The 72,089-nt window shown below is 37.6% G+C and overlaps 1 protein-coding gene across 3 annotated transcripts; it reads right to left on the bottom strand.

Moving 5' to 3' along the window:
- Positions 1 to 27,813: 27,813 nt before the first annotated feature.
- On the bottom strand, positions 27,814 to 47,382 carry MANEA (mannosidase, endo-alpha). Of its 3 annotated transcripts, XM_014964674.1 has the most exons (6): positions 47,257 to 47,382; positions 46,726 to 46,852; positions 40,395 to 40,987; positions 36,616 to 36,725; positions 33,797 to 33,873; positions 27,814 to 33,143 (listed from the first exon to the last, which is right to left on the bottom strand). In XM_014964674.1, the coding sequence occupies exons 3-6, from the start codon at positions 40,942 to 40,944 to the stop codon at positions 32,507 to 32,509; spliced, it is 1,374 nt and encodes a 457-aa protein (XP_014820160.1). In that variant the 5' UTR covers positions 40,945 to 40,987; positions 46,726 to 46,852; positions 47,257 to 47,382; the 3' UTR covers positions 27,814 to 32,506. The 3 variants fall into 3 exon arrangements, with proteins under 3 accessions (XP_014820160.1, XP_014820162.1, XP_014820161.1); XM_014964676.1 differs by lacking the exon at positions 46,726 to 46,852 and having other exon boundaries at positions 47,257 to 47,348; XM_014964675.1 differs by lacking the exon at positions 47,257 to 47,382 and having other exon boundaries at positions 46,726 to 46,856.
- Between the last annotated feature and the right edge of the window lie 24,707 nt (positions 47,383 to 72,089).

Raw genomic sequence — 72,089 nt, forward strand, 5'->3', positions numbered from 1 at the left:
CCCTTTTTTCCACTTTAAATGTGTAAAAAATATGTTCCTATTTTTTTCCTTCACTTGACTGTTGCTCTGCATCCCAGATTGCTTAATTTATCACTGGTTCCCATTTTTCTGAAACCTCCTCATGGGGAGAGGCCAACGTAATAAATTCTTCGCTGGTTCACGGATCTTTGGACAGAGAGATCATTACAGAATTAGAGCTTTGGGCTGTGAACTCTTTTACAAGGACCTTTTGGTACAGGGAGCTCTACAAGAACCTGTACTGAAGGACGGCTTCCCTAGGACAGAACTGCTCAGAGATTAAATGGTTCTTACAGTGGCTGCCAGCTTAATGAGAAGATACTGATTGATAGACATCTGCCAAGAAAAACTTGTAAGATAGAAGCCCAGCTTTATGAACCTCCAAACACATTAAAGCAGCAAATGCAAATTGTGTCTGTGTTTCACAGTCAGAGAGGGCATTTTTCAAAGGGAATAGTGGGTAGAATATTAGTGCTTTGCATCACTGGTGCTGTCAGCCAAGATGATTAGCACTTTGATCTATATACAATTATGACTACACATTTAATCAAGGGGATTTTCATGCAGAAAATGTGCTGGAAGTTGGTGTTTTCTGTATGCATGTAAGAATGGGAGGCCCTTCTGCTAAATCTCTTGAATATTAAGGCTTTCCGAGCATTTCTAAAATGATGGTAAATGTTACAGAACTCTCTCTGAAGTGTGAAATGCAAAGAATGTTACATCAAGACATAGGATAAGGATAACGTAAACTTTCTTATCTTGACTAACTTCTTTTTGCTAACCCTCTGTATTTTCATATCTTAAAATGCTCCCGAATCTGCCAATATGGCAGTTTCACAGACTTAACAGAACTCTGCTTCTACCTGAAAATCACACAGAGGATTTGTGGGGTGTTTGCTTTTGAGTCCCCATGTTGTTTTTTCTCTGGAAATAGATTAATTATGAGCAGCTTTGTTCTCCAAGTCAGAAGTCATTTAAACATCCTTCTTGCTGCTTGCCAAAGGGTTTTGATTATTGCCTGCCAGAAGAGATTATTCTCTAGTGAGATGGCATTTAGTGTCACCACTCCCCAAAACAGCCCTTTCACTGGGATGGAAAGCACATGCCTCCATTCCGAGAACTCTGTAATTCTGCTTCAGTAATAGAGTCACTGACAGTTGTCAGTTCACCCCATATAAAAGCTGACTGTTGCCCTCCATTTGTGAGCTCACTTGGTGATAATGATTGTTAGGAAAAAGAGGTTTTAAAAATAAGAATAATTTAATTCCATCTACTAAGGTAATTAAACATTCAATAGAAATAATAATAAAAGAATTAAATTTATTAAAATAAAAAATTAACTATAATTAAACCCCCAAGAAATTGCAATTAATTTTTTTTTTTTTAAATGTTGGTTTTGCCCTGGCTTTAGCTCTATGCAGTTTGTAGTTCAGGAGCAACAGTGGAGTTTTGGAACTGTTTAAAGCAAGGACAATGAAAAGCAGCTAGATTCCTCTGGTCTCCAAGCCCCTTTCCTGTGGAGGATGCACCTTAAAGAACTGACCAGAGGTTCTTCTTTCAGCTTGTCAGAATAGGGGGAGTTATTTCAGCAGATTCTCTCTCTTGAATGTTGCTTTTTGGATGTGAACTTCCTATAAAGAATGAGTTGTGTTGTAGGTACATTAAAAATATAGGTAGCTCAAAGGAACTGGAAATGTAGTCAATGCAACTCCAGGGATGGCAATGAAGAAAGGTTCTTTGAAAGCAGAGTTTTTCTTTTGTACAAAATGGTTATTGGGGATAGTGTGGTGCCAATGCCCTGAGATTACTCTCTCTTCCTTTGCTTAAACTTAAACGAAACAATCTTCATTACCATTCAACTTTATCTAGCATGAGGACATCACACAGAAAAGCAGAGAATGATGGAATGAAACATGACACACAACACTATTCAAGAGGATAAGGTGCTTAAATGTTGCAGTGTCTGCCTAATCCCTGGGATTCAAGGACCATTTTCTGGGGATGCACTAGCAAAATACAATTGCTCTTAGCACTTGTATTGTACATCCTCTTCTGGAGATCTCAGAGGAGAATGACTCAAAATATTGTTATTCAGTTTCAGCAGTGAGAATCCTAATTCTTGGGAAGGTAAAGTGCATTAGTATCACATGACAGATCATAGGATCTGCTGATTTCCTTTCACTTTTATGGAAAACTGCCATGAGGAAGCTTGGGAAAAATGCAGTTTTCCATGGCACAAGTAAGGCCCAAGAAAATTAATATTAAGCTCAAGAACAAAGTATACAACACAAAGCTTTTCATTAGCACCCTAGTCAGGTGAAGCTGTCCTGTTTTTTAGCTAATGATGTTCAGCTCAGACCTATGCTATTGATACTCTCCATGCTAAAAATATGTTTTGAAGTCTGTGCTGGAAGTATATTAAGAGATAATGCTTTCTCTTGTTTAAAATTCGCATCCTAAATTAATCTGTACTAGCTACCCCATGTAGGCATAAGTGTATAAAACTAGCAAGGCAAGGTATTGGGTTCCTGGTTTATTACCTGATACTTATAAGTAGAACCTGCTTAATGAATATTAGAATTGGAGAAGACCGTTTGAATGTGTAATATGTGTAAGCAGGAATGATGTGTATTTCTATCACAGTTTCTGCTGAATCTTTCAGGTGACTTCACTTCCTTTTTAAGCATTTAGATGAAATAGCTCTGGAAGTATTTCTACAAGAGCTGCTACTGTCTAAGCACTTCCAAAAGGTTATTCATAACTTTAGATGGATTCATGGATAGACATATGTCATAAGGAAAGGGGAAAGAGCTGAATTTTAATTCTGAAAACAGGGAAAAATTAATGCATGAAGGAGCTCTGATTGTGAATGAGATCATATCACAGATCGTCTCTGGGAAATAGCGTTACAAATGGAAGTAAGATATAGCAATAATTCTCATTAACTCAGGGGCAGCTGAATCTTTTGAAAAAAACCCTGGAATCCCTGCTGCTTTGCTGTTGTGACTAAAGTAGCTCCGGCTGAGGGTGGCAAATACATGACAGAAACAAACCTCCACCGTTAATTTCAGGTCCAATTACATAAATCAAGATGAGTAATTAGATTTTAATGAAACTGAATTGTAATTAATTAGATTTTAATTGCATTAATATACATTTTCATATGACATATTGTCTATGAATTGCATTTAGATAGTACTTGTATTTTAGAAAAGTTACCATTAATGATCAATTCACCTTGATAGTTTTATAAATCCCCTGAATATTGTGGTTCCCAGTTTGTTTCATAGGTTTGAGATTTATCCTCAGGCCTTGCAAAACTAGTAAAGTATAAGCCCTCCAACCTGAAAGAACCTTTATGAATTTGCTGGGTCTAGCAGTATGGAGAGGCGTACAGATATAAAACCAGAAATAATCATTAGGATGATCAAATCTGAGTTCAGATATAACATATATCTTTAGGTTTTCCTTGAACTGATTATGTACAAACCAGGACACAACGTTTAGAAAAAATTTCCCAGTCCAATCTTAAAGTAAAACTCGTTATTAGAATCATAGAATGGTTAGGGTTGGAAAGGACCTTAAAGACCATTGAGTTCCAGCCCCCCTGCCATGGGCAGGGAGACCTCCCACCAGACCAGGTTGCTCAAAGCCCCATCCAGCCTGGCCTTGAACCCCTCCAGGGATGGGGCAGCCACAGCTTCTCTGGGCAACCTGTTCCAGTGTCTCACCACCCTCACAGGAAAAAATTTCTGTCCAGTATCTAATCTAAATCTCCCCTCTCTCAGTTTGAAGGCATTACCCCCTGTCCTATCACTACACTCCCTGATACAGAGTTCCTCCTTATCTCCCCTGTAGGTCCCCTTCAGGTATTGGAAAAAATGGTGTACAGACACTGTCCTGTAACAACAATATTCCTGTTCAAAAGAAGAAATTAACAATGACTTTATTTCATGTGGCATGAGAAAAAAAAAATCACGTTTTTTCATCTTAGTCACACAAAAATTGCCATGAATCAATGAGAGCTCCAGTCTGAGCTGACATTTTCTTTCTCATCCAAATGCTTGTATCTGTTTCTCTGTGCTGCCAACTCATCTAAAAAACAGATACCTACAGAACTAGAAAGGTGCAGTTGCCAACTGTGATGCTGGTCCATAGCATATATCTGTCATCCTTGAGAAAGAAAATTACTTATTCGTGGCTTAATATCTCACAAGTCTTACTTTTGGAAGGTAAAAAGTAAAATTTTGTTTGTGGGCTCTTTTATTTTTTAAAAAAAATCTGTGCAGAAACTACATATGCCACAAAAAGTTCCAATTTGCCCATGAAATAAAACTGAAAAACAGTCCTATTGTAGAGGACCGCTACTGCTTACAGCGAAGTTGATGTTAACCATCCATTAAACTCTTAATCTAAGTGAAATTATCATTATTTTCTTAGTTCTCATAGAATTGGGACCTAAACCAATTCACCAGAATAAATGACCTAAGTGAGGAATTTGTGTCAAAAATGTAGCTTGTGTCTAAGGGTACCGGGAGATTTAACTTTAGTGCAAAGCTGTTACCAAAAAAGGCATTGAGGCAAGATGGAAAAATAAGAAAAAAGGTGTAATTTTTCAGATTTCAGATCAGGACAAGTCTGAAGCCTTTAACTCAAAAACTTTATGACAAATTTTCTTAACATTTAGAAGGAATATTCTCCTCTGTCTCCATTGTAAACACACCACTTTAAAAACAAGGAGTTATTTCAAGGACATGAAATAGGGCATATAATATAAACTACTGTTAGACTTTGACCCTGGTTCAGGGCTCTGCTTAGCATATTTGGAAAATGGGTGGCCTAAAAGTGAAGCACACCCTTCTGAGGGATGGCAGGCATGTACAGGACAACATGGTGATCAGGCCCAGTCAGCATGGGTTTGTGAAAGACAGGTCCTGCTTAACGAATCTGATCTCCTCCTGTGACAAGGTCATCTGCTCAGTGGATGAGGGAAAGGCTGTGGATGTTGTCTACCTAGACTTTAGTAAAGCCTTTAACACTGTTTCCTACAGCTTTGTCCTGGAGAAACTGGCTGCTCACAGCTTGGACAGGCTGGACTCAATGGTTGGACTAAATGCTCTCAAAGGGCTTTTCCAACCTAAATGATTCTGATTCTATGATTCTTTATGTTGGACGTCTTGTAGAGAAAACACAAGACGAGTGAACGACATCAATTGGCAGGTCTAAAGTATGGGCCATGCATGTTATTATTCAATCAGTTTTGAGGGAATTTCTGCCTAAAAGCTAGGATCTATCACATAAAACTCAGAAAATGTTATGATTGTAATCTTGTGTGAAATTCTGCATTAAGTATGGGTGGCTGGGTAAGCAGGCTCTTTAAGCAAATCTTCACATAAGAAAAGCTGGTGTTGTAGGTGCCATATCGGCTTTGATTCTGGAAATTCCTAAATGTTGAGGAAGAGTAGACTGTAATTTTACAACTTACCTATAGCAAAAGAACACCACACACCTGCACTGCCCCAGAAACCAGATTATTGTTAATTGCACCTCTGCTTCTTTTTTGAGGAGGTGGAGGAGGAAATAAGCCTGTTCAACTCCTGCAATAGAGCAGCGTCATTGTCTTCCTTCACAGCCAGCACGCCTAAGAAAAAGAGCTCTTTGTGCCACCCTGTCCTACACTTTTCACAGAAGGAAACATGGGGAAAACAGCTCATGATGTTTTTTGGGCACGCTGCAGCACCTCAATGTCTTTCTCATAGTGAGGTCCCAAAACTGAACATGATATTAAAGGTCCAGCATCAGGGATACCACCTATTTTGTTCAGGTTAAAGTAAATATATTTACAAGGTCTTTACCTTCTGAAACATCTCTCTTCTATTTGAAAATACAGTAAATAAACATGTCTTTGAGACAGGACTGTGGAGATCAAGCTTACCAGGTGCAGCAATTTTCCTATTATAGCTGCAGAATGCAAATAGGCGATACGTAAACTCCTCAAGGACAACATTTAATTATGTTGCATACCAAACAGGACACTTGCTGCTACTGCATGATAGATGGCAAAGCTGAACGAGCTCATATTAGCTCTTATCTCTTAAGCAAATTTAGTATGATGATTGACAAAGTCCATTGTGTTGCTGGAGAAGATAGCAGATTAAATCATCTTGGATTTGTAAATTAAGCAGCACAAATTTTCAAAACAATAGCTCTGTATTATGATGACTGAAAGTATGTATTTGCTTAGCAATTATGACTTAACCAAATAGTGAACAGTAGGTTCTAAAATAAATGCATACCTACAGTAACCTGACAAACAGAAATTGGCCAGAAAGCAGAAATTGTAAGGAGAATTATCCCACATTTTGTCAGTCTCACGATTTAAATGTTAGATAAGATCCTGCCACACTTGCTTTCAAGTGACCTATTGGGTGTGAGGTTTGAGGGTTCACGGGCAGCACGAGGGAGGCACAGGGGGAAGAATTCAGCCCACAAAGCATTTGGAGTTCAGATTTTTCAACAGTAGTCCTGAACCAGGCTTAGATATTGCAACGGACACGGTATGAACTACTGTTACTCAATTACTGAATTTTGTTTGGATCAATGGTTTAGGAATTGCTGCCTTGTGAGGCACTTGTGCCGCCCACTTTTACAGGGACAATAAAGTTGTTTGCTTTCAAATCATCCGAAAGTAACAAATAGATTGATGCTTGTCTCACTAGACTCAAGCGAAAATTCACTTCTGCATATTTTTCTTCCCATTTTGAATAGGTGGTAAGTACAGGGGTGCTTCAGAGGTATTCAAAGATATGCCCTGGCTTGAGGGCTTTCTTCTGACAACATATATTTTCATCCAAGATCTATTTAATGAACTTTTCACTGTATTTTTAATTAGACATCTATGGGATTTATAGATTTTTTAAATTTTTTTTTGTCACTCCGTGCAAGAAGGGGCATCTTTCCCATTTGGTAATAAGAAGAAATTACATTCTTCTGTGCCCTTTGATTTAGATGAGAATCTCCATGAGGTTGTAGCATTACAGGGGCTATGACAGAGGCACAAAGACCTAGTCATTGTATTGCCATGCAGCGAAAATGCAATTGCGTATATAATCATTACTTTGTGTTCTTTACATAAGAGGAAAAATTCCATCTGTCACCCTTGCTGCAGTTTACATTCCCTGTTTTATATTCCCTATTTTTAAGCCAATAGTGAAAGTAACATGCCAACAGTATAACACTGCATAGATTGAAAAAAACTATGCTGCCTAAACTAAACTAATGTAAAGGAGAGTGTTTAGAAATAGAATAGCATTTCTATCCCCTCCGCCCTTCGGTGATTCACGCTGACATAGTAACATCAGCTGAATCCAAGGGCAAGATTTTCTGCAGGCTCCTCAGAGCACACTGTTTTTCAATTTTTGAAATGTTCACAGGGCTGACGTGGCTGTCCCCTGAGTTTCCTGGTAGCTATGTTACTACAGAGAACCAGGATTTTACACAATGTTTAATACAGAGCTCAGAGAGCTGCTGTGTGGCCGTGCTATATTTAGAGGAAGGGTTCACTTAAAATTAATACCTGCCTCAGAAGCACTAGGTGCCTTGAGGTCTCCTAAAAATGGACTTTGGCTCAGTGTAAAGGTAGCACTGCTAATCATCAGAGCCCCAAAATAATCACAAACAAAATATTCTTTATGTTACTGACAAAGTACTTCTGAAAAAAAAATAATCCAGCTGCTCTGTGTACCTTCTTTGGCTGACTCAGGACAAGAACCAGAGTCACAAAGAAGAAATTGGTCCATTTAGTGAAATATAGGTGGAAGATTGGTACCAAAGGCCAAAATTACCTTCCTTATAACTCTGCTTTGGACCCGGCAAAAATCAGTAGGTCTCTGACTTTTTATTAACTTAACTTCAAAGTTCAATCCCCTGCTCACAGGAATTATCCACTTCCTTTGCTTGATCGGATGTTCTATAACGTTCTCCCTCTATGATGTCCATGATGTCTTTGATAAAATAACCAGTTATTGAAGCAAGGGCCAGTAAATGACCTGACTATCATGCTCCCTTGTGAACATTCTTCCTCTCTCTCTTTAGCCCAATGAATCCTGATGTCTTTTTTGCACAACATAACATTAAGAGGGAAGGTAGAATGTGCCCTTCATTAGTTTGAATGACTTGCAGCACAGTTCTAAGGGTACCTTTCTAGAATGATGTTGGTTACAGGACATCCTCAGAAAAACTTATTCCCCCACTTCCTTGGCAAATGTTTAATTTCTGAAAGGGAGAGCAGTTTTTTCTCTAGCCTTGTCCTCAAAAGAAAGCAGTTCTCATCACCGTGTTTTTAAAGCAGGCCAATCCCTCAGCTGTGTCTTAGGGATGCTCTGAGAAAATCTCTCCTTCTGATAGACCTTTGTTGGACACTGACCCAACCCAAGCATTGAATGTAGCTATGTCATGGTTAGTGCAGTCTGGTCACAGGAAAAGGGCAACTCTAGGCACCAGAGAGACCTGAGGTTAAAAAATGAAACAAAAGTTGTGTTTGTTGATTGAAGAATAAGCAGCTGTCATTTGGGTGGAGGAAGGAAAGAGGAGTTCAAGTTGCAGTTTTGAATCTGATGCTTACCTCTGCTGTAAGAGCATCTGGATTTTATTCAAAAGCTCTGTCTACATGACAGCTTCAATGGCGAAGGCTCTGCAACCACAACTGCATCCATGCTCCATCCCCAGCCCCGATCCAAGACCAGCAGAAGCTTTTCTGCCTTTTATACCTCTGATATAAATGAAGAAAGCAAACAACCAGAAGTTCACAGGAGCTTTGGGAACAGCATGGTGTCAGTTTGGTGGGGTGAACTCTTCATACTCTCAGTCAATGGACCTAGTTTGGCAAAAGCTCTGAGTGTGGCTTCCCCCCGTGCTGTCGATAAGCAAGATGAGCAGTGGCTCAGGACAGAAAGCTGCAACTACCAAATGGGCACAAGAAAGGATAGTCAAGTTTTTATAAAAAAAACCCCACCTTTTCTTTTTTTTTCCTTTAATATAGGAAAGTAAGATGAAGGGAGAAGTTGGCCATAGAGGGGAGTACTTCTGGTTGTGCTTAAGTGCTTAACATATAGTGTTGTCCTCAGCATTACATCTAAGAGCAAAGTGTGAAAGGCAGGAGTTCATGCTGTCATTCTGCCTCCAGGCAAACAGGATTTAAGAAATCAGTGAAGTTCAAATGGAAGAAAAATCCATTTCATGGTGTCAGCTGTGTGCACCAGAGAGTAGGAAGGGCAGAGAGAAAGAAATCGAGCCTGACACTTTGAGAATGTATGTGGGACATGCAGGCAGTACGAGAACTAAATGTTATCTTTAACTAGGATGGCTGTGCAAGCTAAGCCTGAGCAGTCATTTCCAAACAGCAACCCATTAGCTGTCCCACCATCATGGACAGACACATGCACACACACACACGCAAGCAAATCCATGCACACACCTTGTGGTTGAACATGAAAATGAATCACAGCAGGGAGATGAATACTGCCAGGTCACCCTGAATCCTGCAGGTGGTGTTCAAGCTCAGGTGCAACCTGTGAATTGCCATGATTGGAACAATGATCAGGGCCAGCAGTCCTGACATCCGTATTCTCTCGTGTTACAGTAGAAAAAGAAGATACTGCATCTGAACAATGTGACTGAGACAAATAAGAACTGACATGCTCTAGAGAATGTATGAATGTATAGAGAAGGTCATCTGAGCACTCCTGCTTATCCTTCCTCAGAGCCTTGCCCCCAACAAAATTAGCTGACCCCATATTCAAAAGTGGTGAGAGGAATGTACTTACATACAGTAGCACTAATCTGACTTTGAAGTAGAGTACATTGGGATTTCAGATGCTATTGTAAGAATAAAAGAAATATTAAATAACCCAGGAGCCAGCTTAAAATGTCTGGTGAATCCAAACCTTTATGGTTCTTTATATATAACTTACCAATTGCCTGGGTTTAAAAAGAAGATCCCCTATATATATGTTGTAGTATTGTCATATTATATTATTATGATCTTGTAATTATTCATTATATTGTAATTACAAATACTTATTATATTACAAGGAAACTGTACATGTACCCTTAACATCTAGGACAGGCTGGATATTCTATTCTCATGAACTCTTTTGCCCTTTCCTGCATTTGTTCTGCATTTCTGCTGCACATAAGTTTTTTTACAAAGTAAAAAAAAAACTTTTACAAAAACAAATAGTAGAAAATGAGTGCCCAAACAAACAGACTTTCCACTTTAGGTGCAAAAATACCATTTGCATTCAAATGTTCAAAATTACACTCCTGCATATTACATTCTCCTCTCCTCTCTTCTCCTCCTTTTTTTTTTTTTTTTTTTTTTTCTTATCCATTTTGGGGAATCACTTTGGGTTCAATCACATTTTATACCATAATAATACTACTATTTCTGAATAACATGTTATAGGGCTCTGCCTTCCTGGAAGTGGTGAAATATCTGCCTGCTGATGGGAGGCAGTGATTGAATTTCTTGCTTTGCTTGTGTGAGCAGTTTCTGCTTTGCCTATTACATTGTCTTTGTCTTAACCCTTGAGTTCTCTCACTTTTACTCTTCCAGTTCTCTCCCCATCCCCCTGTGGGGCACTGAGTGAGTGGCTGGGTGGGCCTGAGCTTCTTACAGGGGTTAAACCACAATGACTGTCTGTAAAATTTGTGTATTGGGAAGATTTTCAGAATCTCTTAAAAGTAGTTCGCAGTTAGGGATTTTGAAACAGTAAGGAAACCTGGGGTATTTTTTCCTTCTTTTTTTCTCTCTTCTTTTCTTAGACATTTGGAATATATTGGTAAACTTCAAGGAAAGGCCCCAGTGTCATACTACTATATTTAAATATATTTCAGGATTTACCTCCTGTAACATGCAAATATTACTTTCAGGATATGATATTTGCATTTGTTGTACCCTTAAATGCCAAAACTTCATTAAACATGATTCTGCAAATGTTGTTCAGCTTTTCCCAAAGCCAAGGACAAGGCTGGGCATTTACTTAAAACTGACAAAACTAATGAGGTCATACCTAGAGGAGTTAACCTTCTCTGATGTAAAAGAGCATAGCAGGATTCAAAATTCTGTATGAATATTAACAAATTTATTAGTAGTCTCTGAAGATAAATTAGACTTTTTTGCAAAGATAACAGTTACTTTGAGGAACAAAGGCTTAAGTGAAAAAATTCTGCAATATTGCACCTGAGCTTGGGAAATGCTGAACATGGGGTGCCTGTCTCAGTTGTACACATTTGCTTTCTTCATCTAATCACAACTCAGAAGGTCAGGGTCCCTTGGTAGCAACTGAAGCAGAAAATATTTGTGGCCACATTTGAAGTTCAGTGGTCAATGCACTTTTGTAGGGACTTTGGCTCTCCTTAGTCTGACTTCTACCTCTTCTCAGTGAAAACTGTTTCTCTGGCTTGAGAAAACAAGAATTCCTTGGCTAGAGAAGGTCTCTACATCATGCAAATGTAACCTCTAGAGTCAGGACCAGAACACAGGATATCACTAGCCACCATCTTCATTGCTTGTGACTTGGTTTTCAGTTAATAACTACCAAGGAAACAGGAGAACAAGTTAAGAACCCAAATGCTGAAAAGAAACTAGATGCCAGGGTTCTTCCTTCCTGTATGAATGCTGGAATTACAACACCCATAACTACAAGTTGGTGTCACTTTTTCCACCTGTGCTTTGTCTTAGAATGAAAAGCTGTCTCCATCAGTGAATGAAATACACTCACAATCCTTGTCTGTCACTGCTGCCTGCTGAGACAGAACAGCCTGCAGCCACACTGCTGGATGCTCTCACCACCCACAACACGGGCACATCTGAACTACTCTTTGGAAATGATCTATTGACTGTGCTGATGCTCAAACTGTGCCCAGAAGTTGTTGGGGATGCAGAATGGGTAGAGACAGGGAGGCAGCAATTAACATTGGCCAAAACTTAGGACCCATCCTAAGACATTGACAGCATAGGCGATCAAGCTGAAGCACCCAGAAACGCTTCCTAATATAATTTGTTTTACTTATGCAGCACAGCCTCTGAGGGCAGTTTGAAAATGGGAGATGTCATTTTTTTTCTCCATCGTCTGTAGAGAGAGTGCAGTGAAATGAGGCTTGGTGAAGTGCCGGGGATGAGGAATTATGAATCCAGGCTTGGCTGCCTACTTTGGAATGGGGGCAGCAGACCAGGACATTACAGAGCATATGGGGCATCGTAAGATTTAATACCTAAGAAATTTTGCTGGCCCAGGGTGAAGATTTTTTTACTTCTACCTATACTTAGAGTAGCCCATGTCCAGACAGGCCCAAGTGCACCACACACTCGGGTTCAGTCCATGACTCTGCTTTGTCAGATTCAGAAACTGTCTTCTAGCAGTGATTGGCTTTGGCAGATGTCTTCTGAAGACTCTGTCGCACGCCCAGCACTTCAACCCTGCTGGCAGGTGCTGTTCTTTCTCTGAGACAGGTTGTGCAGCCTGTGCTGAGCTTTGTGCCAAAGCAGCCAGCCTGCAGCCCTGTGACTGCAGCACAGATACACCTCAGGGGAGCTGCAGGTAGGAGGCCTTTCCTCACCAGTCTTATCCGTTTATTTTACTAGACAAATGGATTAAGCAACTCTGAAATACTAAAGGTCTCCTTGGGTAGCAAACTGCCCTTAACTTCCCTGGTTTCTATGAGAATTGACGTTGCTCAGTGTCTCTCTGGGTTCGCCCAGCACCTTGCAGGACTGTGTCCTAAAGGGTCATCGTGGATGTGAACTGAATGCAAACAAAGCAATGCCTGTGGCATTATGAAACTTGTGTTGTAGATATATCTTTTAAAGGAGTTACAGAAGCAAATGCAATTCATTCCATCACAGGAGAGAAAATTAGACACCTTGTCTCAATGTTCACAACTGTCAGAAAGACCGGATGTGGGAAGAACAAATCTGTAGCTGATGTTAAATAAGTTATAAGCATTTTCTTAATAATAGAGTGAATGACCTTTAAATTCAAAATCAGGGAAAACAGAACAACACATGATTGTGACACAAGGATTACCAACCCAAACTTAGAAGAAATTAAGTTTCAGACAACAGCAATCATGAGAATCACCCATGGCTGAAGTTTGGTTTTAGGTACACTTACACTTGAAAAATACTTTCTACATCTATCAACAGGGACACTTAATTTATTATCATGAAAACAAACCATTCCAAAGCCATAATAATAATACTAAATCATACATCATAATATATAATAGTGAAAACTCTTAATTGAATAGTATTATCATCAATCCTGGGGAAAAAAAAAAAAAAGTGCAATAACAATACCAAAACCAATTTTGAGTTGGCTAAAGCTCTGGTTCAGAATTTAAAGAATAGGCATTTACTAGCTCATGTTGCATTTTAAATCATCAACTTTTTTTAATTAAAGCAGCCAAAGAAATAGTCAACTGAATTGTATTTTGATTTTAGAAAATCACAGTTGCAGTTCAGCAACTATCATGAGAAAGAATCCATTATTAAAAAGTTTTCCCCTTTTCTATCCTTATCTCTCACCAGTGGATTGTGCTGGCTTGTGCCTTTACATATTAATTCATTCCTATAAGCTTGGACCCTTGTTTGCTTAGTGGCAGGGATCGCTTAGACTAACCTGATCTTAGCCATTTCCCAGCTTTCTAGATAACCTGTCTCTGAAGAGAAAAGGTAGTAGTTTGACACCGCTCCCCCTGTACAGACAGGTAGCTGAGTTATAAAGCTGAGCACGTGGTAAAATTGTAACAACAGCAGGAGAGGCTGTTTCTATATTAGTGACCTCAGAGTAAGAGAATATGCCTGCCTTCCTTTCCATTTTTTTTTTAATAATAATTTAGGGTTGTTTTTGTTTTGTTTTTACCATGTTTTCAGCAGCATAACACATTGCATCTATTTGGCTATATTCTCTTTTCACCCTCCTCACCCTCAAAAATGTGGTCTCATTCGTGTCGACTTTTGTGAAGCAGTTTTTGACTTGTTACTTCCCAAACTATGCTTGGATATTGTCCGGAAGGATGTTAGATGTCATGGATCAAAACTGTGACAAGCAGCATGCCAAAAAATTAAACAGTGCAGATGAGAGCATGCCACTGCTCAAGCTGTCTATGGTTAACAGAATATTTATAGTTAGAGAAATGTGGAGATCTCTGATATTCCAAGTCACAGTTCCTTCATAGAATCACAGAATCATGGAATTTTCTAGGTTGGAAGGGACCTTTAAGATCATCTAGTCCAACCATCAACCTAACTCTGACTAAAAAAAAAACAAAAAACAAACAAACAAAAAAAACCCCAAAACCATTTACATAACTACCCCTCAGAAAAAGGAGACAAAACTAAACAGGCAAGGATCTGTTTTCTTCCCCCTTCTTTCTTGCCTCAGCTCATTACTAAGAGCCAGGCAGGGACATCTTTATGTGCCAGTCTCTGCTCTGTGGGATATTTCTCATACAGGAGACTTTCACTTCTTGTGCTCTGCTTATAAACCAAAACTCACCAAAGATTCTCCCAGCAATTTCTCTCTACCTCTAACTCGACAGAGAATGGTCTGATTTTACTATATTTTTGTTCTTTTTACAAAGTAAAACAGGCCAGTTATTAGTGTAGTCTGAAGATCTATAAATAATGATAGCTTGAAGAAGTTTGTTTTTTATTACATTATAAACATATTCAGGTTAATCTCTAAAGCCAAAAGCCTCACAGTTTATTAGAGAAGGATAAGATTATTACTGTTAAATTATCAAGAAGCAACCTCAAGCTATTATTAGGATGAAATTTTAATTAAATATTCAATTTAAAATGACATTAAAAAGGCTTGCAAAAAAAGAGCCATCAGATTAGAAGGGAAAAAATAAAAGTAACAGTTCAAATTCTAGTTTGCTTTTTTGGCTTCGCTTCTTTCTTTCTCATCCTATTTTCTTCATATTTCCTGTACTTATTTTCTCTTATTCCATTCTCATTTCCCTATTCCTCAGCTTCAGCTGAGCCCTTTCTGGTCCAGGAAAATGTAGTGTACTTGGAACAGGATATCCACAGAATCTACTTTGTTCTAAACCTTCTCCCAAAGCTTTTTTCACCAGTAACTGTGCAAAGAATCCAGGAAACAAGATTTTTTTTTAGTTTTTTCATAACACTATTTTTAGGTATGTAAAATGAAAACGATGTGAATATTCCTTCATTATTTATCAGCTGAGCTGGGACATAGAAGCTAGGATTAACAAATAAGAGAAAATTCTGCCAAAAAAGGAATGGTTTTGCAAAGCATTGGCCATCTGTAGATCTTGCAGTGCTGTATAAAGGAGAATCAGTATTAGCAATCTCAAATTCCAGGCCAAAGCCTGAGGCACAAAGTGGGATCGAGGATGCTGAAGACTCTAAATTATCAGGCTAATTCCTCATGGACTGTACCCAATGGCCTCTCCTACCAAAGCAGTATAGGAACTGCCTTCCTTGGTAGAAAGGCCAACAAAAAATACTAACTGATCTCTTGAAACTTTTTTTTTTGAGAAAAAAACAGTATGTTTTGCAAATGGAATTATATTAACTTAGCTGTCCAAACATTTTTAACAGCCCGAGTGTTGTCTGAATTACCAAATAGTTCCTGTAATTTATAGCATGGCTACTCTACTTTATAACTTTTCTTCCAAATAAACAAGTCATATTTTTTTCATTATTATATAAATTAATGGGGGGAAAAAGGAATTTAAATCATTCACCAAATATTTTCCAAATTATGAGACAAAAACATATAATAATTCAATGCAATCTTAGCAAAACATTATGTAAAACACTCTAAGTACTGCATAATTTTGTAATAAATGCTGCTGAAATCCCACTTAACCAGAGCAATTTAACACAATATATTTGTGTTAACTGCTGAATAGATTGCTGAGATTTGTACAGGCTACAGTTTGAGACATTAATTGATTGGCAGTTAGCCAAAATGAATCAACAAACAAAAATGCTAATGCAGTCAACCTAGGAATGGTGCTTATGAGCATTTGTCCTTGATGACAGTTGCCTTACAGTTTGGCCCTGGTTTCCTTTCCACTTTCTGTATCTTCCTGGCCTCTGTCAGTTCTACAGCCACTGGTGGTTCCCCAGGCTGTCCCCCACCCTGTGTATGTGCTATAAGCCCAATCCTTCCAGCAGGTACCTGATCTATGGGTTGTATGCAAGTTCAGTGTTTCATGTGTGTGCCATTAACACTGGTATTTCTGTGAAGCCACAGCTGCTCTGTGTGTGTGCAGTGGACTTATCACACAGGACAGGATGAGCTGCAGTATGCAGTTCTCTCCTCCCTGAGAATAGGAGCTGATAAACCTATTAACGTTTCTGGAACAGAAAATTGCAGAGATTTCACTCTTTATCCTCAGGCACTGCAGTCCTAAAATACCATGATTACTAATAATGATAAACAGCAATGAGTTGGCAGTAATAACTTCAACACTTCTATTACAAAATGAGCTACAACTCCAGACTGGGCTTCAGCTGGACTCAGTAACAAATCCAACAGAGCTGGTAAACCCATCCAAATTATTTAAACACATTTAAAACAAAAGAAAGTAAACCGAAGCACTTGGCTATAATTAGGAGCTAAATAAAAGGCTGTAAGAGATACAAAGAATTAAATGAGTCTCTGTATCTATATAAAAAGTCTGTGTGGATAAGTATGTGCGCATAAAGCTACTCTATATTTACATCTTAAAAAATCATTCATTTAAATGTTCAATGAGCAAAATCTATTAGTTACCACATGCAACCAATGACTGTCGTCTTATGGTATGTAAGGAGAGTAAAATCCTAAGGACATTTAAGAACACAGTACCAAATGACCAAGTCATTCAGGTCATCACAACCTATGCTTTCCATACGTGGAAATGCAAAAAAGTCTCATAATTTCTTATCAGCTGCTCCTGTTATTGTGCAATAGTTCTGACAGCAACAAGCAATCCACAGTAAATCGTCCATTTAGTGATCTGAGCAAAGGTGGCACAAAAGGAAGCAAAGTGGCCACATGAAATCATGCTCCTTCCAAACTCTGTCAACTGCAAACTTCTGAGGAGCTTTTCCCAATTTTTCTCATGCTTACTCTAACCCAAAAATTCGGTTCTCTCTTATTTTCTAATACTGTCTTGGTTTGTGATTGCTTCTTCCCTCTCCATGGCACAAACCTTGGCTGAACCCAGCTAACTCTGAATTCCTGAGTGCTTGCAGTCAATAAATTGCCCAACTGTTGCTATTTTCATGAAGGGAACAGTGGCCAGAGTGTAGCAGCACTTCTTGCTGTTCTTTCATTTTTCTGACAGTTCATGTCTCAGCCTTACCCTACTCCCTTTAATCTGCTTCCTTAGATCCTCCCCACCCATACTCTGAGGGAGTTTTGAATTTCACTGCACAATTTCTCGTCCATAATGTATTTATCTGATTTGCTATCTTGTGAGCTAGTCTTGTTCATGCATTAACTGCTGTCTGAAGATGCGGGAAGGACCCATGCTGAGAATTTTGCTCTTACTGGCAGGTTAATATCTAACCAGAAATTTCAAAAAAGTGAACTGTTTTAAGCCTTTGGCAGTTCAGGGTCATTTTTCATCCTGCACTTGAAACTGGATTTGTCTGCCTGCCAAGTGCTACAGTACAACCTCCTACTTTATATACAGCACCCACAGGATTTAGTTTTACAGCTATTTGCCTGGATAACATGTTGCCATCCAGGGCTAAGGTTACCTTCTACGCCTGCACACACTGCACCTCAGTTTATACATTGCTGAATGCTCCCTCTCCCATCAATGAAAGGGGAAGCAACTATTTTGGGGTTTTCCCAAAGATCTACTCTTTTACTTCAACAGCTCCTCCCTTTTGCTTCTCACTGAAGTAATCTTAGTTATTAGAAAATTTAGAAAGTCTTAAGTAGGGGGTAACTGCAAAGTAAACAGGAGGCAGCAAGAGTGGGAGCTGGCATAGGGCACTGAGACAGGAATGGGAACTGCAGGAAGGATAGATGCTTTAAGACCTCTCTCCTGTGGACTATATGAGTAGGGCATGAACCAGAAAAGTAAGAAAGGGAAGTTCTTCAATCACTTCAAATAGTTTCTGGATGAAGCAATCCTAAGGCAAACTTTTCATCATATTATTCTAGAGCAGAACCTAATCAGCGTATGGTCCTGCACCTAGGGAGGAATAACCCCATACACCAGTACAGGTTAGGGGCTGACCTGCTGGAATGTGGCTCTGCAGAGAGGGACCTGGGACTCCTGATGGACAACAAATTGACCATGAGGCAGCAACATGCCCTTCTGGCCAGAAGGCCAATGGTCTCATGGGATGCATTAAAAAGAGTGTGGCCATCAGGTCAAGGGAGGTCATCCTCTCCCTCTACTCTGCCCTGGTGAGGCCACATCTGGAGTGCTGTGTCCAGTTCTGGGCCCCCTAGTTCAAGAAAGACAGGAACTACTGGAGAGAGTCCAGAGGAGGAATACAAAGATGATCGAGGAACTGGAGCACCTCTCTTATGAGGAAAGGCTGAGAGATCTGGGTCTATTTAGCCTGGAAAAGAGCAGATTGAGAAGGGGCCTCATTGATGCTTATAAATATCTAAAGGATGGGTGTTAAGAGGATGGGGCCAGGCTCTTTTCAAGTGGTGCCCAGTGACAGGACAAAAGGCATTGGGCACAAGCTGGAACACAGGGAATTCTGTCTCAACATAAGGAAAAATTTCTTTACTTTGTGGGTGACAGAGCACTGGAACAGGCTGCCTAGGGAGGTTGTGGAGTCTCCTCTGGAGAAATTCACAACCCACCTGGATGCGTTCCTGTCCAGCCTGCTCTCGGCAAACATGCTTTGGCAGGAGAGTTAGACCAGATTATCTCCAGAGGTCCCTTCCAACCCACGCCATTCTGTGATTCTCTGATCTGATCAGCACATGAAGTTTGCAGTCAGGGCCCTTCATTTCTCTCTGGCCTAAGGGAACTGCACTATTTATTTGTCATCCCTCTCAGGAGCCTAGTTGATATACTTACAGTATCTGATGATAAAAGAATTCTTCTGCTAGTATCTTTTTTCTACTTTAGGAACAAAAAAAAAAAAAGTACTGGTTAGATGACCTTTATTTTTGTGCAGCTGCATCTAAAGCTGAGTTTTAACTGCTCTTAATACGAAGCAGAGACATCAGGCACCTCCAAACGAAAGCTCTGTCTGAGATTTTTAGCTCATGAAGACAGCTTATGTTTTAGCAGCATCTAGATAAGCATGTGACAGTGACAGGGTACCCACAGTCCTCTGCACACAACTCATCATAAGCAACAGTCTTTGCCTGAAAAAATATACTTTTGACAGCTGAGTAAATCAGACAGCCGGATCATAATAGATAAGGAATATTACTGCTGTTTTACACACAGGGGACTAAGGCAATTGCCTGAGGCCAGCAAGTTTCTGTAACACAGCTGAGAACTGAATCTTGTATCTTGAGTCCCATCCAAATAAAAAAACCTCACCCTTCCCCTAAGAATCTCACCAAGAGACATTAAGTAGTTATTTTTCTGCATCTGTGGTACAATAAAATATGTTAACTCTAAAGATGGAGAGAGAGAGGGGGCAGGGCTTACAGGAAACGTTTATGAATAGCACAACACCCCTATAATTTCATCAATTTGGGTTAATAATGGAAAAAAACGTTTCAGAACGTTTCAGAAAAGCTTAGGATTTTATACATACCTTGCACTATCACATCTCCAGAAGCATTATGTACTGACATTACACTATATCCTTGTCACTTCTGGCAGGGAGGGCAGAGCCCTACCTTTCATTTCCCTCCATCAATTGCTTCTATTCTCGTCTGCTCTGCCCTCCTTGTTAACAGAGTTTTCCTGTTCCCTCTGGAGGAGAGCCTTCTCCCCACCTCGGCTGTTTTCCGTGTGACAAACTTCACGTGGGTGTGCGTTGGCTTCCAGAGTACGTGCCCCACATACATTCCATCCTTCCTTCTGTTTCTTCTGGAAGTGAGCTACAAGTTGATGATTTAGCAGGGCTGTTCAGCACAGGCTGCCTCTTTCCATCCTGATTCTCCGTTGCTTGCACAAGAAGTTAGGTACAGGGGGAAAAAAAATGCCTGTTTTTGTCTTAGTAGAGCGCTAGGAATTGCAGACAGATGATGACATTCGAGTTTTGTTCTGGTGATTTGTAACTTTGATTTCCAAATATTGAATTTACTGTTTGCTGTCTGTAATCTGGATGTCACTTCCCTTGGGAAGCTCTTATAACGATGCTGGCTCAGGTAAGGCAGATTATCATGTCGTTGCTGTGTCGTGTGGATCTGTGGACTGACACCTTTGAACCTGCTATTTCTGCCAGAGGGTCTGTCTTCATCTATATCTTCTCCAGGCTTTGCCTAATCCTAGTGACTTCAGCAACTAGTAAATGCATAAAGATGCATAAAAAATGACCATGCTGTCGTTACATGGAAGAAGGGCTAAAAAGCTGAGATTTTAGAATTTCAGATTTTACTGCAGTTTAAAAACACATGACTGTTGCATCTAGCCACCTCTAGCTTTTTGCTAACTAGAAAGCACTGGCATTAAAATATGCTTTAAAGAAGCAAAATAAACATTTGTTCAATTTATCTTTGTTCTCATTTAAAATGCTTTTTAGCTGGTGCTACCATGCTTTTATGTACATAGCATGTTAAATATTCTTATCACCCAAATATATATGCTGGCTTCTTTATTCTTTTAGAAGATTTTGGTAAAACTATGTAGGGCCTAAACCAAAGCTGAAAAATCACAATTAGGTCCTAGTATTCTAATGCATTGTACATGCTACAGGTTAACATTTTATGAAATCTCAACTAAATGAATGACTGAGTGCGTAGAGTTAAGCACACAAATTCTGTATCGTATGACAGCCTTATTTTGTAGGTTTCAAGCACTGGCAGATAAAAAAAGGAACAGAACCCCATATATTATGCATTCTCTGCTTGTTCACTTTCTTCTCAGAGGTTTCTTAACTAAAGGCTGAATACTGGCAGAGGAAAAAGCTTTTACAATCATACAAAGTATGAACATTTTGCAAGCTAGCTCTAAGCCTTTTTTATGTCTCAATTAGTCTTACAGTTTAAAATTCTTATATATTTTTTGATCAATGCAGACTTGGTAAGGAAAGTACTTTAGTTTCTCAATTATAAAAAGAGATCTAAGTACCTGTGAACATGTATTTCATCATTTGGCAAAGAGTGCAGAGGACAATATGAATATAATTGGAAAAGCACATTTCTTCAGTTGCCATTGTTTACATGTTTACCGAATAACTTTGCTTGTATCGTATTACGGCAGTGAAAGTTTGTCAAAGCATTACATTTTCAGAGAGATAAAAGTATTAATTGATCTGTGTGAAATGATGAACACCCCCTTCGTTCCCCCCCCTCCCTGATTTCCATGTATTACACATTCAAGCTGCATCTACGGGATTTCCATTCCCTGTCTCTTTCCTGATACAAATAATAAGAAACCAATATAGATCCCTGTAACGAACAAACTAGTACTTAGGCTCAGGAGAGCACATTTGGGGCCATGAAGAATCAAGTGTGCATGTAAAACTAAGAACATGGACATTTTCTACATGAATCAGTACCAAATGAAAAAGGAGAAAAAAAGAACAAAGAAGGAATTACCTCACCACAGAAAAAACACCTTACAGATAAGCTGTAGTAAAAATTAACAGTGCCTTTTTCTAAATCCTTAATAAGCATGCGTTCTGTTACAGTTAACTATGCAAACATCCCTTCCCAGGTTTCAGAAATTGTTAGAAAAATATTTAGTGGCATTTTCAGAGATTACTGAAGGAAAATGTTACAAGCAATCTCATTTCTTCCTTCGTGACACCTGAAAATTTCCCCGTTTAAACGTCATTGCTTTAGATAATAGTAGCTAATTTACACGTGTTTTACATGCCAACTGTAATATTGCCGTTCATATAACCAGCCAACTTTTCATGTTTCTCATTTTCAGAGTTTTATTGGAAAATTATTTCCAAATCTGAGAATTAGTTGATAAAGTTAATCATTAGTTTTTGTAGATTCATTCAAAAAGCCATTGGATGAATGAGAAATATGGCTGAAAACATCTCACACTTAGAATATGCCACTGTGATGTGAGTAACCCCACATTGCTCTGTAAAGCTGAATTAATTTAATCCAGTTTCTCACCTCAGATGTAGCTAATAGTTTAAGCCATATGTATATCTTACAGTAAAATATCCTATAAGTCAGTCCAGAGTCACTTACCAAGCTTTGTCACAAGTGGCAGCTAGCAGTCAGCAGTTCAGGGTCTTGACCATCACAACTAAACAATTTATTTATTCTTTTAATGGACTAGGATTAGTCACAGGCCGATTCGCAGAACTGCATGAATTCTGCAAACAGACTTTAGGAGACTTAACTCCATAAGGAAATAAAATTGCAGATGGAATTCAATATATAAACATAAATGGGTACATAAGGGAAAAACAATTGTTAACTGGTATGAAGTTCTGCTAATCAGAAGAGATATCTGGGGGTTTATAAAGCAAATTACATTCTGACTTTATCAAATTGCAGTCTCTATGCTGAAGTCTTATGATTAATGCTCTGGTTGTCCCCTTCTTTACCTCTACAATCCATATTCAAAGGCCACTAAACCACAGCCTCTCTTTGCTAAGCTCCAAATCTTGCTGCAATCAAACTGATCACCTATAGCACCAGGCTGAGGAAGCTCGACAGGGGAGGCTGAATTTTCCAGCACCAGGTGGGGTCTATTTCCAGCCCGTCTGGGGCTTACTTTTCCTGGTAGACAAGCTGCAACATCCCAATCCTTTAATACCTTCAAGAATAAATGGCTCTGGTTTGGCATAACGTACTCAAATACTCCTGTGATGTCCCACAGTTTCAAGCTAACAAATTTCAACCTCACACAAACAAAATAAAACAAAAATTTTAATTACTTGCCACTAAATCATAATTTCTTGCCGCCTCCTGTCTTTTCTGCCTCCCATTTGAATATCCTTCTTAATGTCAGAAACAGCTTAAGATATTTTTTCTTTCTATACAGAAAGCAATACAATGTTTATTGCAAAACACCTAAAGCAGTATATGAAATCGAACTCATGCTCCTATTTACATCCATAAATACTTTCTCTTCCTTTTTGACAATCAGCTGTTTAGACACTTTTTGAGGCAAAAGATGCAGCTGGACCACCCTGTTAATGAAGTAACTCTGATCAATGCTATGTGACTTTCCGCCTACTATACTTTCAATTTCTACAGTATCCTGTAGCGATGAGTTTGATAATTTAACGGCATTGAATGAAAAAATTACTTCCTTTTATTTGTTTAGATAGGTTATCTGAAAATTTAATTAGATGCCCCTCTTTTGTTATAAGGAACAGAAAATTGTCCTCTATTCATTTTCTTTATGCCATTCAGTGGTTCTAGTGATTCACCACATTCTGAAGATTTATTTTTCTTGAAGCTGTGTATTTTTAATGTACTTTTTCCTCAGTTCCAAGCTCTTTTAATCCCTTATTTCTGTAATCTATCTTTTCCATTAATTTTTTTAAAGGGGATAACCAGCATTATAGACACAAGCATAATGTAAATTTGTACAATGGTAGAGTGATACTCTCAATTTTCTTTCCTGATAACCTGTTTGTTGTTTACTACCAGTGAGTTTAATTTTTTATAGAACTAGCCAAAAGGACAGCCAAATCGCTATTTTAAGCAATAAGAGACCACTATCATGTACTACAGCTTTGTGTATGTATAGTATTTACTGAAATGGATCTCTCAACATTGTTTTTCCAGCTGCCATTTTATCACCCGATTTATTTGTATTACATAATTAGGATTTTAATTCTGATTATCTTCAAAAACTGTCTCTCACTGGCAAATATGTTTTTTTTTTTTTTTTTCCCAAAGCCTTTCTTAGCAGCACAAATACCAATACAGATTTTGTTGGGACCTAACCAGTACCTGCCTGCTGCTACGGAAATCAACCCTTTTTATTATCTGCTTCTTAACTTTTACTGGCAACTAATTTCGTTAAGATTCTTCCCTCTACTTCCTTATCAGAGTAGTATTGCTTGAAGGCCAAGTACGCTGCTGAAAGCTTTCTTGTCCTTGTGCAATTGCACATTTGCACATTCAAAAGCATAATGGATTTGTGGTGCACGACTTTGCTTTAGAAAAGCCATATTGACATTGCCGAATACATCTATATTAAATGTCTATTATTGCTGTTTTTTTAATCCACCATGGATTTCAGATCTGTCTAGAGTTCCCAGCGTCCCTTCTAAAAGTCTTTTTAAAATTGACACCATGTTTGACCTATTTCCTTCATGTGACTATCCTTAACTTAAACAATGGAGTATCCAATGTTTTCAGCAGATTAACAATGTCATATTTGAGTTCCTTGTAAACTCCCGAGTGAGTCCTATTGAGACTGGGTGATTTATTGCTGTTCATTTTATCGATACACTCAAAAAAAAAATCACTTCTGTGACATTTCAGCTTTGGATATTTCTTCAGACTAATCACCAACAAACACTGGATGGAGCACAGCAAGCTCTCTAACCTCTTCTGCAATAAACATAGGTACAAAACGCTTTAAACTTCTCTGCTACAGGCTTATCTTCTTGGAAAGCTTCTTTTATTGCTCTGTTATCTGTCAGCTCTACCAGCGCACCACCAGCTCTCTGTCTGCCTGTGACATGTTTTAGAAATATGCATTAATGATGCCTCTAGTATACAGGGCTTTTAAGTCTTTTCTCTTTTGGTCTTAATATTGTATTATGTCTCGCCTATCATGGTTTGCTGTATTTTCTCCTGGGAGGGGGAAAAAAAAAAAGTTTCATTATTATTTTTATAGGTTTAGGAAGTTATTCCTCCAAGCTTGGTGGGGGATATTTTTATGGCCGACTTCATTAATGCCAAAACATAAGCTCTTTGCTGGTTTTATCATTTGAACAGAATCTTTATTTGAAAGATGATTTATTTCTAATGTCTTTATCCCACTGTTTAACTACATGAACTCCTTCCAGTCCTCTTAAAAATCTTTTTTGATTGGTATAATAATCAGAATATGGTTATATTGCCTGAATATAGCCTCCAGACATTTTATCACTGACATCTATTTTCCTCACTTCTATGCAGCTTATCTTTTTCAACATCATGTTACTGCAACAGAATTTAAAAACTTTTGCTTTGTGCTTATTCTCTAATTTTTTCATTTTAAAAAAATGTAAATTATATGCAACAAATATATCAAACTTTAACTGGCTATCTTATCTTAATGAGCAGCCAATCATAGCTTTATGACAAAAGTATTTTCTACCATAGTACATGAGAATTTTCCAAGAAACTTCCATTAAAATCACAACAAACTGGCAGCCTAATTTTTCGCTAGTATTCTAAAAGCAATTGGAGTTCTGGTGTGTTCTTTATTTGTTGAATCACACCACACTTTGAAGAAATCAGTCTTGAGAGACCATGCTGCGTTTCCATAGCAATGACTTCAAGTTATAAAACCAACTCTGAAGGAAGGCCGGGTCCTGCTCTCAGATGCATAGTGCTTATTTCAATGTATTAAAAAAAAAAAGAAAAAAAAAAAACAACCCACCTGTTAGTATGTTAGCTCTATGCAGAGCAAACAACATCATCACACCTCTTTACAGTTTTAAAAAACATCTATCTATACAAAAGTGTGTCTTTTGTATACCCTAAGTAGAGATGAAATGCAATGTAAACCCAAAGCTTATTTTCTAAAATTGGTAAATGAGCTCGGAATGCCACAGCAGACAACATCATTATCTTAAAAATAGATTTAGTTTTCTCCAACATAGATTTTTAGCCAATCAGCATACACTTTTGCTACATTATAATCTATGTTGAAAGCAGTTCTATGTAAGCATTATCAAAATTCTACAATTATGAAAAGTTCAGTAAAAATTCACACTACTTAACTGCTAGGATCAAGAAGAGAGCCATTCTGGATCACTCCATGAACACTGACAGGCACAGGTCTGGGAACTACTTAAACCTGCACTAGATTTCCTCAGTCATACAGAGGGCAGTTATATTTTTCACATAGAAATGGAAAAAATAGAAAATTCTGTGTGCATATATTTGCATACATATATTCTAAGAACAGAATTAATTTTTAAAAATTATTTTTGAATAGTATAAGCCAGTTTTGAAAAGTAGCTAATTATGGAATATACAGAGAAGACTCTCATCACTTTCAATAAGATCATCACACTGTATGATAACGTAAGTATCTTCTTTCTTGACTCCAGCTTAACAGATTGTACCTTTCTATTTGTAAAATACTGAAAAAATTATGATACGCACAAGAAATTGTTACTCCAAATCTACCATCAAGTGGGTCAGGGAATGAATTTTTCTATTTTTTATTATACTAAACTTCTGGATACTCAATTACTTTCAAAGTTGTTTTTTTTTCAAATGTGACTAAACCAATGTTTTAAAAAAAGAATGCTATAGGTGCTATTTGTTGTGTTACTGTTTCCTCTATCTACAGTGCCCAGCTGAAGAAAATAAACATGAATGTAGTCTGTCTTATCTTTCACACAAGGAATTTGTTGAATATACATTCTATATACTGTATAGAAAGTGATCAAATTACATAAACAAAGCAGACAATAAATACTGTTTTCATTGCTATCTCTTTCTTCTTTCTACTAAAAGTGACATGAAGTACCCTAGGAGACATTTTAGCTACTAAAACACAGAAGTACTTCACAGTATCCTACTAAAGTGACAATTACAGGCACGTACATAAATTCTAATTTCAAGTACACCCTGGATTGTTTTGTGTACCCCATGTACACCTTTTGCATTTCCTGAGACGGGAAATTTTCAGGAAATCATTTGCATTGTGGAGCAAACTATTCTACCTTAACTACAGGGAAAAGTCACTTACAACGTGATACACAAAGGAAATATGAAAGAATGAAATTACTCAAAATTTTAAAGTACGCTTCATTCATGTACAGAAACACACAGTACTGACTATGTGTGCGAATTAGCTTTAATTACTTTCTTACCAATGTGGTCAGTTTGCTGGGAATAACAAGACATTTTTCAAAACCAAGAAGGTAATTTCACATTTCTGTGACACTGAAGTAAAATGGCAACACTTACCTTCTAGAGTTTTCACAGATTCGACAGAGTTGGAAGGGACCTCTAGAGATCATCTAGTCCAACTCCCCTGCTAAGCTGGATTGCCTGAGCACATCACTCAGGACTGCATCAGGCAGGTCTTGAAAATCTCCAGAGAAGGGGACTTTTTATACATGAACAGCATAATACACTATCAGAATGCAACAAATACTTCTTTGACCCCCTTGTAGTATTCAATTCTCCTGCAAGGCTACTTATTTGTGCACCCATCCCTCTTAAAACTTTTGTATGAACTGTAAACTTACGTTTGATTTTGTCAAAATACAGTCGTACCTCAGGACTCAGAGATACCTGCAACACTATGCACTAGTGAACTCACTCATTAGCCCAATAAACTGTAATACAAACAGGCCTAAAAACCTCAGGAGCATTGTCTGTTTAAAAACATTGTAATGAAAACTGTTCTTTTCAGCCTACTTAAATTCTACACACAAATTGTAATAGAAAAGTAAAAATTCACTTTCTAAGCTCCTATTATTAAAAAAATATTATCACACATTCCATATAAATGACACTTTTGGGGCATATATTTATTGTTCATGAAAGTATTCATACATCAGCAACCAGGGTTTTTGTAAACACCATAGGGAATTAAAAACATTGCTTACTTAAAAGTAGCAGAATCCAGACTATAATTTTAACACAATGATATAGTACTTTAAAAATAATGACTTCAGTTATATGCACATATATAATATATATAAATAGACACACACACACTTGTTCTTACATATGCATGTAAGCAAATGCATCTCTGCCACAGCCAGGTAGGGGATTAAAAGAAATGTTTGGTTTTTTTATTCATGTTCAATACATAGCAAAGATACACTATCCATTCACTACAAAATCATATTTATACAATATCAAATTCATATCGGGCTTTTCTGCAGTGCCAATAATATTGTAGATTCTCTTTACTGAATATTATAACTATGAAGTCTTAGAAATACAATCACTTTAGAAGTTTATGCAACATTTAACATGCTGGTCAAAAGTAAAAGATAATAAAGGAATGAAATATTGACACTACCTTAAGTAAATAGAAAGATGAGGATGAATATTTGTAAAATACCTTAAGACCAGGAGAGAGGTTTTCAGCTCACATTAAGTGGTAAATAATTTGTCTGTAAATACTTTATTTCTCCTTTTCAGGTACACAAGATTCACAAAACTACAAAGTGCCCTAAATTACAGTGCGTCCTTGTCCATGTGCCCAGGGACATAATCTTCTACCAGCAACACAGAAGAAGTAACACTCCTGTGAAATGTTCCCAAGAGAACTCGAGCCATGTGTAAAGCAAGTTAATTCAAACTATGCAGAATGTATACATACCAACTTTCATAATAAAAATGAGTTCACTAAAGACCCTTCTGCTTCAACAACCTCTTAAGAGACAAACCATTGGCACCTTAAAAGAAAGGCACTAGACAAACACGATGAACGTCAGTACAGAAACAACATTCACTATAATCTACAGCTTGCCACTGAAATAGTAACAGCATATGCATGTGTTCTTTCCCTCAAAATTCAGTACAAGTTCATAGATCTGAGAAACATGCACTACTATACAAGATTTAATATAAATTCTTGGTTCAGAGAAGATGAATTAAGTTTCAGTTCTGAGATAGCTCACAGAACTAAAACAATTTACTTGATCTCAACTGACAGAAGCAGAAATGAATTTACAGATTTTCTTTTAAAAAGAAGTTTTCTTTTACCACAAAGACTTGCTACTCGTCTCAGAAACTGCTTCCCCTCTGGGGATGCTCAGTCAGTAGTATGTGATCAATAACATCAGGTACTTCTGTATTTGCAGTGGCATAGCATGGCATGATCTCTATTAAAACTTCCCATAACGTTTCTTGCTTAATCTATATAAATGTAGTATATCACTCTAAGTGCTATAACATACTATAATTAGATGAGTCAAATGCAACTAACCAGTGTAAAACTATTAAAAGTAATCTTACAATATTTTTTTTCAATTACTCAAGAAGTTAATAGGGGTGTGAAGCCAAAGTGAAATAGGATGTAAATGTTCCTTAAATTTCATTTCAGATCTGAAGCTTATAATAAATATCCTCTCCTTCCCGATTTTGGCTGCACATCGGAGCAATCACCTTCTAAATACATTCACCTTCCCCCTCCCAGTGCAACCATGCACTTGGGACCACCTCATTTCTTTGTATTTGTACAAATCCCTTCCCACAGACCTATTTTTACTCAAATTTCCAAAAACTATCATGAGTGCAGCAGCAGTCCATCAGGAAAAATCTCCATCCCCTATAACAAGAAGTAGCACTAATATTTGCTGTAAGTACAGAGCAAGTATTGGGCAGGCAGGTGGGGTAGTTCTCAGTTGCTATTCCATCAACTCTCCTTAGGATCATTAAATTCTAAGCTCTGCAATACTTTACTGGGTTGCATATTTATATTCTAAAACACGTCAAGCACATAATAATACAGTAAGTGCTCAGGGATTATGAAATTCTAGGCACTTAATTTTCATTCTTTTCTGCAGAAATTCTGTAAACTCTTCTAAAGATCCCATTAGACACCAGTGTGTCACGGCCCGTACTACTTCATGGCAAGGGCTAAATGATGCCTTTACAATTACAGAAGTCTTTCCCAGTAATGAAGATCCATTACACTGTTACCATAAATTATATTTTAAACCAAGATATATCACCTCAGTTGTAAAATACTTTACAACAAATTGCAAATGTTTCTATAAACAGCAACAAAAGGAGCAACTTTTGTAGACACAGAGAAGATAAACTGCCACCGGCAGAAAGGAAGGAGCTGAAAGCTGAGTGCAAGGTTGTCAAGACTTGTAAACACATCTGACAACTACAGTGAGCAAAGACTGGGGGATGACACAAGTTTAAGCAAGTGGAAAACAGAGAGACTTGTCCTTTCAAAAGGTTTGATTTCAGAAGAATTTTTTTTAATAATATAAGCAATATAGATACGCAAAAATTTAATCATTCCCTCACATTTAGAATAAATATGTGGGCTCTTTGGGCTGCAAAAGCATAAACATATAAAAAATTATAAAAACAAATTATGTATAGCCATTTAAGGGACATAGTAAAAACGTGTAAATCAGTTTCCTAAATAAAAGAAGTGGTTAACTTGGAAGTGGTAAAAGTCTAGCAAGTGCTTCATGTGTCTCAGACACTATTTTGTGACTGTGGTCATATATATATCTACTTCAGTTTATCCACCTGAGCATAAGTATAAAAAAAAAAAAGCATTAGTAAACATTTATTTCAGAAGCACTTTGGAGTTTACAGAAACTCAGTAGGAAAATGCAAAATATTCTGAAGAGATATTAATAAGATTCCAACAACTCTAGAGGCGCACTCCAACACGCCAGGTTATATATCTGTCACCCCATTTCTGCATTTTTTTCAAGCAGCTCTGGGCATTATATGACACCTCATCTCTTTAACAACTGCAGAAAAATGACAAGACAATTAAACTGTAAGTGAAAGATATATAAACAAAACTTCTTCATAACAGAAAGACTCTAGAAAATATTACTAGTAAGTGATTTATGTTTATTTGGAATGATAAAGGTTTCTGGAAAAAAAATACCGTTTTCTTTTTTGGTTTGTTTCCTTTTTTACCCTGAAGTCCTCACATTCACCTTACAGCCTCATGGGCAAATTACTGTGAGAATCGAGTAAAAAGTGTAATCTCCATGGGTCCTGCTGAAATCAATGCAATTCTAGTGGTCACAACAGTTCAGCATATGAAGTAAAACACAGGATCAGCACCTGGTATATAAATAATTTAAAAAAAACCAACAACAACTAAGAAAAAGGCCCTTTACTACAGATTAAACACTTGCTGCAAATAAAACTGCAATTTCTACCATACCAAAGTTCAGGACTTTACTATGAAGTTGAAAGAAAATGCCAAAAAAAGGACTGCTGAGGAGACTCATCCATGTGACTTGACCCTCTCAAGCTTAATTAAGAAAAACAGTTAATAATCACAACAGCTGAAAGGTGAGATTCCCAGATCTGAAAATACTCATTTCCAGCCACACCACAGTACTAAAGGTAGTGTTGATAGAGAGCTTATCTGAACAATAACAAATTGTTAGTATCTACTATCCTGAAACAACCAGACAAACTATATGAAAAGCAGAAATCTCAGATTTCAAATTAAAGTAATGTATAGTTTTTGACATTGCTATCAAACTAGACTGCTCCTAAATCATAAATGAAAAAGCATTCCCTAAAATTATATTTATTGGAGGACTAGTAAGATATCAGCTTTAGAAACTTTAAACATTTAAAAAAAATACACTAGAACTGTGTCTGCAATTAGCAGAAAACATATAGCAATGGAAGTTTTAGTATATTTTTTGCATCTTTAGGGGTTTTTCCCCCTCAAAAAAATCTTTTCTACTCTCTGCTTCAATTATTTTTTTTTATATTTCAAAGTAACATAGGAAAAAACATGCTACTTGTAAGTATCCATTAGTTTGGAAAAGTCTGTACTGAACAGAACAAGTGGAAGTGAACTCGAAATCTGTCAGCAGTCCTTTGGAACTCAATCATTCAAATACTTTACTTTCTTAAACAAACAAACAAACAAACAAAAAAAACCAAAAAACCAAACCCCACTAGTGTTGTATCACACATACCTGTCCAGTGTTTTAACCACAAGCCAGTCATACATCAAAAACTCCTTGTGTGCAAAGCATTAATAACAGTAGATGTAGATTATTCCACACACTGCAGACATGCATCCTGCAAGAAGCTATCCGGACAAAAATTCAGATTACAGCATCACTTTGATTAGAAACACAACTGTAAGAATAAAGGAATAAGTATGCCAAATTTTTGTTCTACTTTGGTCATGTAAAGGTATCCCATGCAGATGTTTCGGAAGCTCAGCATGCATGTTACAAAGTTTAAAACAAAAAAAACAAAACCAAAAGAACTAGAAAACCAGCATTTTCCCTGAATATTCTTGAATTACAATATCTAGCAAGACAGAAATCCAATATTCTTACCTTTTTAGTCTTCAAAATTCAAATTCAGTAGTAGTGCATATACATTCAAGAGATATAGTAATTTGAACATATCTATAATAAAGACATTTAATAACAGATTTTTCAGCTCTCAATTTCTTTCTTAATGCATTCATTTCGTTAGGAAACAACTGCAGCAGCAACAGCTCACATAAGCCACTGTTCTTGTTCTTTTCTGTACTTCTCAGACCACTTCTGAGTAAGCTCTAGGTAAACATTTGGTTTATGAGGCTTATAATCAAGGTAAACCACCTGTCCAGTCCGTTTGGGGACAGCTTTTTCAATCTGAGTTCCCTCGTGCCATTCATTAAAAGATGTAATGGAAATAATTTCTGGTCGCACCAGCAGGGCAGCGCTGAAGGCAGTCTCATAGTACTTCCCATTGACGCGATTCCGGGTGTTGTGGTTGTTCCAGGGTCGGATACTGGTATCAATATACCCCGGGCCCACACTTGGAATAAACATTAAGTTGTTACTATCACAAAAGGCTTTTAAACTTGCCCAATTATGATGAGACGAGCCATAGGAGAAGCCATTGGTGGCAAAGTATGTGTACATTCCATCAAAGCCGCTTCTGTGAATGTCATGCTTATGTCTTTCTTCTACCAGAAGTGCAATGAATAACGCATCGTACGGAGTATTTCGGATACTCTGGGATCCAGAAACAGTTAACAGATTTGCCCATATTTCAGGAATTGTTACGTAAGAATCATAAACATAAAACATGGGGAGAAATCTGCCCGTGCTGGTCTTATGCCTGTAAAAGGCTGGATGGCCTCCATATCTACAAAGCAAACAAGTATCGTTAAGACAAAATTTGCGATTTGGAAAATACCATTTCACAATCTGAGCTGAAGACTTTTCCTAAAATCTAATTTAAAAAGACAGTGCATGGCTTCAAAACATAGCGATTCATATCCATTTTCAATCCAGTGTTTGCTGAAGTATTAAATAATGAAGCTGCAAAGAACCTTTAAATTACTACACATCAGTAACTTAGTGTCAAACTGTGCCATAGGTATTAGTTTTCTCTGAAGGGCACTCCTCTAATTCAGTATGAAATCAGGCAGTGTAAGTAGCCTTGATAAACAAAACAACTAGTAGCCGTACAGAATTATTCAAGGTGAATTAAAATCATTAGAGGTCAACACATTAAAGTTCTATCTCCTAGTTTGTTAGTATAAAAACGTGTGTTTAATTTATATACCACGTAGCTAATATTTTAGCTGCTTTAATCTGAAGTATCATGACTTGTGATACTAATGAATGTTGAAAACAATTTACATTTGAGTATCTATGTAAAATTCAAGTTTCTTATAGTTTTCTTCAGTCTCGGTACACATTTTTATATATTCTTCCAAGCTTTAGATAATACAGAGAAGTCCCCTAAACCAGCATGTAACAAACCCCAAAGGAAATCATTGTGAAAGCACTCACTTGTCGATGATGTATTTGACATTGTGGTACATACTGCGATCATCTCTGTCTTTGTACGGTTCAATATGAAAAGTGACCTAAAAGATGAAAACGTAGTAAGAGCAAGACAAACGTAAATTACTATTGAATACATGGGCACCACATATAATACAAAGCAAGTACCAGTCACATTAAATATAGTTCTTTACAGAGCAAACATTTTCATTAATCTATTTTAAGAATAATCCAACCTTAATAATTCAACTCCTGCACTGCTAAGCTTCAAGATCCAATAAAGTTTGGTAACAAAGTAACTACTTAGTTTTTTACATTAAAACAAAACACTGCTTTTGTTTTTCATAGGCTACAGCCAGTAGTAAGCGTGCTTCAGAAAACTTAAAAAACTATAGCAGAAACTAAAAACTATTACCTACTAGAATGTCAAAGAACTGATTAACCAATGAAAAGTTTAATATTTAATTTCTAAGCAACATATTAAATTTGCTATCGATAATCCTCCAAGGACAGTTTTCAGTGTCAAAATAGATTATAAGATATGGGATATGAAAACTTTAATTTAAAATTTTATAAATTTATTAACAGCAACATACTCTTGGAACTAAATCTAATATAATGTACTGCTACTGCTCTGAATTTCAAGCTTGGAGATTATAGAATTATTTAACCTATATGTGTGAGGTCATTTCAATGTAAAAATGTCATTGTTTTCAAATAGAAAATTAAATGGAAGAGTATATTACAATAATCAAGGCAATTACTTTTTTCAGAAGCAATTTCAGAGCAGAATGCATTTAATAAGGGATTCGACAACTATGCAACAGTAGTAAATTTCCATTGTAGAGCCAATATCTACCTCTATTAGGTACAAACTACAGAAAAATACAGTGTTAGACTAAATCACCACGACTGACAGGACAGGTTGAAGAGCACTGTAATTTCGTATTTCATTTCCACCTAACAAAACCAGGCAAATCAAAACGACATATCTTTTTGCAGACTTGCATTTAGCAGACATAATAGAAATCTATTTTGTGTGTCGCTTTTACCGACATTCCTAACACTTAACTATAATAACATACTAGTTCAAAAATGTTTAAAACCATTACAGTGAAGGCAGCATTCCCTGGTAGTATCTATATTGAATATCTCTATTCCAGTTAACTATTCCAAGCAGTTACAGCAGTTCCATCCATATTCCACTCATTACTACAATATTACATGCATTTTCCTTGGTATCTTATTTCATATTTCAAGCACAAATACAGGTTGGGCAGAGAAGGGATTGAGAGCAGCGCTGAGAAGGACTTGGGGGTGCTGGTGGATGAGAAGCTCAACATGAGCCAAGAACATGCGCTCACAGCCCAGAAAGCCAACCACATCCTGGGCTGCAACAAAAGAAGTGTGGCCAGCAGGTCAAGAGAGATGATTCTACCCCTCTACTCCACTCTGGTGAGACCCCACCTGGAGCACTGTGTCCAGCTCTGAAGCCCCCAAAAGAATAACGACATAGACCTGTTGGAGCAAGTCCAGAAGATGGCCATGAAGATGATCAGAGGCTGGAGCACCTCTGCTATGAGGACAAACTGAGAGAGTTGGGGTTGTTCAGCCTGGAGAAACCTTAGAGTGGCCTATTCAGTCCTTACAGGAGAGAAGGGGAGGGACTCTTATCAGAAAGTGGAGTGATAGGATGAAGGGTAATGGTTTTAAACTGAAAGAGGGGAAATTTAGATTAGATAACAGACAGAAGTTCTTCCCTGTGAGGGTGGTGAGATACTGGAACAGGCTGCCCAGAGAAGCTGTGGGTGCCCCATCCCTGGAAGTGTTCAAGGCCAGGTTGGATGGGGCTTTGAGCAACCTGGTCTGGTGGGAGGTGTCCCTGCCCATGGCAGGGGGCTGGAACTAGATGATGTTTAAGATCACTTCCAACTATAACCATTCTATGACCTTGCCTTGGCTCCTTTGAGAGATTTGAATGTTAACAAGTTCTTGTAGTTGACAGCAAGCTCCATCAGATGATCTGAAAACTTTGGGGAAAGGTAACACCTTTTTTTTTTCTTTTTAATAATTTACTATTACATATGTGCAACTTATGGCACACAATGCAACTCACACAGCATTTTAAACTGTTTTAAAATTACTTCTGTATCTGATTTAACCTTCCTACTTTCCTCCTGCTTGTCAAAGGATCTATGGTTGCTACTAGTGACAGGAAATTTCCCTGAGAATCTGCAACTTGCAAGACCAACTAAAACCAGAGCAGATGTACAGACTATATTTTTAGTCCCCAGTATAGACAATATCATTCAGAGATGAAACGTATACAGCTACTTAGATAATTTAAAAACTCAATTTTATTCCTCGACAAGACCATAAGGAAATGCATGCTTTCTTTATCCCAAGGGAAAATACAAGTTTTACTCTAAAAATAAACAAAATCAAACCACAATTTTAGACGCTACTGATAAACCCATGTCTTTGATTTGATATTTCACCTACTTCAGGAAGCCAATAATTCAGACTTTCTACCATGCCATGCCCTGGAATAACCTAAAGTCAGAGCAGCACCTCCCTTACCTTACTGTCCAAGGCAAGTGTTTCTGATAATTTCTGGAATAAAGATATTTAGTCAAACCAGAACTTCTAAATCCCTCTTTATTACTCAGAGATGCTCACTCCTGACCTCCGTGATCAGGATACAGAAATAGAAGCCACCGTCACATTACAAGCCTCCCTGCTCTACACGAGTCAAACGTAGTAAACTCTTACCAAGATTTACTTTCCTAAGTAGTCCTGTTTTATGTACCTTAAAATTACTTTACCTTTAGATTATATTTGTTTGCATAATCCAAAATAACAGGCACCAAATCATCTGTTGGTTCTCCATTTTCATCAGCCATACCCGGTGGGTACCATGAAAGCACTATTACACCTGAAAATAAAAAACTTAAGTTTTAAATCATGTTGTTTAACACAAAACATGTTATAACATTATTGTGAGTTATATATAATTATTGCTTGATGTGAAATCTATATAACATAAATGAGAATTTCAAATTACTTTTTAATCCATTACAAAATCTGAGTGTTCTCAGCGTGGATTTTAACTTCTCTCTCTGTTTAAAAGACAACAAAACAAACAGTGGTAAGACCATCTGTCACAGGAACGGATCTTTGTGCAGTGTCACCAGCCTAACACTTAGAGCCATTCCCTCAGCTTTTCAGCACAGCTCCCTAACCTCCAGGTTGTACCAAGAGGAGGAGATTGCTCCCAACTAAGGCATTTCAGCAGATCCACAGTACAGCCAGAGAATATCAAGAGACCTGGGGTTAGAGAACACTCAAGACAAAGGTTATGCATGTGATTAAAGTGGTTCTTATTTTATGAAACTTTATTCCCCACCATATTTCTGCATTGTACCTCTGGCTCTACTACAAAACAAACATTTCATACTATAAGCAGTGGCTGTACTTCCACAATCTTCCTTCTTGCTAAAAGCAGTTACTATGCTGTAGTCCACCCTTCCAGTCATGTGAAATTAGTTTTTAAATTTATATCTAAAAAAAATCCTTGAGTAACCCTCGATAATTTAAGGACGCTACTATTCCTGTCAAAAAAGATGACAACAAATACAACGTCCTTACACTAAGTTTTCCTCATGCTCTCCATGAAAGCAAAAAGAACACATACTTCTTCAGAAAGCCTAAACCTGTCCTTCTATAATAAAATGCTGACAGAGAAATAAGCTAAACCTTTCGGGTATGTAGCTGGGAATAACGTCAGGGAGAAGTTAAGGCAGAAAGAAACAAATTAAATACTGATGCAGGAATATTTTCCTACCAATACTATTTAAAACATATGGAAGAATAAGTCACAATGTGCTTCTTGTTAATTAGGTAAACGTTTAAGTACTCAAATCAGGTCACTGAGGTTGGGAAGTATATACTCTAAATTCCATCTATTTTACTAATACTGTAACATCTCTGACTAACAATTTCAAAACAAACAAGCCTGAAATTATGAAAAGGAGATCATAAATTAGAGTGAATACACAATCACCTTCTAACATCAAAACTAGAAATCTGAGCTCACTATACATAGGAGAAGTTAGTTCAACTATCCTCATCATAGTCTCTCAATATTTTATCAAAAAGAGAATCACAAATAATAACTTATCACAAGAAATAGTCTGCTCAAGGACAAGAAAAATGGAATATTTTACTGCATTCTATCACCCTATCTTTTATTTCACACCAGAGAAAAGGACAAAATTCAAATGAATAAGATGTAAAGGACAAGCAGAACAGCTGCCATAAACTCAGGTTAAACTCCAGGTATCTTGAATAAAACATCTGTCAAGACCCTCTTTTATATCATGAGGAAACAGGGAAAAATTCAGGAGACAGAATCGTTCATCAAGGAACATAAATTCACATTCGACTGCTCTTTCCCTGAGAAAGTCTACTTAATATGTTCTTTCCTGTGGTTAAAAAATAAAGTTATGTACCACTTCAGCAGTCTAAAAAAGGATGAACTCAATGCCAAAAACAGTAGCATAAACATGTTGAAAACCAGAGTTCAGTCATTCTAGACGAACTAAGGACTTCAAACTGGACTAATGCAAAAACAGCCTGGTGAAAAAAACAAAACAAAACCAAACCAACAAAAAAAAACCCCACAAGAAAATCACCAAGCAATCTGAGGAATAAAATCTATTGTATTAATCTGTTAAATCTTAAGAAATTAATAAATAAGGAAAGAATTGTAATATATAAGAAGAATACAAAGAAGCTCTGCATGAGACTCCTGCTGCTCCAATCTCTTACATGCTTGTGATCATTACATAATAGTCTGAAATAACCACTTACATTTTTCTCCTTTTGTAAGATCCTTGATAAAGCCTCAAAAAGGCTAGAAGAAAAATTATTATTTGACAATGTAAAATGCAGTCATGAATTAGACATCGGCTAAGAGACAAAAAGGAGAAACTCTAAGTAGTCAACCTCACAGCAGACCAAAAATGATCAAAGTATAATTCTTATGAAAAAATAAAATAAAATAGAGGCAATATTTGAAGTAATGATGTAAGGAAAAAAAAAGTTAATGATTTATGTTGGTCAAATCTAGATGGAAGAGAACAAATTCAAGTGTACTTAAATACTTAAGTCTGAATAACAGCAGAAAAAAATAACTCACTTTTTACAAATATCAGTAATATGTTACAAAGAGCTTAGCAAAGCAAGCATGAGCTACTCCTTCACACTGCTGAGTTTTAAGTGGAAAACCAACTTAGGTTATAAGACATAACTTGTTTTGCTAAGCTTTGTTTCCTAGTATTTTGCCCTGCTTCAACCAGCAGTTTGGCTATATTAGACATTTGTATTAAGAGGATGAGAAACATCACAAAATTTAGAGCTACAAGGGGTCTCTCTGCTTTCATCAAGCTCTCATGCATTATTTTGATTTAGGTAAGACTAAAGAAGTTCTTACTGGCAACTAATGCCTGAGATTTCACTGCAACAGTTTTCCCACTGTTGCTAGTGGTCCTGTTAACTGAGTTATCCTATTACTGAAAAAGGTGAAAAATTTCCTATGTTTGTATTAACTCTTGTATAAAATACAGGTTAGGTTAAAAAACAGGAGAAAACAATAACCAAGAAGTAAACATTATATAAATAAACACTACTAATGGGAATATAACAATTACATCAAACCTTAGTGATTACATGAATGAAAGAGACTCAATTCAGGGTGATTAGCACTCTGAATATGCTATGAGCTCTGGTCATGTTCCTTCAATTACACTTACAGAAGCTGTTCAGAGTTTAATATTAGACTATACAACTACTTATTTTAAAGAAGATGAACATAAAGAGGACCATAAAGCCCAATAACAAAGAATAACACCAAAAATATATTGAATAGTCTTATGTATATAGTCCATCTTATTTAAGAAAGGGAATATCAATTTGATTTGGGAAAAAAAAAAAAGATTTTTGGACAAAGAAATTAGCAACACAAACTATCATACCCAAGTTCAAGAAGGTTTTGATTAGACATTTCCGTAGTTAATGAGAGCACCTATAAATACACTGCAAAAAATATAAGCTGCATAAAAGCCATAATCTTACGTGTGCTTTGACATATGAATTAATACATAATCACTATTACACACAAAAAATTCAGAAAAAACCTGCTCCTATTTGAATGGACTGCTCCATAAAGACATTAACACGATTTACTGAAATCTTTTCTTAAAACTGAAGTATTCATCTCCAAAAATAAAATACACAGACAATATACTCTAGCAATGGTGTCTGTATTTTCCATGTTATCACTGCTGAATGGTATGTCATGAACCACACGCACCTACAGGATTGCAAACATAGTTGTTACATTTCTGTGCTGTGACGCTCATCAGACACTGCTATGAAGATATAGGTTTCGGTTGGGGGTTAAAACTCAGAAGTACAAAGACATTTACTAGTTTCAGCTATTTTCAGAATTACACAGAAAAATGGCAGAACTGGTCAGTTGTGTTCATTCACATACTCAAGGCTGGATAAATGAAGAACATGCTGAAACGTTAACATTTATTACCAGTTGAAGCAGAACGCATTTGTTTCATGTGGGCTTCTATGACTGAAGGGTCTTTGGAACTGTAAGATCCGAGTTCAGGATAGAAGTTGGCCCCAATGTCCTCAGGAGGATTATGCCTTCCCTTTGGATAATTGTTTGCAATTTTGGGATCCCAGTGTGGCAACAATGGATGGTTCCAGTGAATATATTTACCATCAAACTGTGGATTCCCAAACCAACTATAGTAGAATATATGAAAGTTATAATTAGGAGAAGACAGCTCTTCTTCCGGCTTGTTTGCAGGAGGCATAGATGCTTTCATAGTATTGACTGCGATACCATGGGAGTTACTGACACGTGTTGCAGTGTCTCCTTGAATCCTATTTAGTGAATTCTGTTTATTGTCCAACAGCACCGTCCGTTGTTGAAGCTCGGGCAACAAACCCAGTCCAAACGGGTCCCCAAAGCCAGCTCTGTCAGGTCTCAGAGTCTTCAAAGCCATCATTATGGAGCAAATAAACAAAATAAAAAGCAACAAAATGATGCATGTTCTTCTGCGAAATCTTGCCATGATGTCATAGTTCAGAATCCAAACAGAAGGATTTTGGCCGCAACTGATCAAAAGACAAATATTTTAAAGTCAGATTTCTTATTACCTAATTCCATAGTGGGAAATGCTTCATAAATTTTCTACATAATAGAAATAACATGGAGACAAACGTGACGCACACACTGACTGTGTAACTAACAGCCCTTAGTGATGGGGAGAGAGGAACAAAAAACATTTCTGCCTTTGAGACTGTCAGGTTCTGAAGTTCTGCCACCAAGGACTCACATATTTTATAAAACATCTTACTTTTGAACTTCATTGTTTTCCTAACCCAAATAAATCCCATGAAATGGAAATTCTGGTTACCTTACTTCAGAACTATCATGTTTTGACAAGTCTGATAGAAATAGCACAGAAAATAGAAAGGGAAAAAAAAATAAAAGCAGAAGCCATGAAAGGAGAATAACATAGCAGAACAAGAGTAAAGGACAAAACGGGATATGACAGAAGTACAGCTCTTGTTCAGAATATGGGTTTTATTTGCTAACTGATTTACTGGCTTTGGACCAACCACTCTGTATCCAGTTAATCAATATATTGACTAAATATTTTGGCAACTTAATCTCGAAACAATGACGCTTCGCAACTTCACAGATGTAAAATTCTCATTTGTTTTCTGAATGATGTAAATGAAAACCAGCATAGCATTAAGGATGCACCTCAACCAGAACACCTGTAAGTTAGCTGCTGGCATCCTGCTGGTGCAATGTCACAGCTACCTGACACTTCATGTAAAATTCCAGGGCTAAGTTCAAAACAAGACCAGAAAGATTTGAGCCCTGAAAGTAAGGGAAAGAAAATCAGTAAAATGGAATGCCTGATAACTTTATTTAAAACTTTAATTCCTGTTCCACACTAAACACGAGACAGAGAAAAGGATTAATGAAATTTAGGTTACCACAGAATTATGTGGAACAAGATTATGCATAAAACTGACAACACTAAACTGAAAAATCATAGAATAAATTTCTGATTCAACAGCCATTAGACACAGCATAGCTGTGATCTTATATTTCTGTCACTGTCATCCAAATTTTAGAACCTTACTTTACTGATATACACGTCGCTTTAAAATACTTATAAAGCATCTTACCTTAGTTCCCTACCAATGTTCTTTACTCTGTTAAAGCGCATTAACATATAGCTCAGTTGGCACTACTCCCTATTTTGTTACTGCTGTGATAATTTTAGATGAGGAATTTTAGAATATGCTTTTTAACAATATAGCCTGAATTGGATTAGCAGTATGACACTGCCAAAAAGGGAAGTTCTGCTTCCATTGCCAACCTTAATCCGTTCATCCGTTTTAGTTACTTCTGAGATTCATCTGGTTTTCACAGCAAGGTCACTCATATATTTCAAGAGCAAAACCCTGTTAACATCTCAAATATACACAACAAAAAAAACCCCTATGCTCTTCTACCTTCCTAAAGAGCTGACTCAGCTGAACGACTATCACAGCACTAACACAAACAAAAGAGTTAATAGCACAGATGGGGGAAGGCAAGAGAACAAACATGATGCTGCTTATTTTGCCCAACTGGACTGTGAAACCATACCTTTGGCTACTGACAGGGAAAGTGATTTTACGGCATATATATAAGCATATATGCTTATAGAACTTCATTTAAGACTTGTCCTTAACAGATTTCACATCACTTTACATCAAATTACAGGGTTCTTTTTCTATAGCTCACAACCCATCCCAAGATCTTGGAATTTTGTCAAAGAGATTATTTGAAGTCCAGAACGTTTTTCTTATGATAAGAAATTGCCTTTAAATACTTTCAAACTATTTCTACTATTTTCCTGATCTTTTCAGTCATCTGTCTAATCTATCATACTACCTCTTTCTGGGATTTTCACTCAATTTTTGTACCAGACAAACTGAGGTTTTCTAAAGGGCTGGGGGTTTTATTTTTTAAAAAAGGAAACAATATTATTAACTTGGCTAATGTATTAATGTATTCAGTTTTCTTAATTTAACCCAGATGCTATTGATTTTCAAACAACACACAGGACTACCAGTAATAAATTACTTCTGCAATTATTATTTTATCTCTTCTGTAAAAAAAAAAAAGAAATCATGACTGTAATGTCTATAATTAGAATGTTCATAAGGTCTTTCATTCAGGCTTTCCTATTCCATATTGAAGAAACTGTTCCTCTGTATTCTTTGCTTGACATAGGTGCTACTTAATTCCTCCTCTACTGCATAAAGATTTCTATCATAAAGTTCTTTCTCTGAAGTGTCAGGAATAGATCTTAGTGCTTATTTTAACAAGTATTTTTTCAATGGAATATTTACAATGAAAGTATACTAAAACCAAACAGCATAATTATCAAAATTTGACTACCATCAGGACAGACCCTGGGCTACTACAGCATGTTAAGAACCTCTAGTATGCTTATATAGAGGCTCTGCACCAAAGTGCAAAATTTCTAAAACAACTAAGTGATACCCATGGTAAAGGCTTGTGTTTTGGGGAGACATCAGTCTCGATGATGATATAACTTAGTCCTAGCAGAGATACCTATACTGTAAAAGCTGCATTGAAGAGCTACAGCTTGGCAATGCTTGCATTATGTAATTCAATCTTGTTTGGAGCTACTCGTTAGAGACAGCGACAGATAAATTATGCTTATCAATGCTAGTGCCACAGCAGAACAGTAATATTGGGGAAACAGACTGAGCAAACATGCCTGAAGTTATGTCTATCCTTGGATCTGGAAAATTCTTAGAACACATTTCTGATTCAACAACCATCACAAAGAGCATAACTGTGATTCTGTATTTCTGTCAGGGACATCCAAATTCTAGAGTGTGACTTCAATTTACTGAGGTACCCTGCTCATTCCTACATATTTATGAAGTATCTTGCCTTGGACTGTTGGGTGCACTTGGATCTAACAGCAATTCCCTTTCTCAATAGGAAAAAGCCTGAAAAGCTTCAGCTTTATGCAGATTAAGATCTCACACACAGACAGTTACTCTGACTCATAGGATGACTTGTTAACTAGTAGCAGCTTTTGGATTCTCACCCCAAATTTTGATGTACCAGCCAAAAGCGTAACCAGTTCAAAGCTCTTTCTTTTGCCTAGTGAATTCATTTTCAAAGAACAAAAAAAAAATTCATCTGTAACAGGTCAGAAAGAAGCATTATTTTAGATCACCAATCTCTGCCTATGGGCAAAGAACAGGTACAATGTCTACCGAAACAGTTAGGTACCTTCAGCTATTTGTGGTTCTGAGACTTCCTGAACAAAAGGTCATTTCTTTGTACAACACGAAAAAGCAGCTTCTGTTTAGAAACTCACCTGCTAGTTTAATTTTCATCTAGTTCTCAAATTAGAAGGGCGAGCAAACAAGCATTTGGTTACAGTTATTTATTATTATTTACATTTTCTACTTCAGCAATAATTTAATTGCTTCTATCAGCTCTCTGAGCTTTACTTTAGAGAAATTTCTAATCTGTTTATTGTATTCCTATCGCTGGATGCATTTAAACATTTTTGAGGTGTTTCTTTTCTGCACTGTTTCAGCTCCACTACATCCTTCCTTTCTCAGCTTAAGGGAACACATTTGAACACAGTGTGACTTTCAATATGCATCCTTGGCATAAAATTGCTCTTTTTTTTTTTTTAAATTTTGCTCCCTATCCTTTTTACAAAATCTTCTCCAAAAATTCAGTTCACAGCTAATTCACACAGCCTGACTATGGAATTATTATCATCCCTAAATCTAGTTCCCGAGTGGTAAAAATGAGCTCAGAGGTCATTGCTGTGAAATTAAAACTGCTTTCTTCGCTCTGTGCACTACACTACATATTTTTAAAATAAATCTAATTTAAAATGTATTTTTTTTTAATCACCCAGTCACTCTGTACTGGAAAGTCCTTTGGCAAATTTTGCAGTGAAAGGTGCCTGAAGAAATTTGGATCTTTAGGTGAATCTGTCAATGTACTCTTCATCACCACACACACTTTTCTGAATCATGAACTGTTATCTTCAGGTCCAGACTGAAAGCACAGAAGTCAATTGATGGCTTTTGGTTTCTCCTTTTATGATTACAGATACTAAAATTTCTTTTATTACATATCTGAAAAATATGAAGCTTTACCATGAAAGGACAGAACCACAACATTCAGTCCCCTTCTCCAAAAAAATCTTACATCGTTATTTACTTTTAGTTTGTAAGCTGCTATATAGACTTAAAAGCAGAAAGTAAATGTAAGTATATTTATTCCTCCATGACTATCTCTGTTCCAAATTAATTGGTTTCTTATATGGGAATAAATAGTATGAAACATCACAATAGAATGACATTTCCAGCTGTTTTTCTTAAAACAACTAATACCTCTATGAAAGAAAAAAAAAAGGTATGCATGAAAAAAGCTGAAGTATTTTCTAAACTGTTCTCCAAACCTAATAGCAAGCCTGTCTCAAGGATAACCTCTCCCATTCACGCTCATACAGTGATGAGTTTTAATTCCTCCTTCGCTGCTGCCCTTAGGCTACCCTGTGGGCAAACCTTCTGTTTGTCCTTTCCACTATGTGAAGAAAAAAAAAACAACAACAAAGAGTACAGACAGACAACAGGGCTTTTTCCTCATCACGTCTCCCCATCCCAAAGGATGTTTCTTGAGTCAGAGAAAAAAAGCGGGCTTAATTACTCTAGACAATATTGGTCATATGATAACTCAAGCTTCAATACCCTGCCCTATGGGGTTGTTTTTTCCAGTTTTACTGATTCCAAAAGAGAAATATGCAATGCAAAAAAAGTATGTTCAGATAAAACAGATCTATTTTAGTAAGCACCAGCAAACACTAGAATTGATTTGTTCTGATGTTCCTTAAACATCATAAATGAAAATGCAACACGGAAAACAGTTCTGAAAATCTGACTATCCTGATGCAAGGGTAAGGTCAGCCAAAAGTCACTGATGTTGGGAGCACATGGCTGGTATCAAAGCTTCCCAGCTAAGTGTTCTCAGCTCAGCTTCTGCTAAGATTTACCAGCTTGTAGAATCTGAAAACACTCAAGTGACAGATCAGATCTAGACAGAGCTGAAGTTTCTAGGCCTTCAAAGCCCATCATTCTGGAGCTATGCTGCAGATGTGCACCTACAAACGTTGCTTTGGTTCCTAAGTGATTGACCAGGTACTGAGGGCTGATAAGTGCCTGTCCAAACCACCACATTTACATAGCATATTCTGGTGTGGGGAACACAAATGAAAAATAGCAGAGGCTGACCACAGCCTTGTGCAAGTCTCAGGAGTGTTTCCAGTATTAGAAAAAAAAAGGAAATTTCTCAAAAAGTGTGTCCAGACTTTTCTAAAAAGCCCTTGAAAATCATTAGAGAGGGAAGAAGACATTACATACGGCGTGTGGACACATTATAGCTGTGCTTACATACTAAATATATATATTTTTAAGCACTTCTAATAGTATGAGGTTTCTTTTTGGTCCACCCAATTTAGAAAGAGATGGTTGAAATACGGCAATTCTAACACGGATAACTATTATCATTCACAAAAAAAGGGAACGTGATTTTTTTTTGCTAGCTAGGTTTGAATTTAAGAAAGACAGTAGCAAGAACGAAAACCAATCCTGCTGCATTTCCTTTGCTCGAAACGCGGTAAGACAGCCCCCAGTGTGAAATCATATTTTATATGCAATAACTTTTTTTGTTCGAGCATGCCAGCGTTCCCCTTGCTTTGAAAGGTCACTGAACCACACACCTAACTTCCAGCAGCTGCGGACCAGGAGATGAAAGCAGCCTCCAGCCTCCTCCTCCTCCCCTGGGCAGCGACCTACGGACCAGCTCTCCGGGGGCAGCTCACAGCCGGGGCAGCCGCAGGGGCCAAGCTGTCTGACGAGAGGGGAAGGTGAGAAGGGGGATGGAAGACACCTCGCCACTCGCCCACTCCCCGTCTCCCCGAGCCCCAAGTCACCAGAGACCGCGAGCGCCCAACGCTCCCCTCCGACACTGAGGGGCCAAGCACCAGCCCCCCGACAGCAGCCGCGCACCTCCCGCGCCCGAGGGGCCTTGGCAGGAGCCGGGAGGGCGGGCTGGGCGCAGCAGCGTCCCCGGTCCCTCTGACAACGCCTTACGGTCGCCTTCACCCCCTCTCCCGGCTCTCCCAGCCCCGAGAAGCGCCCTGCCGGGCCGGGCCGGGCCCATCTCCTCACTACCCCTTCCCCGGCCGGCAGCAGCGCGGCTGAGACCCGGCAGAACAGGTGCCCCACGGGCCGCCACCACCCTTACTCACCCGCCCGAAGCGGGAGCGCTGCCCAGCGGCCGGTGAGTGGGCGGGACGGGGGCGACGCTAGCGGGGCGGCCGGTGGCGGTTGCTGGGCAGGCCCGGGAAGGGCTCTGAGGCGGGCCCGCGCCGCGCCGCCGGGGCCTGTGCGCATGCGCCGAGCGGCGCGCGTGCGCGGGGCGGGAGGACGGGGCGGGGCCGGGGCTGAGACCGTCCCGGTGGGGGCAGGAGGGCGGCCGGTGACCTGTTACCCCGCCGGTGCGGGGCCTCAGTGCCGGTTACCGCAAGCTTGCGGGGGACGAGGCCAAGGCCGAGCTCGCCGGCCGGCCTACCTGTGGGGATGCTCGTTGGGATGCTCGTTTGGGGCTCCCTGCCTTCGCCTTCTGTGAGGAAGGGGAGCGAGCCTCTGCCCGTTAGGCCTCCTTGGGCTTAGAGATAGCCCTTTTTTTAACTCAAAAGGCCTAAAAATTTTTCAAGTCTTTACAACTCATTGCTGGGTGGCTGGTTGCTTTTCGTCTGGGAGGAACAGTGTTAATGGCTGAAGAAAGGGCATGGCTTTGAGCCTGAAGAGGCCTGGCTTGGAGCCTGTCGCGACGGAGGGAAGACATGAGCACTCCGACGCTAGCGGGGCGGCCGGTGGCGGTTGCTGGGCAGGCCCGGGAAGGGCTCTGAGGCGGGCCCGCGCCGCGCCGCCGGGGCCTGTGCGCATGCGCCGAGCGGCGCGCGTGCGCGGGGCGGGAGGACGGGGCGGGGCCGGGGCTGAGACCGTCCCGGTGGGGGCAGGAGGGCGGCCGGTGACCTGTTACCCCGCCGGTGCGGGGCCTCAGTGCCGGTTACCGCAAGCTTGCGGGGGACGAGGCCAAGGCCGAGCTCGCCGGCCGGCCTACCTGTGGGGATGCTCGTTGGGATGCTCGTTTGGGGCTCCCTGCCTTCGCCTTCTGTGAGGAAGGGGAGCGAGCCTCTGCCCGTTAGGCCTCCTTGGGCTTAGAGATAGCCCTTTTTTTAACTCAAAAGGCCTAAAAATTTTTCAAGTCTTTACAACTCATTGCTGGGTGGCTGGTTGCTTTTCGTCTGGGAGGAACAGTGTTAATGGCTGAAGAAAGGGCATGGCTTTGAGCCTGAAGAGGCCTGGCTTGGAGCCTGTCGCGACGGAGGGAAGACATGAGCACTCAATATGAGTGATCAGCAAGCTTCGTTTATTTAGACACACTATCATTCTTTTATGCACACACATAATTAGCTCGTACATATTGCAAAATGAGAGCTCATTATTGGTTAGTTCTAAAAAGACAGTTCCGCCCAAAATTACTTTCTTATGGTTACATGTTTACCTTATCACAGACATTCTGTTGTTGGACCACAGCTGCCTTCAAGGCCAGAACATCCTTGCTGTTGTTGGGAGCTAGATAAGCTGAGTACGGTGCTTATTGAGCTCTTGCTGGACTAGCTGACCCTTCTCAGCTAGCCAGTCTCCCACAGGAGCCACCCTGCCCAGGGCCAGATGGGGGGCGTGAAACTAGATGATATTCAAGGTTCCTTCCAACCTAAACCATTCTCTATGATTCTGTGATTTACACCCTCCATTATGGAGTGAAGCATTCTGGTGGTGCCTTGAGAAAGGCAGTGCATTGGGGTCGTTTCCCATCTGTGTGCCGGGTCAGCTGGATGGGAATACACCAGGAAAGCAATACATGGGTAGAAGTGTAATAAATACTCCCATTATACCGTCATTTTGTAGTGAAAGTGGGCTATGAATAGTTGCCATATTTAGATTAGTAACCGAATCAATAAAAAGTAACAATTTTCTACTGTAGCACCAGGGGTCTGCCAAGAAGAACACTTCTTGTGGAGCACTTCAGATTGACTCGATACAAGTTGTTGCACTCTCGCTAAACAGCACGATTTTCCCACAGAATGGAAACATTTCTTCCCTTTGCTGTGGGAAAAGTGACTATAATGAGCTGGATCCCTGTGGTGCAGTTTGCCTCAGTTGTGTTTTGGGTTTTTTCAGGAATCTAAGCTGTGAGACAAACAGAGACCAGAGCCATGTCTCATTGAAATCAATGACAAAACTCATTTCACCTCGTATGTGGATGAAAAGACTTGGGATGAGTGTCTTATACTGTAAATATAAACAAGCCAAACAAGTAAATTCAACAACTCCTATGGTTTTCCTTGAGTTTGAGAAAATTGACAGGCAGAATTGTTGCCTGGTATTTTCTTTATGCTGAGTGCTCTGATGGGAAATACATTTGCAGTAATGCTTATTTATAATACTAATTTCTTGCATGTATCTGAATAATTTCATTAATGGAATATGTTGTACGTGGTTCAGGAATGTCATGCTTTAATAGTAAGTGAGTTGCTGTATGTGTAGACTGGAGGTTGGGATTCGAAAACTTGGTATCCATATCTTTTCCTCACAGTCTTAAAAAATTTTTCTTTTACTGCCATTTCTTTCTTTCGTTTTCTTCTTTCTTGCTTTTTCATTTGTTTTCTCTTTTTTGTTTCTTCCTTCCTTTCCTTCTTTCTTTCAAAAGAAAAGGTAGTATAAGGGTGGTCTTCACATCCATTTTATGGAGGACATAACTTAGATTTTCACTTTCTCTTTACTGTGTGGAAGAACCCCTACTGGAACTAAAAAAAGTTTTTTTCTTTCCAATAATCATTCTTAATTCAGAGCTCCTGATTTGAAGTTTCGTGAAACTCTGCTACTCTATCTGATATGTAGCCACCTCTTTGAGTCCTTCTTCCCAGACCCTCTTTTTGCTGCATCTCACGTTTTCCTGGGCAGAAGCTAAAAACAATCTCGCTGTTGTGCCACAGAAAGTGAAAAACTGTTGGTGCGTGTTTCACTCAGTTTTCAACAGCAGTAGAGACACTATAATAGTTTGGTGGTATTTAGGTAACTATATGCCTGCTTCTTACAGGTTTTGAAAGGTGATTTTGAAACACTGAAGGCAGATCACACATTATTTAGAGCAATTGAAAGCTTTGATGATGAAGACTTCAGTAGTACACAGCCAGGTTACCTGACTGCTGGCCATGGACAGTGAAGATCTTCAAGCTGTGAACATAAACAAGCCCTATTAAAGGTCATACACTTTTTCTGTCATTAAACTAATCCCTGGATTTATTGAATGGTTCACTGAACTGTTGTGTATGTTAAAGATTTGTTCCAGCCTTTCAGAAGTGAAACTATTCTATATGTGTAGAAGCTATGTCAGAGTTCAAAGTAATTTTGAAATTTTAAAAAACAGTGTTTCTCCTTAGAAAATGATGGGTATTTTATAATTGGTATTGTGAAATTAAAAAATAAAACCAAACCAAACCAAACAAAACCCCACCTGTACCACCCTAACCAGGATAAGCAAGAGAAAAGGTTGGAATTAGAGCCACTGGAAATGTTCCGTTTACTTTTTGTATGTCTGGGCAATGTATACAAGTAGAAACTTCCTTTACTTACAGAGAGAAATAATCTAATGTATTTAATAACTTTACGAGGCCAAAATGTTGTATGCTTTGTTAGTACAGGATTGCCAACCAAAATTATTGAAGTGTGTGCTCTTCTATACGTTGGATTTGTATGAAGGTTATTCATTGGGCAATAAACACAGAAAATATATTGCACATTACTTATGTTAGCATGTATTTGGATGTGCTTTTTCTTTCTTTCTTTCATTTCTTACTAAGTTTTAAGACCTTTTCTGGAAAGGTATAACCTGTTAAAAAGTAACTCTAATAATCTTTTTGTTTGAAGTAGAGTTAGATGATATCTTAGAGGGTGAGGAGAAACAATTTTTTCCTTCTGCCCATAAAGAAAATGGTGCAGAAAGAATTTACATATTGTTTTCAAGATTTTCCCTGGAGTACTTATCAATCTACAGATATATTTGATTTGGAGTCTCATCTCCTTCAAAAATTAGAAGCCTCATTTGTGCTTCCTCTCAGATTAAATGAACTGTGATGAGACAATGATGTTTTCTTCTTCTGGCAGAAAATGTAATTCAGCCTAGGTAGTCTTGTGCACTGATTTTTTAATTTTTTCCTTTTTTTTTTTTCTTTCTCATTTCAGCAATTGCAGCAGAAAAAGCAGTTCTTCAAAGGAAGATGAATGTTTAGATGACAGGGTGATAAATGCTTTAAAAATATCTCAGTTAGGTGATATTGGCAAGAAAAGGAGCCAAAGCAAGGGAGAGTTTAAAAAAATATGACACACTTAGCCTGAGGGTACACTTTAAAAACATATCCATTTGGATTCAGAGTGTTCCAGTACCATTTAAGCATCCTTACTTGGGTTTGTATTAAATTAGCTGAATAATATTTCATCGCACCTCTAGGAGTAATAAAGCGTTTCAGTTGCTAGCCATGCATTAATACATACAAACTTGAAATAAGTACTCTTCTTATTGATGTACAAGACAATTTATATATAAAATGTGACCACACATGCATAGACTTCCCTCACTGTATGTTCAAACAGGCTGCAGCCTTGCAGTTTTAAGAGGCCCCGTTTTAGAGTGCCAATTACATCTCTTGAGATACAGCAGCCTTGGGATTTTGGTTTGGGGTGAGGATAGCTCTGCAGGATGACAAAAGTTCCTCTAGTCTTTTAAGGGACCCAGTGAAGGTGGAGACTGCATAACCCCCTTCAGAAATAAACAAATCACCACCAGCATTCAAAACTGTGAGGGTCACAGGGTCCAGGTGCTTAATTGCTGCCTGCACACATGAGTATTATCATTAGTAGTATGACTTTTTTTTGGTGGAACGTCAGTGATGAAGATGTACAAGCATCAAACAATGTGCTGTGTTTGCAATTCCAACATTTTACTAGCTTTTATTTTAGGAATAGATGAAGCACTAATAAATTTCATACTGAGACTTGTACCTGTCATACAAAGGCTACCACATTTTCATTTTGACCACCACATACATGATTAGTCTATAGGTGAATGGTTGACATAATTTGTCTCATTTACCAGTAAGCAACAATTTTAAGTTTTTAGTCATATATTAAGCATAAATATTGTCTCAAAGAAAGTCAAAGGTATGTAGTAGCTTAATCCACCAAAAAAGTATTGTACGGCCTGATAATAGTAGTGGAACTGTGTCAGACTGCACTGTGAAAGGTGCTGGCGTTGAAGGAGTCACAGAGGAACGGGAGGGAATGTGAGGAATGAGAACTTCCAAAAGTGGAAGCACTACGAAGCACAGATTTTCTTCATAGAGAAAAGATTTATTTGTGTTAAAAGTGTTCCTGCCTTCCGTTCCAGTTAGTTTGAGTTTGAGTCGAATGGGAAGTGTTTTACCCATTTTTATTACAGTGTTGTTCTATAAAACATCATTGTTTCCATCTGTAGATCTGTGTGGATGTGATTGAGATGCATAAAACATTAGATGTATATTACTGACATAGAATCCATATTGTTCTATTAGCCATTCTCTGCACGAACCAAACCTGAAGAGCTTTCTATCTACAAAAAACTTTTACTGTGTTGGGGGGGGTCTCATTTTGGAACACTGTTAGAATTTGGAGTAGCAAAGCAAGATCATGGAGATGAGGATACATGAAGAAGGTACATCACAAAGGTATCTGTTTGTACTGTATAGCCAAGCATTAGTGCCTGGAAGGTCTCCAAGTGAGCGCAGTAATTTCCGTAATTATGCAGTTAAAACTGTCTGCATCATGAAGGCATCTGATTAATTTGAAGATCTTATTGTTTTATGTGATGAGAGAGGGATGAACTCCAGGCAGTTGGTGTTGCACTCCACACTGTAGGCAAACCTGGCAGCTGATTTATCAGGCAGAGAAAAGGGAATCTCACTGAGCTAGCAAATGATCAAGCACCACAGCTTTCATTATTGCAATCACTAACAATTTTTGACATCAGATTATTGACAGAGCATGATTCTCCATTGGTGAGTGCCTCTGCAATACTAAAAATAATAATTTGTTACCTGTAGCACCTAATTGGATGACAGTGCTTCTCAAAATACAGGAAAAGAGATGCTGCCTATCCTGAGGGCTTAGAAACTTCTCAAGCATGATTCAGTGTGGTGTTGGAAGTGAGAGGCAGTTGTAGGCCATTAATGGCTTTATCCTCTCTTAATGACATTTTAGTATTGGTGTTACCACAGGTGGAATAAACCACAAGTTTTAGCTGGCTACCTCCTTGTGGGATCTCAATATAAATTGGACTGAACATGGACTTTAGTGGCACTGCAGGTCAGCTCCAGACAAAACATATGTAGAATATTGGAACATACAGATGATTCCAGAGTGTGGAAACTAATGGAAAAACGTCTATCAGGAGCACATATTTTGTGCAACTTTGTGTTCTACTAAAACAAATACAATAGTAAGGTATGTAGTTATTTCTGGTTTACAGTATTGTCAAGAGGTGACAGGCCAGTTGGTGCTTACTTGGAAATACTTAAATTACTTGATTTTTCTAGGAATAGAGTGTCCTCCTTTGGGGAAGAATACCTCTCTCTACTGTCTGTAATGAAACATCCTGATTGTTCACTCTTAAGAGTTATTGTATGACTCACTTTCCTCCCACTTCTAAAAATCAGCTTATGTGAGCCAGTAAGTTAATCAAAATAAAGTTCACAGCATAGAGAATGACTTGAAAATCATTTTATAGTTACTGATCTCCTATTGTAAAGATAGTTACTCCTGCCTAATGATACAGTATTATGCTGCAGGTAACGCAGAGGTTGATTGGCAACTCTGAGGCAGGGCTGAATCCCTTCCAGGAAGTTGCTGGGGATAAAACAAGCACATCTTAGGGAATAAACATGTCCCTTGATTAAAACCAATTCACTGCATTTCATAACTTTTGCAATTTTCATACAAATAAGTAGAAGATGATAAGAAATTACACTTTCTGTTTTGTTAAGGTGGAAACCATTTTAAAAAGCATTTAATCCACAGGGACCAGCAGAGGTTCAGCTATGCTATGAAGAGCTAACACAACCCTAAATGTGTTCAAATAAGCTCCTCAGCTGTAGGCACATTTCAGCCTCTACTCTTGGTTCAAGGACATTGCTTTAGATGAGCTTGAAGTATGAGATCTGCACAGGTGATTAATCCTACTGTCTTGAAGGGGTACTAGGGAGTGGAATACTTGTTAAACAGAGCCATGATGCGGGTCATACTGTGTATATGGATTTGTTCTTTCCTTTTCCAAGGGTGTTTCAGTATATGTTTTAAAACAACCAAAAAAAAAAATCAAAGTAATTTAATTAGCACAAAAATTATGGAATGAAGGAGAATAATTTATAATCAGTCTTGCAAAATGGTATCATGCAAACAGAAACAACAGGGCACAAAGTGGGAGATAAAGGGAACAGTATAATCTTAGCACTGATACATTTCAGTATTCACTGATACATTTCAGTTGCTGCTTTCTGGAAGTTAACCTTGAGATTTTGGTGGCCTCGTAGGCTTCTGTTGTGTTGATTTGTGAGTAAAAGCAACAGATGCCTGGAAACAATTATTTGCCAAAGCCTCATGGGAAAGGTGGGGGAGGAAAAGAGAGGCAAATGATAGTTCACTGTGTTTGCTTTTCTTAGTGAAATTTGAAGTGACCCATTCCCCACTTGATTCTGAAAGAAGAAAATCGAATAATATGTAAAAATTCTGTATATGAAACATGATGTATTTTATAGATAATGATTCTTTGTGTACCGATTGGAATCAGAAGACAAATGCACATTTTGACCATCTTTTTTGTGAGTGGTTAACAACATGCTGGGAACTAAGTTACATAACCATGCATTAGAAAATAACTCAAAGAAAAAGCCCTTCTATTTCTTAACTTCTAATGCATTATTTATCAGAGAAGCCTGCTAGACTGTAAGCATTAAAATTTCAGGGAGTAGAAGTGATCTTTTTGTTCTGTACATGCAAACTATGTAGAATAATTAGGTTTTAATCCTTTATTATAGCCTGTACAGGCTACTAAATTTAAAATAGTGTGTTCTACAAACATGTTTTTTCCATCAGTGTTTCCCTTCAATACTCCTGGTTTTAGCCTGAAGTAGAAAATACTACTTTCAAGTCTCCAGTCATTCTGTTTTCAGGAAGTGTTTCAGATAGTATCAGGACGAGCTTAATTTACCTCCACCACAGCTATGACAAAAATATCACCAAGAGATTTTTAAAATAAATTAGTACACCGCCTTGTGACGTCTTCTGGTTCAGTACTTTCAATCCTGAGACATTTCTGTTTTACCAGAAGGCAGCAGGAGTCTGGTTTAATGCACTGAAAAGTTATCAATCCTTCTTGAACAGGCTTAAAAAATAAGTAATTATGGAATCACTTTCTTGTGAGGTCACACTTGTGAGTTCAAATGAAATGAACTCCTGATCCGGTTGAAGTTAAGGGTAATAATTTTCTCTGATTTAACTTAGGCCTAAATTGTACCTTAGGGCTTCTTCCTTTGGCACTATTATCTGAAAATACCTGAGCCACTTCAGGTGCTTTTTGAAAGCTTTTATATTTTCTAGATATTATCATTATATTCCACTTGTTTCTATTCCTCCAAGAGTTCTTCTGCAAGAACCATTACATCCCATTTCATTTTGTTTTCCAACAAAAACAAGCTACAGCTCTGTGTAAATGACTGTTGAAGGCACAACAGGCTTTGCAAGCAAAGTCTTCAGCATCTTCTTTCCCTGTCTTGAAAACCTATGAACGGTATCAAATAATAAATGTCAAAGTGAGCTGGGACACTTACTGCTTTCTTTACAATGGAAAGTGCTATAGTTACTTAAGTGTGCAGCTTGATTTGGTAACTCATATGACTGAGAACTATAAGGAATGTTTTCCTACAAAGTGCCTCTCCTGTATCTTCAACACAGTGTTTTTTCCCCATTCACTAATATTCCAGAAGAGAGTTGAGCATATTTCTTTCTAGCATATTCATCTTTCCAGATCCTGTTACTGATTTGTGAAATCTAAGCAGCTTTTAGTACATAAGGGCTAGAGAAGACAAGCCCTGCATCTCATTGTAAGTCCATATCTTCTCCAGTGAGCTGTGTTAAAAAAAAGGGAATCATAGCAAATAGAAAAAAATTACCATTTCATGCTTAGGAACAGATCGTCTTTCAACACAGGAGTAACTGTAGGGCTGTGATGCTAATCAACTGCACTGGCAAGTCTTTGTGGGAGAATATTGGTTTAGTCTAAGGCAATCCATCTCCATTTAGTTTGGATCAGCTTTCCTTGGGTTAGCTCTCCCAAAATAGAGTCGCTAATGGTCAACAGATACAGGTTTTTTCTAGTAAATTGCAAATTTGGTTTAATAATATGGACTTCAAAGAATCTCACGTTAAAGTTTTGAGGTGACTCTGCCTGTTTTTCCTGAGATTATTTACAATAAGAAGGCAGAGAGGGTTGCATATCTTGTTAATAAGTTTTGTTAAACTAGGCAAAGATAACTTACAAAACCTCACCTCACTGTTAGACTTTAAAAAGGGAGTTTACAAACAAATCTTTTCATGCCACATACTACTTCACAGTACTTTCCTTCCAGCTTGCTACTAGTAAAGTGACTTTTACCAGTTCTCTGTGTTGCAACAAACTCTTGACAGTCCACTTTCAAACCCTTGGATAAGTCTCTTTCTTTCCATTGCTTCTGTGATTAGCAATGACTGCTTCCTGCCATCATTAATAATATAACTTTTTTTCACTATGTTGCAGATTATCTGCGCTCTTGAATATTTTTGGGTATCTCTATTGCCTTTCTTTGAACTCCAGATGGTCTCACAAATGGATGTAATCACATGCAGCAAATTAACAGGGTACCCTTTTTTGTTTGGCAGCAACTTTTAAAATTAAATATAATATATGTTCCTAGGTTTCTCAAATCTTCAGGAAATGAAATGAGGTTTGGTTCTATTAGGTGAGAGAAAGGCTTGGACAGCTGCAAAGATAGGCAGATACTGGTGGCTATTTGCAAAGCTCAGCTGAAGCAGACTCTAGAGCAGAGGACCTGGAGGAGAGTAAAGAAGGGGGTTATGTGAATTCTCAGCAGAGATCTGGTGTTCTGAGGCAGAAAGATGGTGATTAATGGGTAAATGAGCTTCAAGTCTGGGGAATTCTGTCGCCGTGTGATAGTACTGCTTAGATGTCACCAGACAAATGGGCTTCTTGAAAGCATGTGACACACAAGGCCAGCTAAAAAATGGAACAAAACATGGAAATAATTATTTTAGGAGGATCAGTGGTTGAGAAGGAGCATAAGAATAATGAATATGAAGTGAGACTAAAATGGATGAGAAACTAGACAATGCGTTGAAGGATGATAGCCTCCTAGTTAAGTTTTCTGATGCAAAACAATATGGAAAGGAAATAAGAATATTAGAGCAGGAAAAGGAAAATGGGAACTGAACTTTTCTCTATTAATTATCTTCAAAGAAGCGTGCCTTTAATTAATAAACAGATGTAACAGTCTTCAAACATTCTCTGTATTACCTCGGTTACAACTGTCTCTCCTAATGAATAGCAACCTAACCCAAATATATTGAAAGTGTATGTAAATATATTTTGTATAATATGTATACCCATGATATGGCAGAAAACTGTGGGGATAATAAAAGGAATAATAAATGGATCATAGAAGCAAGGAATTTGCATGTTTGCATAGTGTAGTATTTAGATTTCTCTAACCTGGTATTTACTCTGACAGCTTGAAAGGTGAAAAGTACAGTATTGCATTGTCTATAATTTTCTGCAAGATAAATCTGAATATCTCTGTTGAACTTGTAACTGTAATTTGCTAAGAAAAGCATGATTCAAATCTACAATTACTATTATTTCATAAGGTATTTCGTAAGGCCTAAGTAAAGTCAAATAGTTTAACGAAGTCATAGTCCCCTGAGAAGCTTCAATACCCAACAGCAAAAAAAATCTATTTTATAGCAGAGTTTGATAATGTTTTTCAAGGCCATCGACTTGAGTAAAGAAAGACCTTACATTTTCCTTTAGTCTCACATAATATATTTTTATATAAAGTAGAAGCAAATATGGTATTCTATAATTTGGTATTTATTTTTTTACTTTTTTAATTCCACAGTGATTATGGTATGAAATAGCAAGTTGATTCTATCTGTTTTACATAGGATGCTATACTGTATTTATCACTGTCACATCTATCACCCAGTGTTTCATTAAACTTGTGGACAATATTTGTCGTGGGCTGCTTGATTCCTTTTTTTTTTCAATTACAAGAAAAAGTGTGTGGCAGGAGGTGTATTTTGAACTGTTGTTGATATCGCAGCTGTGCTACTGCTTAGTGCACATGTTGCTTTGTACTAATTTGGGAGAAAATAAGGTCAGAAGAAAGTCCTTGTATTGCTGCAAAGTTTTGCAATGATTTTAGCTGTTGGGGCAAATTATTTTGCAGATCTGAGTTGTGAGCTTTGTGACCAACCACACAACAATGTGGAAAGACAGCAAACTTTTGATATCAGTCTTGCCTCCAGAACTTCAGAGTAGTTTGAGGAGACATCATTTCCTCAAGGATCAAGCCTGTAAAATAATTTGGTATTCTTCACTTTTTTTCTTTTTTTTTTTTTTTTTCTGGGACAGACAAAAAGTATTTTTCAGCCCATATTTCCTTTTTGCCAGTGACCAGTTGAGAACATGAATTGACCAAGCCTATGCTGAGTCCCCTAGAACATCACACTTGCTTCCGACTGTCAGCTGTGAATCAGAGACTGTATTCACAGGTTTTCAGCCATGATTTTGTCTATTTACCTTTTGAACTCTTGAATACCTTTGATTTCTACAAGTTTGTGTGGTAATGCAATTCTACACTTCAACTGCATGTTGGTGAAAAATACATTATTTAACTTTGGAGTGGTTTTAAACTGTTGTCTGGTAATGCACAGGTCTTTTTTAGTTCCTACATTATAAGAAAATGGAAAGTAACTATTCCTTTTGTATGCCATTCTTGATTTTATAATAATTTCTCTTACCTCACACCAGGCATCTCCCTTCCACTAGGAGAGTTATCAATTCAATTGTCCTTGTAGAGAGGCTATTTCATTTCTTAGATCATCCCTGTCACCTACATACTTTTTATATTTCTACTATACCTTTTCTGAGATGTGGCGATCAGGACCCCACACACTATTTGTCACAGGTACTCATCATGAGTTTACACTATGTCACAATACTGGTTTTGTGTGTTGATCTCTATTTTCTTTCTAGCATTCTGTTTGACTTGCTGACCTCTCTTGAAAAACACAATTTTTTCATAAGGCTGTCTCTGCTGCCTCTTTTTTTAGCATTAAATAGCTACTGTACACACTAGGTGTGTATAGTTGGTTTTGTTTGTTGTTTGGTTTTTTTTTAATATTTTTTCCCAGTTTTTCTTTCCTTTTGTTTTATTATGCATTTACTGACATAGACCTTCATTGGTTATATTACTTCCCAGTCAGCTATTATTATAGCTAATAATAATAATTATAATTATTATATTTTTGGTCAGGTTTCCTTTTAATAATCTCTTCCCTTTCCATCATGGAAGCTGCAGAATTGCTTTCACTCTTTGCTCCCAATCTTGTAACTGGTTGGTAATCAATGAGAAGCCTTATTGGTTGTCCACGGCATAGTTTCTTTAAAAGCCACTGACACTGGACCTGAGTAAAACCTTTCAGAAATTCAGGTACATTGTACAGTTCTCTCATAATCAGTCTTCTAATATATATTTTTTTTTCCTAAACATGCTCCAGATATTCAGCTTCTGATACATTTGAATATTTTTTCTTCTTTGCAAATTGTTACTAAAAATCTTTGACGTTGCAGTGGATTGCCCCTGGCTGGAGGCCAGGTCCATACCAAAGCCACTCTATCACTCAAGAGTTTGTGATTTTGTAGCTTGGTTGGAGAGAAGAAGAATATTGAGTTGAACAGGGAGTGGAAACAGACAGGTCTCAGGGGCTTGGAAGGGAAATCTCTTGAAGGATGGACAGCAGCTGGGTAGACAGAATTGAATACAACCTTCAAAGACACTGAAGGTTCCTACGATAAGGACTGGCTCTGCAAACTTTCAAGCAGTCCTGGATTTTTTTTTTTCAAATCTCTTGTTGGTCTGTCTCAACTAGGAGATCCATGTTTTCTCCCTTTAGAACATAACTTAGTCTAATTTGTAGTCTAATAACAACTGGGCATTAAAGATTCATAGGCCCTTTGCTGTGCTTACTTTCAGAAGGAGTTGCTGGCGGCTCAGCCTATACATTTGATCTATACATAAACCAGAATCGTTTAGGGTGGAAGCTACAGCTTTTCTGTGTGATTATGTTTATTAATCTTCCCTAGCAGAAGCAGCACATTGAAACATTAGACATTTCACTGTATGAGACATCATTTCTGTCCCGGGCTTAGGTAATGGAGTTTCTTGATTGCCTTAATATTCTTAGGTGCAGTACACTGTCCGTAAGCAGAGAAGTCTCTGAAGTAACTTAGCCTGGAATAAAATCAGCAGTTTCAGCATCCAGATGAAGTTATTTAAATAATGATGCTTTCACGGAGAGAAACCAAATTGGTTGAGAAAAAAGTAAGATGGATACTTTTTGTTTCTTGTCCATTAAGTCAAAGCTTTCACGCACAAAGTCATTAATCTATTCCTATGTTTCACTCTGTTGTTATAGATTGAGTATAAGTTCACTCATTTAATGACCAGACTTCCATTATCAGTCCAGGTATAGGCATCAGCAAATTCACTTTTATCATATACTTGCTTCTGCAGTTTTTTATAAAATATTGTAAATGTTGGTTTGCAATCTCTATGTACAGTCAATTTAGAATGACTCATGAAAGAGATTGGTTTTGGTGCAGCACACTAATATTTTTCTGTATATGCATAGGATATTTTTATTATTGCTGTGATTAGTATTAAGAAATTGGTGCATGCAAGTTAGCAGACACCATCAGAAGGACTAAGGCCTCCACAATACTTTTTTGTAGCAAAATTAAAGTCTCTTTTGTCCCTTATATATGTTTTTCGGGAGCTACAAATAAACACATTTGTTTTAGCACAAATTGTAAATGAACTGATCCACATATCCTTGGAAAATGATTGCTGCCATGCTTTGCAGTAGACATGCACTTACTGCAAATTATACTTCATTAACAAACGTGGAAGAGTATGTGTTAAAAGCAATGCCATTCCTTAAAGCTTTTAAAGGGCAACAAGTCAGTTGCTAATGCATTTGCTGTAGTTTCTCTAAGTGTTTACAGAGGACAAAACAGCAGACTTTCTACAGGTCACCATTGCAAGTGAGAACAATAAAGTGAACACAGAGCCATTCCAAGGGATTTGATTTAAAAAAAAAAAAAAAAAAAAAAAAAAAACCCAGTGTCCAGGAATATGAAAACAGTTGTCATCTTTGTTGGTTCAAAATATCCCCAGACCATTAAAAAAAATTTAAAAAAAAAAAAAAAAAAAAAAAAAAAAAGTCCCAAACATAATTTGGGCAGTTAAACTCTGCTGTTCATGTGATCTCTGTGTTTAACTGAACTAATGGTTCCAGTACAGAGAAAAATGAACCATTCCACTCAAGGATAATACAAAAACAGATGTCTCACTACACTTGTTGCAAATTTAATAGTCATGTAAGTTTAGTGAAAAATTTCAAGAGCCCTGTTCACCTTGATACAAGGATTAACTGGTTTCACTTGATGAGTGCTACGATTCAGCAAGTGTAAAGAAAAATGCGAAAACAGAAAAACTACTGTTTACCAGCTTAAGATAAAAATTACTCAAAATAATATAGTTGAAATTAAATCTTCATATCTAGGTAGGTAATCTTCAGTTTGTATTTTGGTGGCTAAGTGACACATGATTCTTGGTGGAGATTGACATTCTAACCCTGCAAAACCCAGTAAAAGTTGCAAGTACTAATACTAATTCTTCTAAGTTTTAATCTAAAGAGAAACCCTAGCTTTAAACAAACAGGTTTGAAAATTTTTGATTTCAAGTCTGATGCAAAAGTTTTCAACCACAAACATAAAAGCTATTTGTAAAGGGCTGTTGCATTTATTGCCCATATGGGAAATCTGACTCATAAGGTATTAAGGTGGCTTGAGTATGACTGCAGACTAGATTTGCAGTGAAGCTAGAAAGGGAATCAAGTCTTTTCCTTGATCAGTGTCCTGTTCATTGGACCACAGCCTTTTATCCTTGCTCTTTCCACATGGGAAATTATTTAGGTGCATTAGGAGTTTCTTGTATTGTGTTCTTCGTGTTATTCCTTGAGCCTTTGTGAAGGTGGAATTTGTTGGCACTTTCCGATGTCCATGTATTTTGTCTGGTGTGATACTGGTGAAAGCAGAGAAGCAATGATTTATTTCCCCCCTCCACCAGAAACAGAGAAAGAGGTGTGCCATGTAATTTTAACAGAGCAGTGACAGAAGTCATCGCCAATGTCACAACCCCTTCACCTTTTTCCTCTTCACCTGCCAGCAAAGTCAGAATTTAGGAAATGTCACTTGCATTAATGGATTTGAATGCTTAAACTGTAACTATTAAGCTTGACTACTGATGTATATTCAGACTTTCTGAAGGCATTGTCCTGGAAGGATTCAGGCTTATAAGTTGTGACTTGCCTCTCAGGCTTATGACACAAATATTAAGTACTAAAGATAAAGCCCTGTCATTGTTTTACACAGCAAAAAGAAATAGAAAAATAAAAACCTGAAAAAGCTGAAGAAGGAGGAGCCATGGGCAGGGATGTTTATAAGATGAGAAAGCCCTGTTCATTGCAATGTTTACAGTTGTATCAATATATAACTGGAATATTATATCTTCGGGAACATATATATTCCAGAATTCTCTACGTACACAGTGCCAATTCTTCAGTGTTTTACCATGCTGCTTCCTATGTCTGATACTCTTCTGAAGACAAGGAGAGCAGAAAGACACCTGAGAACTTGAGACCGACTCACAAAGCATCATATCCTCTTTATGCCCACAACCAAAATACTTCCCTGTCTGATGCAAAACGCTGAAATTTGAAAGTCACAATGTGCCAAAAGAAAAGGTGAAATCAGTGGTTCCTGTTTGTTCCCTAACGTGGTTACAAAGTCTCCTCAGAAATTGAGTAACATCTGCTTTATGCATTTTACCTTGGTCTGAGCACTGGGAGTGTGCCTGCTGACCCACCCTGGGCAGAGGTCTGAGCTGGGGCTCTGCTACAGACTTGTACTTCACCATCTGCAAAGTATTTTTCTTTGGGTTTATCACTGAAGAAAAGAGGCTGGGCCCCATGGACTGTGTGTCTTTTGGGAGGCAGGCTGTGGAAACCATCCTTTTCACTGGAACCCAGTTCTCCTCCCAGGAACTGCTGCATCTGCACTTTGACCTCCGTGGAGAGGAGTAGGAAACAACAGCACTTTTTCACCAAACCTTGTGCTTGCTTCCTCTTGGGAGAAAAAGAAATGAGTCAGCTCTGCAGCCAGGGTGGCAATATCAGCTGGGAAGCAATGCTGTTACTTCTCACCTTAGTCTGACACCAGCTGACACAAGTGATTATCCATTCTCCTGGTAGGTAGAAGCTGCAAAGTAGCTTTCCAAACTTGCTTTTCCATGCTGTCCAGCTTGTCTATCAGCTTGGCATGGCAGGCTGATATGCGTGAGATCCCACAGCATAACCAGACCTATTTAGCAGTGTGGAGACTAAGCAAGTTAGGTACAAACCTAGGGTGAAACCGAGTTTAAATGTATATATATATGTAACTTAATATGCCAGCATTTTGCTTATCATTCAGATGTGACTGACTGTCAGTATAGGAACACAGGGGCTTAGCACGATAGGTACAATCCAGCCTGTGTCACTTCACCTGATGGTGAAGACAGTATAGATGCAGTCATGGTGGTGGGGAGAGGGGACAGTCTGGGGAATGGATCCTGATGGAGAGAGAATGAAGGTGGGTGAGGAAATAATTTATATTTCCTTAGAGTCATAAAAAGGCCCTGCATTCCTAATTCAGAGTGGAGAATGCCTCCTTGCCTCAGTGCTCAGTGCCTTACAGTATAGATATGTGTATGCTGGGACTGAAACAGACATTCTTGGTCATAGGATAGAGGGAAATGTGTGTTCAATACTGTGTATGTGCTAACAATATAACATCTTTTTTCCCCCGAAGTAATTTATGATATGAACGTTTTCTTTTTGAATACTATATTCTTCAGGAATAAAGATTCACTCTAACATCACCAGCCAAAGCTACTTTCAGGCAACAGGGCTTTTTTTCCACATTCTTTGAATTTTCCAGAAATAATTGTCACTACAGTAGAAATCTTGTCTGCAATATTTTAAATGAACACAGCACGACATCTGACAGCATAGATTTTCCTAAGAACTGAAGAAGTGATAGACACATCCAAACTATCAGTTGAATCCTTTCGGACTCTCTCTACTTATTCTGTCTGTCTGTATTTCTCCTGCCTTAGCAGTCTCCCTGTTGTGCCTACCCTCTAAAAAGAAAATCAGCAAAAAACCCTGGACAGCACAGTGTTTACAGTGAAAGAAAAAAAAAAAGCCAAAACAGTCTTAAAGAACAAGAGTAATTTCTGAAATTAAAAAAAAAAAAGGCACATGCATCTTCTTTGAAGGTCTTTGAACAATGTAACTAGAAAATAAACTAAATCTCAGGAGGTGATTTTAAGACAAGAAAATATTTTCTCTCTGCTGTTTAGGATGAGGTAGAATTTAGCACCGCTTATTTTTCTTTCAGTGAAATAGTACTTCACAGCTTTAACTCCTCTCATTAAAATTCACAAAGTGTATTAAAAATACATCATACCATTCCCTGTGGGAGCTTCTCAAAGCCTCTAAGGGTCATAAGAATTTTCTTTCTGTCTCTTCATTCTATTACCACAGTGAATTCCCAGAGGAAATAAGCATGAAAACTTGGTTTATAAAGCCAGGCAGCAGATAAGGTTTATTTTAGAGAGCTGTCTTATTTTTTTCTCTTTAGCCTAATGGAGACAGTGAAATTTTAAGTCTTTTATGATTTATCCTTAATAAACACTCTGATTCTGTCCATATAATTTCAGATTTTGTGAACTTGTATTTTACGTTGCTTGTTGGGTTTTTTTTGTCATTTATGCACACCCTCATTTTTTGTACACCCTCATTTGCCTTCAAAGCTATTTGATATTTAATGGAAATCTGTATATTAGAGGGCTAAAATAATTGGAGAGAATTAGCAAAAGCACATTTTAATTTCCATCAATATAAAAAAATAAAAGGGCTCCAGTTAAAAGAAGCAGGTAGTGATAGTGGAAGAACAGCTGCTTACTGTTTACTTTAATTAACACAGTTGGAACAGCCAACAGATAATTTAAGAATAATTAGTTTTGAAAGTGGTTTAATCACTATTTTGATTACCAATAATTGAATAGAGAGATTCCAAAAGGGAAACTGGAAATTATGTTTCCATTGGATACCTTTCATTTTATCTCCTAAACTATGAAAACTATGAAAACTGATTTATTCAGAAATTACCATTGGTGATTATCTTGTCTGGTAAAATGAATTTCTATTTACCAAAGTTTAAGTCTTTTCACTTAAAGTCTTATTTCTAATTTTTCTAATTTTATTTTTTCATGACAAATGTGGTTAATTCAAATGAATTTCTAAAAAAGTAGCTACCTAATAGGGACTCTTTTTAGACTTTAAAGCAATAACTCGTTTTTACAGGGAAAGACAGTTTAGTTGTAACATATCTTATTCTAAAAAGGCACAGGTCCAGCGTGCACAAAAAGGTAAAAGTGAAGGCCAAATTCAGGACTGAAAAGTTTCAGATTTCTTCTATATTATCCATTTCACTGTAAGTAACACAGATTTCTATAAATAAGAGAATTGGGCTGCACTAATTTTAAATTTGAACTTTTCTGTGTCATGGACCACTTCCTCTCACTATTTGGAGAATTACATGGGAGGGGAGAGCCATAGGGGATTTGGAGTCACTGGGGAGAAGCGAGGTCTTTCAGCTCCCTTAAGACATTTCAGAGATGTCTTCAGCATCTGGGAGCCTTCGTGAAGTCGATGTATTTTGGAGGCAAAGTGCTTTGCAGATGAAAGAGGGCAAATCTAAAACCTCAGACAGAATGCTTCCTGGGGGGCTGAACACCTAAATTACTCAGCCAGGTGTCTGATTTGCCTCAGAGGCCTGGCTGGGTCCTGACACACAGAAAGAGTGTACACAATGAGTTCACAATGTTGTCTTGTATATGCAGTTAGCAGCAAGTGTCCAAAAGACAATATCCTCATTAACAGCATTTTAGATCCCTTTTTTCTCAATGTAATCAATGATGAAACATTGGAATGACAGTATTATAAAATGTTAAGTTTTACAGATTCATTCCTTTACAACAGGGAAAATCAAGCCTGACTGGTCAGCCTCAGGTTTTCTGATTTAACCAAATTCCATTAGAGTCACTAAATCTATTGGGTTATAGGCCAGCTTATCACAGAGAACAATTAGCTGATTTGTCTTTTTTTTTTTTTTTTTTTCCTAATGGTGGAAAATATCATTAGCCTGAAGCTATGTTTCTTGTTAAAAGAGAGACTTTCTCACTATGAGCTAATCTTTTTTAAATTATAGATATGTATATCATCATATTGCCTTTATAGATTGTTCAATTTTGTGTTCTCAGAAAGTAATTTAGAGATACAATAACTCTGAAGCTCTAATTCCTGATATTCTATGAATGCGGTATCAGAACATCCATATGGACCCTATTTCTTGCCACTGAACTTCCTGAAGGGCTTTGTAAGTGAGAGAAAGAGGGGTAGGAGATTATTATTCTAGATTTTAAAAGCTATATGATGATGAGATTAACTTTTTTTTTTCTTTTGAGGTACATGTCAAATGTGATTGAATTAGTGCTACTGCTATCCTTTTTTTTTCTTTGCTTCTGGGATTCTGCCTCTTGAAAATTATATGTGGAATACTAGGAGGCTGACCTTTCTGTCATAATTTTCTCACGTCCATGACCAGTTTGTACTGTCTGTTGTTTAAATCGTAGCATACAGAATATAAATCCTTTATTTCAAATTAGAATCTCTCTTATAGGTTTAAATAACTAGGGCTTTGGGTCATTCTTTAAGTGTAAGAAGACTAGTAACTAGAAATGGGAAGAACAGCACTATATAAAATATTATATATGTGTGACAGCTGTCATGAATGGGAGCTATTACTTCTGCATCACAGGCATTTATTTTGCTTTGGAAATAACCAGTGTGTTTTCTGTGCTGCTAAAGCTGATGTCTTGAACTTAAATTTATATGTAACTTTTCTTGTGGGAATGATGGGTATTCATTGCTGAAAATAACATTGCTGAAAATGTTGTATTGACTGACTGAAGTTGTAACACCTAAGGTTGGAGATAATGCTGAATAATATTGTAAGGGTGACAGAAAGAACATTTCTTACCTGTGCTGGAAGTGATGACATTAGCTTCTTGCTATATTTGAACCCTGCAGGGAAGACATTAAGTATCTTGAGTCAAAGCAAACTTGGTTGTGGAGTTTTAAGTTGTATTCAACAAGAAATCAAGATTTGTATTTAACTATTAATTGCTCAGCTGTTCTACTCCCCTCTTTTTTATTCTTGGTGGAAGAGCTGTCTTGTTACAATAAATGTATATAATATAAGAGAATAAACCATATATTAAAAAAGTAGTCCATATTTTTTTTTCCCAGGATACTTGCTTTGTCACTCTTGTTTTCTCTTCTGTCTCACTGGTTCTTTTTTGTTATATTCTTTTAGCACATTCCCTTTATTTAACTCGTATCTCGACTTCAGTCCCTCTCACACACCCTGCTTTCCCCTTCCAGTTCTGTGGCTGCCCCAACCAAACAGTCCCCAATATCTGTTGTCAAGGACTAAAGTTAAGCTTCCTGATCCTCCAATTTCTCCATTCCATGTTTCATTACCTTCACATTTAACAAATTTAGAGTTCAAGTTTGCATACGTACTTTTATCTTCAGAAATAGGGAACAACATTAATTTGCATGGGAAAAAATCTGTAGGGATTTAGTTTTGTTCTTTGTCACCAATCTTGGTAACCTATCATTTCAGAAACTTGTCTTTTGTGAAAGACTATCTGCTGCATAAAACTGTAATTTAACTTTCTTATGCTGTCCTTCACAGTCCAAATACTTCTTGAAGAAAAACACACCTTCTGAAGTTATTAAACTTCTTCCAGCTACACTCGGTTACTCTTTTCATTCTTCCAGCTCTATGTGTCTTCTCTGTGTCCGCTCTTTTGCATGCTAGCTTGATTATTTTCTTAAAAGGTCTAAAGCCAGAGGTAATGGACCTTTAAAAACTTTTGCCTTTTCAAGCAACAAAAATAATAAACTTCCTCATAATTGCTGAGCTGTCGTTACCAAAAAGGAAGCGATGGATGGGTGGATAGGTTAAAATGAATGCATTCAACTGGATAAAGTATATTTTTTCTTATTGTCAATGTTTGTTGAGTAAATTATAAAAAAAAAGCATAAGGGAAAACAATCCTACCATCCTGGGAATATTATACAGTCTAAACACTTGGTTAGATAGGAAATTCTAGGTTTCTTTGCTGACTGTTTAAAAAAGAGTATTATGCACGATGCGTAACTTGAGTAGGCTAGACCCCAGGTTGCCTAAACACATCAGTACCTCCTGTCATGTTCTGCTGCTTTATTAAGATTTATATTATGTAAGGGCTATCACGCCTGGTCTCTCCCTACAAAATTCATGATCAAGTTTCAGCAATACCACTATTATTCATCAAAACATCAAATTTTATTTATGGGTCCCAAGTGTTCTGTTTGAACTCCATGTAAATTTTTTTTTCTTTTTCTGTGAAGTATATCACAGAACAGGGGTGTTGCTAACTAAATCAGTTTTTTGGTTGAAAACTTCAGAAAACATAATGTTCTCTGGAAGAAGACAGGGAAATGGAGTTTTTAAATAATTCATATTGAAGAAAGCTCGGTTGATCATTGAATAGCTTCTGATAGGCATTCTGCATGTTATTGGATAAAGTCACTGGCTTCAGATGAGCATGTCTTGCTCCCATGGCTATTACAGACACTGGGGTTAGCACGTTTATTAGCTTCAACCCTCCATTAAGGCAAAGTGGAAAAGTAATTTAAGAAAGTAATTTAGAAGCTACCACAGAAGGATCCTAGGAAAGCCTGGGAAGACAAAATTTCAGAAGATTACCAGATGATCTTAAAGGTCCCTTCCAACCTAGACATTTCTATGAAGTATCAATTGTATCAACAATTGTATCAACCTTTGCCAGCAACACAAACCAAGACCGTGGAAACGGTTATGAATATGACAGAATTCAGGAAGATGAAAAAAAAACAACAACTGAAAACATTTGATTAGAGCTTGTAGTGTTGGTGTCTTCTTTGTTTATGGACAAGTCTAGAATCACTTGAGTGCTTATAACAAATTTTTAATTAATTTCTAAAATTATGTCTGAAAATTGCACTCTTATCCATCTCTGCTCAGATGCTATCTGAAGAATATAGGTGTCTCAATTCTGACTTGAAGCTCTAGCTTCACTTACATGTTTTGTTCATACCAAAATAGATACAAAATAATTTCCTCATCAATTTCCTTTTCCATCTGTTGCATAAATGCCATTATAATATAAACTGTGAAACATAGGAATGACAGTTTTATAAAGCAATGTTTTACAGATTCAATTAATTTTTAGCAAGGGGGTGGTGTCAAACCTGACTGATTTGCCCGAATTCCAGGCTGTCACAGAGTATAATCAGCCCATATTGAGGGCTGAGAGTGGTGTTAGTGTTACCTAAACACTAGCAGAATCTAATATTTTTTGTAGTATGGTAAATTCTTGGCCAAATCCATAGAAAAATTTCTAGGACAAGATACTATTGTGGAGTTTTTTTTGTTAGAGTCTTTTCCTTTTCCTTTTCTTTTCCAGTTATACAGCAGTGATATGTGACAACTTGAAGGAAAAGGTAAGTCTCTATATTTAAATTTTTACTACCAATTCCATTAATGATTCTGTCAGCAAGACAGACCCTAAGTATCCCACATGTCTCAGGAGAAAATGTGCTGAAGAGCATGGCATTTTCACATGGTGAAAGGGGAATAAGCTTTATTCAATCAAACGGATATTCTAAACATGGAAATAAAATTTCTTATTTCTGCCACAGCTCTTCAGCCTACTGCAGTGCTAAGTTGAGCTCAACTTGGGAACTCTCTTCTAAGGTGTATGTACATCTTTTTGACTTCATTATCACAGCAAGTAAAGTAATGAGCAAGCCCTTGCTTTTTATTTGACTGTCATAGATAGCCTTGTAGGCACCGTGATATAGAGACATTCAAACAGGTCTCCTAAAGGGGTAATTCAGGGACTTAAACACATACATTATTAATTTGGAAGTTTCTTCCAATGCATAGTAGTCAGTAGAGAAGACAAGCATCTGCATTTATACTACACCTAAACTGGATGTCCTAAATCAAATCTAGAATTTCCTACTAATGTAAACTTTTGATATTGTAAAAATAAGTCATAATGACATTTTAGAAGTAGCTGTTCTATTTTTCTGATATATTTTGCCCTAGGTAACAATATGACAAGCCTGCATCTTTCTTAGCTGGGAGATACTACATTGTACAGATCCAACCCTCATTTTGACTAATGCAGGTAACCAAAGCTAGATCAGAAATTCCAAGACTTCTTAATTTGTCCTGCATTTCTTTGTCAGTTGTATCACTCTCTCTAATTGTTTGGTTGATAGGACTTCAGAAAACTAGACTAAGTATTGAAATCAGACTATGATCGATTAAAAAGCAAGAAAATGAAAACTGGAGGGGAAGAAAAAAAGAATGGAAGTGGAGACAATGTAGTCAGTTACTTATAGCAAGAAAAAAAGACCTCATCTGTCTGTCCTTGCACTCTCTTTCCTGAATAATTCAAAGCAGTAAAGTGGAATAGCCAAAATGTTATATTTACTACCTGAATTAAATTGGCTAAGAAGAAAATCTCTGCATATATGTGAACTATAAGTTACCTATTAAGCTGACAAGGGTTTTTCAAAGTCATTGTATTTAATAAGCTAGAGCACTGCTGTATGTTAGCTCTGTTTTGTAATAAGTTTATTTCATTTGGCAGTTTTTTCCAAGGAGACACTTAAACACATAAATGTTCTATTTATTAGAATTAAAAAAGCTAGATTTTCAAGTTCTGACATCATTCTGACATCAAACCTTGTGATTTTAGTGGGTATTATTTTGCTTCATCAAGAGTTACCTTCTACTTTTTTCTAGATGAGTGTAAAATAACTTTTAAAGCCATGTATACATCTACACTACAGAAGTACTTCTTATTTCACACCAGTAACGTGGCACTAAAATTCTAACAACTGTATTCCTCTATAATAGATTACGTCATGTGTTAAATTTTGTGTGGAAAAAAATGTTGCAGGCTATATAATTAGAATATAATTGCTTCAGTGCACACAGGTCTAAAAATGTGTTTGCCTTTAGTGATGTGCATGGGTGTATCTAGTCTAATAATTTGCTCTTTCCTCATAATTGGATATCCTGCAGCTTAAACTACAGTACATTTCATATTAACCTTTCCTAAGCTAGAAGGTAATACAGACGTGCATGACAGAAACTTATTTCTACTGCTTTAGATGAGGCCTGTTGCTTTTGCTGAACACTGAAAATAACTGCTAGTTTGCTTTGATATTAAAATGGAATAGTGCATGTGAAACACAGGATAAGGACCTTCTCAGGTAGAAAAGTGCAAATGGGTTCAGAGAACCCATTTTT

This window comes from Calidris pugnax, unplaced genomic scaffold (assembly GCF_001431845.1).
Source record: "Calidris pugnax isolate Ruff unplaced genomic scaffold, ASM143184v1 scaffold219, whole genome shotgun sequence".
Lineage (NCBI taxonomy): Eukaryota > Metazoa > Chordata > Aves > Charadriiformes > Scolopacidae > Calidris > Calidris pugnax.

Bases quoted from the DNA above. Each gene is read 5' to 3' on its own strand.
- MANEA (XM_014964674.1), bottom strand. From the start codon at position 40,944: ATGGCAAGATTTCGCAGAAGAACATGCATCATTTTGTTGCTTTTTATT. The intron at 36,726-40,394 runs GTAATAAATGTT...TTTTATTTTCAG, and splicing joins AATGCGTTCTGCTTCAACTG to GTGTAATAGTGCTTTCATGG. The intron at 33,874-36,615 runs GTAAAGTAATTT...TTCATCTTTTAG, and splicing joins CAAACAAATATAATCTAAAG to GTCACTTTTCATATTGAACC.